General features: G+C 38.4%; 7 protein-coding genes across 21 annotated transcripts; 4 read left to right on the top strand and 3 right to left on the bottom strand.

The window, feature by feature from the left end:
- Positions 1-32,848: 32,848 nt before the first annotated feature.
- Positions 32,849-36,590, top strand: LOC112784271 (uncharacterized). Of its 15 annotated transcripts, none has more exons than XM_072229353.1 (7): positions 32,849-32,990; positions 33,372-33,747; positions 33,840-33,936; positions 34,167-34,225; positions 34,407-34,501; positions 34,921-35,172; positions 36,082-36,590. In XM_072229353.1, the coding sequence occupies exons 2-4, from the start codon at positions 33,531-33,533 to the stop codon at positions 34,195-34,197; spliced, it is 345 nt and encodes a 114-aa protein (XP_072085454.1). In that variant the 5' UTR covers positions 32,849-32,990; positions 33,372-33,530; the 3' UTR covers positions 34,198-34,225; positions 34,407-34,501; positions 34,921-35,172; positions 36,082-36,590. The 15 variants fall into 15 exon arrangements, with proteins under 15 accessions (XP_072085454.1, XP_072085458.1, XP_072085456.1 ...); XM_072229357.1 differs by having other exon boundaries at positions 32,852-32,990; positions 34,407-34,515; XM_072229355.1 differs by having other exon boundaries at positions 32,852-32,990; positions 34,407-34,515; positions 34,750-35,172.
- Positions 36,591-40,961: 4,371 nt separating this feature from the next.
- LOC112784149 (uncharacterized) lies at positions 40,962-46,070 on the bottom strand. Its single transcript, XM_025827265.3, has 5 exons — positions 44,692-46,070; positions 44,376-44,607; positions 44,003-44,079; positions 41,283-41,548; positions 40,962-41,160 (listed from the first exon to the last, which is right to left on the bottom strand). The coding sequence occupies exons 1-5, from the start codon at positions 45,019-45,021 to the stop codon at positions 40,962-40,964; spliced, it is 1,104 nt and encodes a 367-aa protein (XP_025683050.2). The 5' UTR covers positions 45,022-46,070.
- Positions 46,071-50,325: 4,255 nt separating this feature from the next.
- On the top strand, positions 50,326-50,793 carry LOC112786490 (uncharacterized). The gene has a single exon (XM_025829862.1). The coding sequence runs from the start codon at positions 50,326-50,328 to the stop codon at positions 50,791-50,793; it is 468 nt and encodes a 155-aa protein (XP_025685647.1).
- Positions 50,794-51,504: 711 nt separating this feature from the next.
- Positions 51,505-52,221, top strand: LOC140183265 (F-box protein At2g35280-like). The gene has a single exon (XM_072231298.1). The coding sequence runs from the start codon at positions 51,505-51,507 to the stop codon at positions 52,219-52,221; it is 717 nt and encodes a 238-aa protein (XP_072087399.1).
- A 3,738-nt stretch (positions 52,222-55,959) lies between these two features.
- Positions 55,960-57,520, bottom strand: LOC140182640 (zinc finger BED domain-containing protein RICESLEEPER 2-like). Its single transcript, XM_072229814.1, has 2 exons — positions 56,321-57,520; positions 55,960-56,215 (listed from the first exon to the last, which is right to left on the bottom strand). The coding sequence occupies exons 1-2, from the start codon at positions 57,507-57,509 to the stop codon at positions 56,163-56,165; spliced, it is 1,242 nt and encodes a 413-aa protein (XP_072085915.1). The 5' UTR covers positions 57,510-57,520; the 3' UTR covers positions 55,960-56,162.
- A 3,536-nt stretch (positions 57,521-61,056) lies between these two features.
- Positions 61,057-61,767, top strand: LOC112786488 (uncharacterized). The gene is made up of 2 exons (XM_025829860.1): positions 61,057-61,146; positions 61,282-61,767. The coding sequence occupies exons 1-2, from the start codon at positions 61,057-61,059 to the stop codon at positions 61,765-61,767; spliced, it is 576 nt and encodes a 191-aa protein (XP_025685645.1).
- Positions 61,768-64,739: 2,972 nt separating this feature from the next.
- On the bottom strand, positions 64,740-65,315 carry LOC112786487 (uncharacterized). Its single transcript, XM_025829859.1, has one exon. It carries the CDS (start codon positions 65,313-65,315, stop codon positions 64,740-64,742), a length of 576 nt encoding a protein of 191 aa, XP_025685644.1.
- Between the last annotated feature and the right edge of the window lie 6,220 nt (positions 65,316-71,535).

Genomic DNA, 71,535 nt, shown 5'->3' with positions numbered 1-71,535 from the left:
GCCTTACTCAAAGGCAATTTTTCAAAAATGTTGTCTTTGTTTATCTAAGGCAACTTTTGCTAAATGTTGCTTCGAATAAGTGTTACCTTAGGCCAAAAATGTTGTAGTATTAGTAAATCAAATGAGTTGAATTCGATTTACAACGAGCTGGTATATATTTGAGTTTTATCCATAGTAAATCGAATCAAACGGTTTCAATTTAGAGCCAATAGTAAATTGAATGTAATAGCTTCGATTTACTACCATCCATTGCCTTTAGTAAATCGAATCAAATGAGGTCGATTTATTTATGTGTGCTTATACATAGAATTCGAATTCAGTTCATTCGAATTAGAAAAAAACATTCCCATCCCACCGCATTCCATCACAGTCCTCCAAAATCTTAGAAAGAAACCCCAGAAAATTCAAATCTAAACACATGGAGAACGATCCGAATCATCTCTATCGGTTAGATGGAGTCGCACATATTGCTGGTGCCATCCATGAAGAGGTTAGTGAACAAAAGTTTTTGTTTTGAATATAATTTAGTTATGCTAGTAATGTTAACATGCTTATTGTAGTAGTTGTTTAAAGTCGCTAATTAAGAATTAGAAAATTAATTTTTACAATATAATCGCTGGTTAGAAGTAGTAAGGTGTTAGTTGGTTAGATTTTGAGAACTTGAAATGGTACCTAAAATTGTTAGTTAGGATTGTAGACTATGTTAGATTTTTTAAGTTATTAGTTTTATGTTTAGCGAGATTTAGTTTAGGATTAGAGTTCAATATAACCCAACTGTTGCAGGCATGATGCTGATTGAGTATTGTGATATTTTTGATTCATTAAAGATAAAAAAATTTTCAGAGTAGTCACGCACTTAAACCCATTTAGTTTTAGCATTTTCTATTTGTTTGAACGTGTGACATTATACGTTTTGGTTAAGTTTATTTTTTTTAATGGAATTGGGTCATGCATTATTTAGCATGTTGTATTGGTTCCATGAACAATTTTTTTAGGGGTTATTGTAAACGATTTTTTAAAAATTAGGGCGTGCAATGTTTAGCATTTTTAGAATTTTATTAATCGAACACTGTTTTCTTATGGTTATGATAAACAATTTTCTATCATTGTCCAGCCCATCGATGTATTATCAGCTAGGATCGTTCCGTACTTGCAGATGGTTGGTTTATACTATCTTGCAAGGCTAAACGAGACTTAGTTCAGATTGGATGAGCCATTGGTGAACGCATTCGTGGAGAGATAGTGTCTGGAGATGCATACTTTTCACATGCTATTTGGGGAGTGCATGATTACGCTACAGAATGTGGCGTACCAATTAGGGCTCTCGATCAACAGTCAATATGTCAGTGGATGCCTCACGGACTTTGAACGACATATCGAAGGTGGCCGCCCAGCGTGGACATGGTTTGAGGAGCTGTTGGGTGATTTACCTTCTGTGAACTGCATCGCCAAGTTCACAGTGAAGTACACTTCGATGCAAGAGACATTTAGTGAGCTTCTGCAAGGTACAGATGATGAGACAATTAGAGGTATGTCGGGCGTATATCATGATGCTCTTATCAGCATAGTTTTTCGGGGATAAGTCTGATACACGTTTTCATATTCGTTGGCCACTCTACGTCGCCAGACTGGATGACATGGGTCGGTATAGTTGGGGGTCTGCTGCACTGTCATGGTTATACAGGTGCATGTGTCGTGTGGCCAATAGAAATATCGTCAAGTTAGCTGGTCCATTGTAGCTCCTGCAATCGTGGATCGTCTGGAGGTTCCCTGGTTTCCGGCCAAATGGATTTGATATCTTTCATTGGCTGTTGGTGTCGAGGTACTAGCTTTTAGGTTATGCATCATGTTTTTAATAAGTTATCGGTTTACTTCCTTGTTGATAAAATGTTTTGGTTTGTCAGATGGTCAAGTTATCAGCCGACGTTGAGTGACAAGGGGCCTCGAGTCGCATATTGGAGGCTTAGGATAGATTTACTTCAGCCTAAGGATGAGAGTATTTATGGTTTCAAGTTGTTCATCGCTAATGTTGTGTATACACTTTTTACTGTTTATGATGACTAACGATAAGTACTTCTATTCACAGTTCATGTGGATGCCATATAGCTTGCTTGATGTCGTTCAAGTAGTGCACCCCAAGATATTGGAGCCACAACATATGACATTGTGGAGGACTACAACAGCATTGATCTATTTTGCTGTCATAGAGTGGCATCAAGTGGATCGGGTGCTGCCGCAGCTTGGTGGCGTACAGCATCGACCCCGTGCCGCACTAGACATAGATTTCTTTATGTCAAAGGATGGCAGGAGCGAAGATTGGTGATTTCTTGATACGTTACAGGATTGGCACATTCATTGGGCCAACAGGGTGCAACATGTGTTACAGTTTGATGTTGTTCCAGACCCAAGACTTTCACATGAGTACTTGAAGTGGTGGCATCAGTAGGACAGGAGATTCTTGTCGCATGAGCTCCTCCTCGGTAACCCTAGGGCAACTGCGATACCGACCGAGGCGATGCAACGAGGTCCCCGGACGAGTCCCTGATATGGACCAGGTGCCTAATGTCTAGGACAGACGTCGTATTGAGTAGAGACGTCATGTTGGGACACGTTCGAATCAGCATGAGTGGAGGTGGCTTGACAATGCCATTAATGAGTTGTAGGGGAGGGGTTGTGGACGACAAGGGGAGAGGGGTCGCGGCCGTAGATGAGCTAGAGGTGGTAGTCGAGGTAGAGCTCGAGTGGAAGGAGAGGCGGAGAGGATGACAGTAGCGTTGAAAATGAGGGTGGTGATGGGGGGATAATGGAGGTGACGACGGTGGTGAGGTAGGCAGCGGTGGTAGTGGTAGAGTGTACGATGGTGGTAATGAAGGTGGTTACGGAGGCCACGATGATAGAGGTGATAGTGGTCAGGGTGGGAGTAGCAGAGGTGGTGGTCGAGGTCATGCTAGAAGAGGTGAGGGCCAGGCTGCTAGAGGTGAGGCAGGTGGGCAAAGAGATGTTTATGGTTGCAGTGATGTGTATGGAGGAGCTGAGGCAGGTGGCGATGTGGTCGAACGAGAATTTGGTGACTATTTCGTCGGGGTTCCTACCAGTAATTTGGCGATGCATGAGAGTTAGACGTACATTAACCCAAGTCAGATGCTATTGGACTTGCTTGGCAGTGAGAGCCTTGACGCGGAGTTCGGTAGATCATGCTTCCTTGACGAGATCAGCATGATCATGCAGGAGGATGAGTTGGCTAGATGTAGATCTCCGGTACCTGGATCCCAGGCACACCTTGATGTGGATCTGAACGAGCCTCCTACTGGACCTGTGGATGACACATTTGCATTGGGTGGCACACCCCCTCGGCATTCGCAGTAACTATTCCGGCACAGCCCGGTCCATCCACATCACAGGAGCGCATACCAGACGACATGGGGTAGGCTGGAGATGAGGATGAGATCCTTCTGGCCCAGAGAGCACGACGGATCAGGCGTCCCACCGCTGCTTCACCGAATCGCATCTCTTTTGAGTATTGAGTAGCGCATATTTCGTTTTATGTTACGTATTTCAGTTTTTGTTATGTATTCATTGTTGTTATGTATTCCATGTGGTTATGTATTCCTTGTTGTTTGGTATTGCATGTAGTTATGTATTCCTTGTTATTATGTCTTCCATGTAGTGATGTTATGTTCGTCGTATTGGTTTGAAAGACCGTTTTTATCGATGTTATGTATTTCACAATATACGATCAAACTATATTATAACACAAGTCCATAATGCGTAGTGTAGCAACATTAAAATAAATCACACAAATGACACTAACATTAAAATGAACCACACAAGTGACACTTATATTAACATAAACCACACAAGGGCGCTAACTTTAAATTAAACCACACAAGGGACCCTAACTTTAACTTAAATCACACAATGGAGACTAACATTGAACTAAACCATACAATGGACAATAGGATTAAAATAAACTAACATGGTCTGAAAGACAAGACAGTACAATAAACAACCACACCCTACACATTACTGGCAGATGCAGAACCGATGTTCACGCCTCCTTGGGGACTCCTCCTACGTGTGTGGCCGGGATGTCTGCAAAGCTCACATCTCCTAGGCCTGTTTTGGTCAGACTCGTCCATGGTAGTACAGATCCTAGTGGTCCTGAAACGCTCTTCTGATGTACGTCTCTTGGTGGGATCAGGTATGACGGTCGGACCATCATATGGCGGCCAAAGTTCCTCCAGGATTAAAGGTGTGAATCTCATCTGATAGACATCAAACACCGAGATAAGACGATAAACCTCGTGGACATAGGTAGACCAAGTCAGACGTGCATATACACAGCATGGCAACATGGATAATAAAGTGCCTAAAAATAGCTGCAATCATAGGTCTGGTTCGTGAGAGACACTCTGTAAGAGCCAAGTGAAAAGCTCTTGGTCGGAGTGGTCTCAGCTATAGTAAATTCAGAGTTGTCCCTGTCACACAATGTCACGATAAAAAACCTTGAGGCCTTCTGATTTGCCTCTATTTCCTTCATCATATGCTGACTAAACTGTTGTCCAGTTCCTACTTGTGCCTCAACCTCTCTTTCTTTGTGAACAAATAGCTCAGTCAATCTCCCATGAGTGGACTTCACCAACACGCACACTGGAAGGTTCCTTACACCCTTTAGTATCGAGTTTACACACTCGTAGATATTTGTAGTCATATGCTCGAATCTTCGACCTTCGTTCCGATGCTGAGTCCACTGTGCATAGTCAATCCAATTAGCCTAGTCACACATTGTAGAATCTTCACATCGGAGGATGTCAAACCAGTAGTAAAACTCGACCTCAATCTTGGCATAAGTAGCATTCACTAAAAGCCTCCAATGCAGCCTTTATCTTGTTGTGCCTATCTGATATGACTAGAATACTCGGTTGAGGCATTACATACTGTCGAAGGTGAGATAAAAAGAATGACCACGACTCAACATTCTCACCCTCTACAAGAGCGAATGCAATAGGAATGATATTGGAGTTGCAGTCCTAAGAAATCGCGACAAACAATGTACCACCATATTTGCCACATAGGTGGGTCCCGTCAACACTGACTAACAGCTTGTAATGACAGAAGGCATCGATACACAGTGAAAATGTCCAGAAAAGCCGATGGAAATAAACTTATGAGTCATCCACTTGCCCATCAACCCGCATAGGACTCATCCTCAACACTGCGACACTACCTGGCATCGTGATCTGGACACCCAGTACCCATCGTGACAAATCATTGTATGACTCTTCCCAATCTCCTTAAATTTGTGCCACGACTTTCTGTTTAGCCATCTAAACTCTCTTGTAAGTCAGTTTAAACCTGAAGTGTGCCTTTGTTGCATTCTGCAGTACCTTGATCGAGATGGCAGCATCAGCTCTAATCATGGGCAGTATGAAGGCCAATATGACATGTTAATCAAACATCATGTGATCACTAGATATCGATATGGCCAAGCAAGTATGAAGACTATTGTACCGTTTTACCTCCCAAATACCTTTGCGCTGGCGGAGGTTGACCCGAATGAGCCATGTGCATCCGTTGCCAAACTCCTTGTACTTTCCATAGTACTTGCAATGATCGGATTCCAACACCTTGTACTCAACCCCACGACGGATGCTATAAGTCTTCACGCTTAACACGACCTCCTCTTTATCCTGAAATTGCTGATCAACTTGAAAATCAGATACAGCTCATGTATTCTGTGTATCTCTGGCCCTGAAACCAATAGGTACTCCCGGATCCCCCTGCTGTGCCATAGCATCCATGACCAAAGTTAAAAAATATAGGGGGTACTGATGAGTTTCTGAACTAGATGCTCTTCCCCCCACAACTGGAGTGGTCCTTGCTATGTCATCATCACTATCATCAGCTATCGTGGCGGGTTCCACATCATCATCATCATCATGCAGTGCATCCTCAATGCCAAAATCGGGACCATAATCGGAGTACCTGGCGTAACAATTGCAACCTCACCTAAGGGTCCAGTCTCACCTATTCTTCTGTCATGACTGCGGTTCAAATTAGCTGCAAAGAACGTAGATGCAACTAAAATTGCCTCAGGTACAATCACCGGCATAACTGACGAGGCACCAACAGGCATGGAACTAGAGCAGGTTGGCATTCCTGAGGATTGAGAATTCCGGTTCGAACCTCCAGAACTACATACCACATCCACAAGCTTGCCAACAACACAGGGATCCTCACCTCGAAAAACTGACGACGACAATGGAACAAAACTTGCAAATCTTCGTCACTGCTTATGACAAATGAATCGTACTTTACATCATCGCGCAACACGAAAATCAGGATTTTATAAAATAACTTCTCCACCCATTTCATGCCATGCAGCCCCATTTTCTGGAGTATAGTATTCTGAAACTCAGTGAAACTCGTCGAAGGTTTGAGGAAAAAACTCAGCAGGTCCTTATCAGTAAATTTAATTCCTAGTTACATTTTCTTCTTAACCGATCCTCTATAGTGCACCAGAACTAAAAAACTCTCATCACTAGCCATTGTGAGTCCCATTATGGTGAAAAATTCACGTTCAGCTCGTATTTATATACGTTAGGACTCTACTAAATCAAATTAACCCCTTTCGAATTATACATATAGAATATTTGATAGTAAATCGAGTCTAATGGCTTCGATTTATCATAAGCCACTAATGACTATAAATCGACTTTGATGGATTTGATTTACTAAGGGGACTAAATCGAACCTGATTGATTTGATTTTGTATTGACCATATAAATCGAAATTTATAACTTCAATTTAATATAGGATGCCCTAATTCGAATTCTTTAAATTCGAATCGAATAGATTTGATTTACTACTAATAACCCAAATTCGAATTTAATGAATTCGATTTACATAGAAATATGTAAGGACATAACTACGTAAGGTTTTTGAGTTTGAGAAATACACGTAAAATTAGAGTTGTTTTTGTTTAGACGTAACTAATGAGTAATTCAAGAACATTTAAAGAGATAAAACTTTAAAAATATATATATTTTTAGGGTGCTTTAGATGAACTAAACTTCTTCTCTTCTTAAGAGAATTTAAAGAAAATATTTAATTCTAAATGTTACTATTTTTTAAAAGAAAAAAAATCCTTTTTTTTAAAGAATGGGTTCCTTTAAAACATTTTAATTATTAAAAAAACTTATATTTTTAGGTTAATGTAGCATAAGGCCACTACATTTAGTGTGGAGTAATACTAAATCAGCAACTAAAAAAAAAATAAAATAAAAAAGCCATATGCATATCTCTACTTGACGATATTTGTACGTATAACTTTTATTTTTCTTTTTTTACATATAATTGATGTAATACTTTTGTTATATATATAACAAGAGTTTTTTTTTTCTAACTACCACGAGAACAATTCAAAGGAATTAGAGTATATAAATTGGAAATTTTTTTTTCTACCCGTCCGGCTCGGGCCAGGAACTAACAACATATGATGCTGATAACAAAAGATCGTGTCATTCCATTTCCCTCATCGTTTAATTTGACTTGCTCTCTAACAAATTTATTCATTATAAATTACTCCTAAGTCCTAACTGTTTTTTTTTTTAAGTTAGATTTTATTAATTCAATAAAATAAATAGTCTATTTGGACTTACAGCAAAGAATAAATAGAGAAATTTCAATTAAAAAAATAAATATCTAATAAAAGAAAATAAAAAAACAGAAACAACTAAAGAAAATGAACCATTGCTTTGACAGCTGCTGTTCGTGTTTGGCTAATAATTTCCTGGAGAGTCAATGATTTATTTTCGAATACTTTTAAATTTCTAGCTTTTTAAATATGTCAGATAAAAAATACTACAAATTAGAGTTTTTTTGTGTGCATCACTTCCTCTATTAATTTGATTGTGAACCCACAACCACCATTTCTATGGTTCTAGTTACTGCGATGGAAATGGAAGGTCATTCATCCTCCAAACAATTTCTGAATCTGGGCAGAAAAGAAGACAATGAACAGTAAACTCCTCATTCGCCATACATTGAAGGCATAAGGGAGATACCGAATTGATCCTGCTATATAACCTCTCCTTTAGTAGTATCCCTGCATGCATCACTTTTCACAAAAAAGATTTAATTTTGGTTGACATTTTAGATTTTAAATCGAAGACCAAACCTCTTTTATTCTGCACTGCTCTAGTAGAAATTCAGCTGGGACATGGTATAATTGGAAGGCTAGTAAATACCCTAAAACAACGGAATAGTTTTTATTCTTCTCCCTAGTCCAGATAACACAATCCTCACCTTGATAAATTGTTGTGCTTAAAATTTCCTGTGTCACTGTTGATTGAAATTTTGTTGTGATCATTACTTGGTTCCGATTTTCGTCTGATAGTATAATATCTGATACCCAGTATAGTTTAAGACTAATTGTGTTATTCAAACGAATGTCAATAGGGTTAATTTGATTAAACCAGATATTTTCACAGATCTTAACCAAATTATCTCTCCCTATTTTTTAAAAATGCCTTTTCTCAAGACCTTTCTGCCCTCAAGAATGCTTTTTCAGTCCTAAGAGGAGTTAATGCCTGGTCCTGCTCTCAAGAAAGACGAGAATCTAAAATACTTACTCTTATAAACTTTGGGAATTAGGAACTGAGGTCTTGTAATTAATCGCCATCCTTGCTTCCCCAATATTGCCAAATTAAAAGTCCTTAGATCTTTGAAGTTCAACCCTCTCTCACTCTTCAGTCTACAAGTAATTTTTCAACTTATCCATTGTATCCTTTTTTCATTATTCTTTTGTCTCCACCAAAACTGCATAGTTGCCTTTTGAATCTCCTCTAAGAGGGTCTCCAATGGCTTAAAGCAACCTAATACATAGATTAAAATCGTGGTAGCAACAGCTTTAATTAGAACTTCTCTATCACTAGTGGAAAGAAGACTCCTCTTCAACAAATTTTCATAATCTCTAGTAGTAACTTTAATAAATAAAATAGAATCGTCTAAAAAAAATAAATAACTAATTTTAAGACATCTAAAATTCAATATCAATTAAAAGATTTTTAGCCTCTATTTTTTTTAGAATAAATAAGATAAATTATCTACACAAAACAAAAATAGACAGAGAGAAAAGAAATCGCTTTAACATAACCCTCTACATGACATATAAACTAAATAGTAATGTGCATTTCCAAGGGCGGCTGATCTTGGCATGGTGTTAATAAAATGTTTATGGACAAATGTATACTATTAGTTTCTCAAAGGGACACATCAGAATATTCTACAACAACGTCCTATCATCAAGGTTATAAATTTTGAGAGAAGACAATGAATATAACAATATTTATACATATTATCTATTAATTTTGTAAGCACAAAAATATTCCGGAGACACTAACTGTGAAATTAAAAAACAATAATAGAAATTCAGTTTTATCTCATTAGTTATACATACAAAATTAGGATAAAAGAGATTTTAATCTGCCAACGAAATGTTTCATTTTTTTTTCCAGCAAAAATGCCGACAAAATTTCCATATGTTTGTTTACAAAATCTGTACGTATAGTTTCAAATAAGAAAAAGAAGGCAACATGATACCCCAATCACAGTTCTGAATTCTTTAGGGCTTCCACAGTTGTTGGTAACAAATTAACTAATTAAGGGATAAGGGTGCTTGCCACGTCTCATATGGCGGGGCCTTTAAACTTAGTGGCCAACCATGAACCTATGCCTAATAACATTTTCCTACGAGGCCTATTTATTGCTCAACAGCTCAAGTATTGTTTATTTAATTATTTTATTTCACAAGAAACAAATATATTTTTGTATATATTAAAAATTAGTTATCATTATAAAATATATATTAAAAAATAAATTAAACAGTATATATATATATATATATATATATATATATTACTAATTTAATAATTAATTGAATAAAGTATCATTTTTGTCCTCAATGTTTGGGGGCAAGTTTTAAAGTTGTTCCTAAAGTTTCAATCATCCTATTTAAATCCCTAACGTTTCAAAATTGGCTCAATGTTGTCCTGCCGTTAGGAATCCGTTAACAGAATTGATGTCGAGACAAAATTGAGACGATTTTGAAAAGTTAGGGACTTAAATAGAATAAAAATGTTGAGGACAAAAATAATACATAGAAATAAATTTTAATTTTATCCTTTAATAATATCAATTTTTTATTGTACATAATATTCAATTATTTTTAATTACATCTAAGTAAATTATACTTAATCACATTACTTTCATTCTAAATAAATTTTTTTTATATTTTTATATTAACTTATAACTTTAAGTGTACAATTATAAAAAAATAAATTTATTTAGAATAGAAGTAATGAGATTAAGCTTAGGGCAAAAAATCATAATAAGCCAATGCCAGGCCGAAATTACGTAAATAAGCCAAAACCAAAATCGTTTCAGTAATGAGCCAAACCATATATTAATATAATTCGAACCACGTTGGTTCGAACTGCATTCATGAATAATTCGAACCAAGGCAGTTCGAATTACAGAGAGAGAAAATGGTTCAAGTAAATCGAACCAGGATGGTTCGAATTAGCATTGTTAGTAATTCGAACCTAGCTGGTTCGAATTATAGAGAGAGAAGCTGCATCAAGTAATTCGAACCACCCTGGTTCGAATTACACAATCCCTAATTCGAACCAGGCTGGTTCAATTTAGTGGTAGACAGAGCAGTATATATATGGTTGTAAACGTGAGTTGCTCTCATTAGAGGATTTAAGATGGCTAGTGAGGAGAGTTTTGTTGTTTTGGTTCACCACAGAGGATCCATTAAGAGGAAAACTCGTTCGGGTGTGAAGTTCACAGATAAGGATCCTCTCTGTATTGTCGTGAGTCCAACGACGAGCTATGATGACCTTGTTAGATCTGTGCTGATGAAACTTGGTCTGGAAGGTGCGAAGCGGGTTAAAAAGTTTTTCTACCGCATTCCAATCACGGTCCTGCAGGATACCGTGAAGTATGATTGTTTCACCATTGGTAGTGATGAGGACCTGCAAGTCATGTTTCTTTGTCGGAGGCAGTTTCCGGAGGTGAGGACACCAGAATTGTTGGCAAAGCTGGTTGATGTGGTATCCAGCTCAGGGGGTTCGAACCGGAATACCACCACTGTAGCCACGGCAGCCGGTTTCAGTTCCAGGCCTGCCGTTGCTTCTTCCTCCGTCCCTGTGTACGAGCCAGCGGTCCAACCTGTCGCCTCCCCGTCTTTTGCTGTTGATCTCAATGACGGCGTAGGCGATGAGGTAGGATCATTTGATATTCTGCCGAACGCTTTACAGGGCGTTCCACCGGTTGGCGTCGGAGACGGATTGTTGGGTGATGCAGAGGAGGACGACGTCGAGCCGGATATGATTGAGGATGACAGCGGCGACGAGGTTGGAGCGACTGAGCCTGCATTGGCAGTCGGTGGTTCTAGTTCTGGCACACAGCAGTATCCACCACATTTTTTCTCTTTGGACCTGGATGCCATGAGGCAGGAGGGGGTTTCAGGGCACTCTGTTGGATTCGGAGCTAGAGATGCGGAAGGGACTACTGGTCTGACAGAGTTCCAGGTTGGTCAGCAATTTCATGATAAAGATGAGGCCCTGTTAAGTGTGAAGACTTACAGCATCCGGCGAGGGGTACAGTACAAGGTAGTGGAGTCTGATTATCGCCGGTATGTGGGCAAGTGTTCTAAGTTTGGGAATGGGTGCACATGGTTGATTCGACTGAGTCTCCGGCAGCGCAAGGGCATTTGGGAGGTCAAACGGTACAATGGACCTCACACTTTTCTGGCCACATCCATCTCGAGTGACCACAGGAGTTTGGATTATCATGTGATTTCGGCGTTCATTATGCCAATGGTTAGGGCTGATGCATCCGTCAGCATCAAGGTGCTCCTGAATGCCACGGCAGCACACTTTGGGTTTAAGCCGACTTACAGGAGGGTTTGGATGGCGAAGCAGAAGGCTATTGCCCTCATCTACGGTGACTGGGATGAGTCATACAACGAGCTGCCTAGGTGGGTGTTGGGAGTCCAGCTGACGATGCCTGGTACTGTTGCAGTTCTAAGGACGAGCCCCGTTCGATTTTGGAGGACAGGTAGACGAGTCTCAAGCATATTTTCACAGACTTTTCTGGACTTTTCCACCGTGCATCGAGGCATTCCGTCATTGCAAGCCCCTAGTCAGCATTGACGGCACACATCTGTATGGCAAGTACGGGAGAACTTTGCTCATCGCGATTGCACAGGACGGGAACTCCAATATTCTACCTGTTGCATTCGCACTAGTAGAGGGTGAAAATGCGGAGTCCTGGACATTCTTTCTCTCCCACCTTCGACAGCACGTGACACCACAGCCGGGTCTGCTTGTTATATCGGACAGGCATAACGGTATCAAGGCTGCGCTTGAGGCTCCTGACGGAGGTTGGTTACCTCCATCTGCCTACCGTGCATTCTGCATTCGACACGTAGCGGCTAATTTTGCCCTTACCTTCAAGGGCAAGGACGCACGGAGGCTTCTAGTGAATGCGGCGTATGCAAAGACCGAGGTTGAGTTTGATTACTGGTTTGATATTCTGCGGTCTGAGGACCCGGCGATGTGTGAGTGGGCGAACCGGATTGATTATTCCTTGTGGACTCAGCATTGTGATGAGGGGCGGAGATTCGGTCACATGACGACGAATATCTCCGAGTGTGTGAACTCAATCCTCAAGGGTGTCAGAAATCTCCCTGTATCCTCCCTGGTGAAGGCAACGTATGGAAGGCTTGCAGAACTCTTTGTTCGCAAGAGGAGAGAGGCTGAGGCCCAGATGGGAACCGGACAATAATTCAGTCAGCACTTGGTGAAGTGTATTGAGGCCAACTTGAAGACGGCCAGGTGCTTCACGGTGACTTTGTATGACCGGGATAACTCCGAGTTCACCGTAGCAGAGACCACTCCGACTGGTTCTTTCTCGTTGGGTAGCTACAGAGTATCGCTTGCCTCTCGGACATGTGACTGCGGGTACTTCCAGGCGCTTCATTTCCCGTGCCAGCACGCACTTGCATGCTGTGCCTACTCATGGGTTACCTGGACCTCTTATGTTCACAGCGTGTATCAGATTAGTTCGGTATTCAGTGTGTATTGGATGGGATTCACACCTCCGATCCCGGAGGGCTTCTGGCCACCTTACGACGGGCCAACGGTGATTCCGGACCGTGACAAAAGGCGTGCGAGAGAGGGTCGTCCGAGATCCACTAGGATACGGACGAATATGGACGAGACAGATCCGAACCGGCCAAAGAGGTGTGGCCTCTGTCGTCAACCCGGACATACACGTCGGAGTTGCCCACAGCTTGGAGGATCGTCTCACACAGGGGGCCATTAGTAGCCATGTTGTTAGTGTTAGTACTTATTATATTTAACTTCTCCTTTTAGATGTTATGTTTGAGCAGTTATGTAACTTGTTGATCTTTCTACTTTGTATCGTGCATGCTGCGCTTAGTAATGAATATGTTATGTTTCCCATAAATGCAAAATTTAATACAAGTCCCATTAAACTATTATATGATTCCATGATTATAAAGAGTCAATGATAAATCCGGTAAACACTAGTTTTCATAGTACAATACGATGAACAAACAACAAAGGAAAAAAGCTCTAAAACAACAAAAAAAGTGCACATGGCTATCATACATGAATGAACCCTAAAGAACAAAATACATGAAACGTGACTCATCTAAACAGATGCGAGCCCGTACCACAACGACGGGGTACCCGTGCCCTCTGACCTCTGTGGATAAACGGCTCCTCATCCTCTATCTCATCCGCGTCCTCATGCGGGGCAGGCTGTGCAGGTGGCGTAACATGGATGGCTGCCGCAGACGGCCCGGCAACGGACTCTGATGCAGCAGTGTAGGCTGATGGTGGTGTACCTCCCAAAACAAAATGGTCTCCAACAGATGCCGTAGGAGGCTCGTTCAGATCAACATCTAAAGGTGCCTGTGTCCCGGAGGTCTGACCACGTCTACGGGAATGCACGTCCTCCTGCATGATGGCGGTAATCTCCTCTAGAAACTGCTGACCCCCGAAGTCCGCATCTAGCGTATCTGAGGCAAGGAAGTCTGACCACTGTGATCCCGGAATAACCCATGGGGTACCCTCCTGCTGAGGCTGGTCCTGGGTGGGTACACCAACAAAGTAATCACCAAGAGGCCCCGACCCGAGTCCAGCGTCACCAGGGTCAGCCCCGTCACCCATACCTAACCCATACCACTCACCTCCATGTCCGCCATCGTGGGTACTAACACCAGCAACTGCAACAGCCCCTGCACCATCCCCGCCCTCGGGCCCATGCTGATCGTCGTCATCGTCGTCATGGTCACAACAAGGGTGGTCCGCCACACCACACCCTCTCCGCCTCCCTCTCTGGCCTCGTCGTCTGCCTCCAGCGGGACCCGCATCGTCATCATCGTCCATAGCATGCTCAAGCCAGTTCCAGTCACGCTGGCTCTGTCGTGTCCCGACACGAGCTCTCCTCTCAACCCGCCGCCTGTCCGGCACGTCCTCAGGTCGATCCATGTCAGGAACTCGCCCAACACCCCGCTGTGAGGCCTCAACTGGAATAGGAACCGCTCTCGGATCCCCCAAGTGCATGTCCGGAGACAAGAACCTCTTTCCATGCTGAAGCCACCACTCGAGGAACTCATGCGATGGTCCAGGGTCGGCAACAACATCGAACCTCAGCACGGTCTCCGCACGGGACTCCCAATAGAGATGCCACTTCTGCAAATGGTACGGGAACCATCTATCACCGCCTCTGTCATCCTTCGACATCAGAAAGTCGATGTTCAGGGCGGGACCCGGACGGGGCTGCACCCCTCCGAACTGCGGAAGCACCCTATCTATCTGATGCCACTCTATGACGGCAAAGTAGATCAGCGACGTCACAGACCGCCACAACGCCATATGACGAGGCTCCAGTGCCTCTGGATGCACAACCTGAAGTACGTCGGGGCTGCTGTACAGCATCCAGATAAATTGCACGGAGAACCCTCCATTGTCAGGACAAGTCATGGACACAACTCATAAAGTGTGGTTAAATAATGAAACTGTTTAAGTTGCATACTCACCTCCCTGTCCTGTAACCGGTCTATCCTCAGCCTCCACATCTGCACTCTCAGACCCTTCTCGCTACCGGAAGGGTTGTAACCTGACCACCTGCATCATACATGTGTCTTATGGCTACTTAAATGTGTGTTTTGGGTGTGTAATACATTATTAATCAACATGGAGTTATGCAAATTAAATTGAAATAGAGAAGGCTGAGTAGAGTACCTCGAGGCCAACGGCCAGCTGAATGTCTCATACCCTGCAGGCCTAAACAGAGGAAATCGCCAGAAGATCCAAGACTGAAGTAGCTGAAGTGGGCCCGCTAACTTGACCACATGTCTGTTCGTCACTCGGCACATGCACCGGTACAACCATGCCAGTGCCGTAGAACCCCAGCTATAGGTACCCATCTCCTCCAGCCTAGCAACGTAGGGAAGCCATCTAATGTGAACGCGGTTGCCCGACTTGTCCGCAAACAGCTGCGTACCCAACAACATCATAATGTACGCACGGGCATATCTCCGCACAGTCTCGTCATCGGCTCCCTCGGGGCACTCACCAAAGGTCTCCTGGAACCAGCTACAGTTCACTGCGTACTTCTGAACCTGACTGGGAGGAAGAGTCACTCCAAGCAACTCCTGAAACCACACCCAGGCTGGACGGCCACCCTGGATGTATATCTGGAACTCTGATAGGCAACCACTCACGTAACGCCCGTCCACCGGCAAACCCAACTGGTATGCAATGTCCTGAAGTGTGATCGTGTACTCTCCGAACGGCATATGAAACATGTGCATCTCCGGACGCCAGCGCTCTACGAATGCACTGACTAGAGCCTCGTCTAACCGGAACCATCTATCGTTCAGCCTTGAAAGATGGTATAGTCCGGCCATCTGCAAGTACGGAACGTATCTGTCATCCAGTCGCATGCCCTGCTGCCGCCGCATGCTCCTGATGCATCGCTGAGGCTGCGCATCACAAGCACCGCTTTGTTAGAACCAGCTTCGTAACCAATGACAAACATAACCAACACGATAAATCATCAACAAAATATCATACTAAATCAATCCACATAAATATCCATGAATGACAACCACATGCAAAACAACTACCATATACCACCCCCCTAAACCACTAACATAAAACAGCTTAACTAGAACCACTAACGTAAAACAGCTTCACTAAAACCATTAACAAGAAAACAGCTAACATTAAACCACTAACAAAAACCACTAAAATAAAACAACTAACACAAACCACTAACATAAAACAACTAACACAAACCACTAAAATAAAACAACTAACACAAACCACTAACATAAAATAACTAACATAAACCGCCAACATAAAACAACTAACATAAACCGCCAACATAAAAAAACCAACATAAACCACTAAAACCAAATGCAAAACCACTTAGTCACATAAACCGCTAGCACGAACTTATTTCTGTACTAATCTCGTCGTTGATGACCCCAGCTATATGAGCAACTCCGTCCAAGCGATATAACCTTGCCGGATCGTCCCCCATCAGCAGAGTATTCCGTTCAGGTCTTCGTCGGAGAGAATCTGGGTCGTTTTCTCTGGGATTTGGTGGGGCAGGGGAAATGAATAATGGTTCGAATGAGGCTGATTTGAACTCCTTATATAGCCGAATCACGAGTAATTCGAACCAGGTCGGTTCGAATTACTAAGGAGCCAGTTCAAGGGTAATTCGAACCAGGTTGGTTCGAATTACATAGGTTGCTTTCGAGTGTGTAATTCGAACTAGCCCTGTTCGAATTACATGGGATTAGAGTTCGAACCTACATGGTTCGAATTACATGCAAACTTTTTTCAGCCTAATTCGAACCACTCTGGTTCGAATTATTAACGATTGTAGTTCGAACCACACTGGTTCGAATTACATTAAGATAGTGTTTGGCTCATTGTTGAAACGATTTTGGCTTTGGCTTATTTACGTAACTTGAATCTTGCCTTGGCTTATTAGGGTGTTTTGCCCTTATGTTTAATTTACTTAAGTGTGATTAAAAAATAATTGAATACTATATACAGTAAAAAAAAATAAATATTATTGAAGGATAAAACTAAAACTTATTTCTATGTATCGTTTTTGTCCCCAACGTTTTCGTCCTATTTAAGTTCCTAACGTTTCAAAATCATTACAATTTTGTCCCGCCGTCAATTCTGTTAACGGATCCCTAACGACAGGACAACATTGAGTCAATTTTAAAACGTTAGAAACTTAAATAGGACGATTGAAATGTTAGAGACAACTTTACGACTTACCCCAAACGTTGAGACAAAAACAATACTTTATTCTAATTAATTTTAGTATATACTTAATGCTTTTATTTATTTAATTGCTAATGTGGCTCCGCTCCCTTCAAAGGCTTAAATTTTCGTGGGTGATGATTTTTGGAATAATAATGTATATAGTAAAGAGGAAGGAAGATAAATGTTAGAAACTTAGAATATTATATTGCCATGCTCTGTGATAAGGACATATTTGTTCAATGTGATTTGTTTTCTTTAGTATAATTACGAAGTTAAATATTTAACCTCTTGAAAACTATTTCAATTCTTGGAATTATATATTCCTCATGTTTTTTCTTGATTATTTATGCTTTAACAATCAACTTAAGAAATAAATCATGCGAGTCTTACCCAATAACCTTTAATACAAGAATTGAGAGTTAAGCTTTTATATTTAAAATAAAAAATATCACATAATAACTAGCCACTTTTTTTTAAGTAGATCATCCCAAATAACAGAATAGTTCCTAAAACTCAATTTAGATTAAATATTTTATTTTATTTTATTTATATAACAAGAGGAAAAAATTAATGCGAGAGAAGAGGTGAGATGAAGAGTATATAAGTTTGATAACACAATATTTATATGAATAAATATCTATATTATAAATTAATTATTCGTATATCATATGTATTAAAATATAAAATATATAAGTAGATTAATCCAATAATTAAATGTATGCATAATATTTTTATATAAAGAAATCTATTGGCAGCGTCATTTTATAATGGCATTGCTGTTTACTTTTATGATAACTACAATAATTATTTAATTTTAATAATATTTACAAAGATTATTTAATAATATTTTAATTCAAAATAAAAACGGAAAAATTAATAAAATTTCGAAAAATATAATTTTAATTTTAATCCTTTTAAGAATATAAAAAATAATTTTAAAAAAAATCTTGCTAAAATTAAACAAAGATGGTAACCATGATATTTGTGATGTTTAGGTTTAGGCCTTACGTATCCAACGCAGCACTGACAGCTAAGGTTGACAAGTCACCCACTCTCTCTGTGATCCCACGTGTCACGTGCCCCTCTTTCACTATCATCCATCACCTTTCACCTTTCACCACTATTTACTATTCTCACTCTCTTTTCAGCTTTTCTTACTTCTATTTTTTGTCTACTCTAGACTCTGCCACTCCAGGTAGTAGCTACACTTGCGGGCCGTTTGGTTCGAGGAAAATAGGGAGAAAAGAAAACAAAAAGAAAGAAAATGAGTGAAAAATGAAATTTTCTATTGTTTGGATAATCCAAAAAAATTAAGAAAAGAAGGAAAATATAGTATAGAATTTATCTAAAAATTTTCTCTCCAACAATGAAATGAAAATGGACAAAGAAAAATAAATAATAGTTTAATTATAAATTTGTTCTTTATTTAATATAAATTATAATTTTATATAATATAGATAAAGATATTAATGTAATTTTATTTAATATAATTTTTTTTTTACTTTTTTTTTCATCTAAAAAAAAATTTTTTTTTATTTTCTTTTCATTCATTTTCTCTTCATCCAAATAACACATACAAAAATTTATTTTTTCTCTCATTTTTTTCTCTTATTTTCTTTTTTTCCATTTTCTTTCCTTCTATTTTCTATTTTACATCCAAACAATGCCTTGGATTCTTATTTTAAAATGTTAATTTATTATTTAACTAACGTGTTATTAAATCTTTGTTATTTTTTTTCACTCTATAGTTTTTTTTTTTTTTTATGAATAGGGCCAGATACCCGACCCGAAAGCAACCCGCATCCAGAATAGCACCCCTCCCATTAACTCTCCACCCTAAACCTAAAAGAACCACCAAGAACCCTATGGTTATGGTTGAATATTTACTTATTTATCTTTTAAATTCAAATGCCTTGCTATTCATTCTCAAGCTATTGTTATTGTATACAATTCCCTTCAAGATTTTTAGTATTTTTTTTTTTAGTTGTCCACGATAAGTTGCTACATGCACAAGAAAGATTCAAATTCTCACTACTTGTTTAAGTAGACAAGTTGGATAAGTTTTTAGTATTCTATTGAATACAAGTTTGTTTTTTTAGTCGATAGATTAGATAACCCCAAATTTTAGACATTATCCATTCACACACACCATATTTATACACACAATACAGATTCTATCACACCCATCTACATCTGGGAATCGAATCTTGGATGTGGCTATACGAGTCTAACAAATAGGCCATCAGTACAAAGCCTCTGCCAATATTGGATACAAGTTTTAGTTGGGATATTGTATATAATATTGGGCTGAAACTGAAAATCATAAAGAACTCAAAATCAAAAGTCCAATGGGTTTTATTGTTATGACCCAAGAAAGAAAGCACAATAGGTTTGATATTGGCGCACCCTAAGACCCAAAGAAGAAGGATAAGTATAACGTTGACGCCACCAAACCCACATGTAAGTAACTCGTTAGCATCAGACCAATTAAAAAAAAAAAAAAAAAAGAAGAAAAGGGTAACAAGTTAGAAATTCTTATAAGAATTCAATTGTAATGTTAGTTATAACTACGCTATTATATAAAAGTTTTTCTTTTCAAAAAACTTTGTATATTTTTTAAAAGATTTTTGTGTTGGTTATAACAACTTCATGTGTTAGTTTTATAAAATCTATAAGTTTCTCTTTTATTAAAAAAAAGAAACGATAATAACTTTTTGGAGTTGTAGATTGGAAAAAAAAATTGTTAACCCAATATTGACTTATGAATGAAAGTAGGGTTTAACTGTGTTTAATTTAACATAAATTTGTTGTTTGAGCATGATGGATTTCACTGAAAATACATAATGGTGATGTTTGAACTCTAAGTATTTATTCACCAAAAAATTGTATACATCAAAATAGTTAAGATGATTATAATTCATAACAAACATCATAATCATATTATATTGTCTTAGTAGACACACCACATAGGTAATTAAGGATCCAAAAGTTAACAGAACAATTCAAAACAAAAATTTCATAGAATTGTTCACTTAAACCAAAAAAACATAATAGGCCTAACTAAAATGATCCTGATCACACAACCAGTTTACACAGCCCTGTTCTCAAAAAGTAAAGTTGCAACTACATACAAAATATATTTCCTAGTTAAAGATGTTATTCTTTCTTTCTTGGACGCTTAAAGTCTGGGGTAGGCACGAATGTCATGAAGGTTTGCATCTTCTTTGCAGTTGCGGAAGTTGTTCCTTTTAATATCTCAGCAGGTGACTTGGCGGAGGCATTCAATCTTGCCTTGCTTTTGATGACATACAATTTGGGTGGCCTGCCTCTCTTTGCACCTTGCATAGGCCAGTTTCAGAACCATTATTTTTCAAGTAAATAAATGCAATTGGTCCAGAAGATAAAGCAATAAGTAAATAACCTGAAGGTCTTGAACAGGCGGTTGGGTATCTTGCATTGGTGGGGTTCTTTCTGGTTGGCTGACTTCCACATCAGGTTGTGGCTGGACTGGTAGAGGAGGGAGAGAATGCGATTGAACTTTGTTGTTGGTGTTTGTTTCATCTGTAAGGGGAGCAGGCTCTTTAACAAGGGCAAGCTGAAGTTGCATTTGCCTAGCTTGTTCCTCGGTGTCCTCTTTTTTCTTCTTTGCACAACTTCTCTTGTTGTGTCCAACTTCACCACAATACATGCACCTGATTGGGTTGTACTTCCTCTTCATCTTGTTGCTTGACCTAACTGGCTGTTCTCCCTTGTCTTTTCTCCTCTTCTTGGTAGGCCTGCCGGGTTTTGGCTTAATTGGGGGTGGGACAGGGGCAGGTGACGATGTTTTCTCCCACAAATCTTGTCCTTTCACCGGGTTAACATTGAAACAGTATGTCCTTTTATACGCCTCCATTGTCAACTATTCATGGCAATACTCCTCAGTCCTCTTATCATTTTTATCCTGAATGGCTGAAATTGCATGCATACATGGCATCCCTGTGGTCAGTGATGCGTGAGCATCTTTCCTATCTTTTCCTAGTGAATTTGCATCTAATTTATTGAGTTTAATTAAGAATTAATTATATTTTAGCCATTATGGATGCTATTTTGAGTTTCGTACAATTTTATTTATTTTAGGTAGCATTTGGATGGATTTGATGAAGTTTCTACAGAGAAAGAGAAGAAACCAAGGAGATGGCAGCGAGGAGTGACGTGCACGCGTGACTGACGCGTGCGCGTGATTTGGAAGTATCCATGGCGACGCGTGCGCGTGACTGACACGTATGCGTGATTTGAAGATTTGCTCAGCGACGCGTGCGCGTGACTGACGCGTACGCGTGACTCGCGAAAAAGACCATCGACGCATACGCGTGACTGACGCGTACGCGTGACATGCGCCACGAACAGAAAAATGCTGGGGGCGATTTCTGGCTGTTTTAACCTAGTTTTCAGCTCAGAAAACACAGATTAGAAGCTGCAGAATGGACAAATCAAGTGGTCCCCACCCATCAGCTGAAGACTTGTTAATTAATTCGAATTTTAAATTCAAATTTTAATTCTAGGGAAAGATATTATTTCAATTTTAGAAATTTGATTTTAAATTTTATTAGGATTAGTTATAAAAGGGAGAAGAAACCTCTCTTTTGGGAGAGGTCCTGGGGAGGATCCCATCCTATTCCAAATTTACATTCCGTAACATTCTACCATGAGCAACTAATCCTCCATTGTTAAGGTTAGGAGCTCTGTCTATTTGTATGGATTGATTTTATTTCTTTTTCTATTTTAATTTATGTATGAATTTATATTTAAGAATTGTTTTCGCTCTTTCTTTTATGAATTTGGGTGGAACGGAAGTATGACCCTCTTTCTATTTGAGTTCTTGTAAAACTTGGAAAAGCTCTTTACTTGAACAACAGCTTGAAAACATATTCTCCTAAATTTTAATTATCTTGATTTAACGGGATACGTGACATATAATCCTTTTATTTTTGGGTAATTAGAGTTTTTGTGGCATATAAACTGGAATTTGATCATGCAGCTTCTAATTGGAATTAATTGACCAAGGAATTGATAGTTAATGAATTTTAGATGAGACTAGGAAGGTCTAAGGAATTAGGGTCTAGTCACATATAGTTTGCCATAAATTAATCCTACATGATTAAAATAATTAGTAAAAAAAGTTAATCTGGAAAAATAGATAACTCTGAAACCTTAACTGCTTTCTCAATATTTTATTCCCAACTTATTTATCTGCATATCTTTAATATTCTAAATTTACTGTTAATGCTTTTGAACTTCCAAACACTATTTTCTGTTTGTCTAACTAAGCCTATCAAACACTATTGTTGCTTAATCCATCAATCCTCGTGGGATCGACCCTTACTCACGTAAGGTATTACTTGGTACGATCCGGTGCACTTGCCGGTTAGTTTGTGGGTTATAAATTCCGCACCAAGTTTTTGGCGCCGTTGCCGGGGATTGACTGTGATTAACAACTATTGGTTGTTTGATTGTTTAGATTAAGCGTTTTAATTTTAATAATATATAAAAAAATTTGTTTTATTATTTTTCGAAAAATTTTTTTTCTTGTTTCTCGTTAGCAACCCTCTCTCCTGTTACGTTTTCTTTCATTTTTTTATTATTTAATAAAAAAAATTCAAAAAAATAAAAAAATAAAATAAAAATAAAAATATTTTAAACCATTATTTTTTTCTCTTAATTTCTGAAATTAAGTTTGATGTTTCCTAATTAGCTTTATTTTACTCTTTCTTATTTTAATTTTTAGAACTTTGTTCTTTCTTCTTTACTTTCCTGTTTACCACATGGTGCATTTAATCCTTGTTGGTGTTTTGTGCTAAGGAAAAATAATGGAGAGAGATCATATGGGTTACTACTCACACCCGAGTAGTGATTCATATCATTATGAATGGGGGAACTACCCAAATTTTGGTTGGCAAGGTCAAAACCAAAGAAACTTCAGTGCTCCATGTTCCAACTATCAAGAGCCACCACCTCCCTATTCATATCAAAAACTACCATCTCCTTATACATACCAAGAACTATCATTTTTCTACCCATATCAAAAGCCACCATCTACCTATTCTTACCAAAAGCCATCCTCTTTTTACTCTTATCAAGAACCATCACCTCCTCCTTATTCATCTCAAATACCATTAGATCTTGAGCTTCTCATGAAAGAATTCTTACATGATATAAAGGCAAGTGTCAAAAATATAGAGAAGCATGTGCAGTCAATTATCAAGTCACAGGAAGAGGAGCAAGCAAATTCCTTCCCGAGAGATATAATGCAAGATTCTATAGAAGAAAGTGAGGAAATCAATCAAAGGAGTTCATACTCCAGTGAACTAGAGAACTTTTCATCCTCACATATGGAAGAAGAGGAAGATGCAAAAGCAAAGGAAGAAGATGCACCCACAAAGGAAGAAAATGCACAACCTCCCATGTCCTTGGTAAGCAATGAAGAAGAAATTGAAGAAAGCTACCAAGGAGAAAAGGTTGAAATTGAGGAAGCTTACAAAGAGGTGGTAGAATTCAAAGAAGAACACAAGGGATTGGAGCTTGCAAAACCTCTCCCAAGGTCATTACCATCCAATACAACATTCAAGAGGGTAAAATTCCTATCCTTAATCTTTGCATTCCCACTTGAATATGGGCTACTGGAGACGAATGGTCAGCTTAGAGCTCTTTGTGGCATTAAGAGTGAGAGGAAGATGGTTAGTGGTAAGAGCTGTCAAGCAAGGATCAATATGGTTGCATGCTCCAAATTGAAGTACAAGGATTGGTGTAGAGCTCAATTGAATGGGTCTAGAAGGTTGTTTGGATGTCTCTGTGGGAATTCAGATTGCTTGCCACCCGGTGGAAACAATGGTGATCCACAAGGAGACGGGTATAAAAGCAAGGTTTGGGACCCTGGAATTCATTCCCACAATCAACACTCATGGGGCCTTGTCACTTGCTTCAACCTCCTCGAAGGAGTTATGCGCCTAGTTTGGGATCCCGGTAGCCATTGGAATTACAAACATTGGTGGAGATTCCTGGATCAGTACAAGCACAAGCCACCATGACAAGAAGCTTACACATGTCCAACTTAAGGACTTTAACTAAAAGTGCTTGGTGGGAGACAACCCACCGTGGTATGATCGTTCCTTTTCATTCTTAGTTATTTTTCATAGTACTAGTTTTCTTTCTTATTCATTTTTATTGAGTTCTTACTAATTTTCTGATCATGCAACTATTTTAGAACAGGAACCGGATTTTTCAAAAAAAAAAATAAAAAAGGGCACACGACGCGAAAGCGTCGCTAACGCGTCCACGTCATATGGGTGTGCGTGAAAAAAAAAGTGAACAGAGAGTTGCACAGGAGTGGCGCAGAAAGTGTGCCTGGCGCACAAATTGGCTCACGCGTGCGTGTCCATGACGCGTGCGCGTCATTTGCGATTTTGGCACTCCACGCGTACGCGTCAAGCACGCGCACGCGTGGATGAGTGAAATCGGCGTAATAGGTGTTTGGCCAGAGAGTTATGCTGGTGTGGGGCCGGAACTATGCTAGGTGCCCAAGCCCCACCACGCGTACGCGTCCCTGACGCGTTCGCGTCACTTTCCCATCCTGGCCATCCACGCGTACGCGTCCCTGACGCGTTCGCGTCACTTGAAATTCATGCGATCCACGCGTACGCATGCCTTACGCGTATGCGTCGCATGCGACGCCCAATTGAACCACCTCAGCGCCTGATTTCAAAACATCCACCTCCAAAATCCTAATTCTCTCTTTGTTCTTTTATCTTTTTCTTGTTCTTTCATCATAATATTTGTTTCTTTTTGTTTTCAGTTCTTCTTTGCTTGAGGACAAGCAAACCTTTAAGTTTGGTGTTGACGCTTCACTTATAGGTTTTCTATCTATTCTTATGGCACCAAATGGAGGCAAATCATCTTCACGGAGGAGCACAACCTGAAGAATAAAACGTCCGCTAGGATAACTAAGGTGGTTGAGTTCCTTTCATTTTTATTCCTCCCCTCTTTTTCTATATTATGTTCCGGTTTGCTATTTTTGCTTTGTCTGTTGCATGATCCTTTATTAGTAGATTCATAGGTTCTAGTTTAATTTTTTGTTAAGCGCTTTAATTCTGAAAGATGTCTCATGTATTTCCCACTGAGCTTGAAATCAAAAAGAAAGAAGAACAGATGTAGTGCATGAGAATTTGAGTTTAATTTTTAGAGTAGTCTCATATAGTGGTATTTTCTATGATTCTGAATGCATGCTTGAACAGTGCATATTTTTTATAGTGAAGCTTATGAATGTTAAAATTGTTGGCTCCTGAAAGAATGATGAAAAAAGAGAAATGTTATTGATAATCTGAAAAATCATAAAATTTATTCTTGAAGTAAGAAAAAGCAGTGAAAAACACAAAGCTTGCGGAAAAAAAAAGAGGCGAAAAAAAAAGAAGAGAAAAAGCAAGCAGAAAAAGCCAATAACCCTTTAAACTAAAAGGCAAGGGTAAAAAGGATCCAAGGCTTTGAGCATTAATGGATAGGAGGGCCCAAAGGAATAAAATCCTGGCCTAAGCGGCTAAATCAAGCTGTCCCTAATCATGTGCTTGTGGCGTGAATGTGTCAAGTAAAAAGCTTGAGACTGAGCGGTTAAAGTCGTGATCCAAAGCAAAAAGAGTGTGCTTAAGAACTCTGGGCACCTCTAACTGGGGACTCTAACAAAGCTGAGTCACAATCTGAAAAGGTTCACCCAATTATGTGTCTGTGGCATTTACGTATCTGGTGGTAATACTGGAAAATAAAATGCTTAGGGTCACATCCAAGACTCATAAAGTAGCTGTGTTCAAGAATCAACATACTGAACTAGGAGAGTCAATAACACTATCTGAATTCTGAGTTCGTATGGATGCCAATCATTCTGAACTTCAAAGGATAAAAGTGAGATGCCAAAACTATTCAGGATTGCAGTTGTAAACCCCACTATCAGAAGAGACATGAGCTTAATCGAACTCTCATTCCCATGCAAATTCACATCCTAAGCTTATATTAGTTTTGGTTGCTTGAGGACAAACAACAATTTAAGTTTGGTGTTGGCTGACGCTTCGTTTATAGGTTTTCTGTCTATTCTTATGGCACCAAATGGAGGCAAATCATCTTCACGGAGGAGCACAACCTGAAGAATAAAACGTCCGCTAGGATAACTAAGGTGGTTGAGTTCCTTTCATTTTTATTCCTCCCCTCTTTTTCTATATTATATTCTGATTTTTTGCTATTTTTGCTTTGTCTGTTGCATGATCCTTTTTTAGTAGATTCATAGGTTCTAGTTTAATTTTTTGTTAAGTGCTTTAATTCTGAAAGATTTCTCATGTATTGTCCACTGAGCTTGAAATCAAAAAGAAAGAAGAACAGATGTAGTGCATGAGAATTTGAGTTTAATTTTTAGAGTAGTCTCATGTGGTGGTATTTTCTGTGATTCTGAATGCATGCTTGAACAGTGCATATTTTTGATAGTGAAGCTTATGAATGTTAAAATTGTTGGCTCCTGAAAGAATGATGAAAAAAGAAAAATGTTATTGATAATCTGAAAAATCATAAAATTTATTCTTGAAGCAAGAAAAAGCAGTGAAAAACACAAAGCTTGTGGGAAAAAAAAGAGGCGAAAAAAAAGAAGAGAAAAAGCAAGCAGAAAAAGCCAATAACGCTTTATACTAAAAGGTAAGGGTAAAAAGGATCCAAGGCTTTGAGCATTAATGGATAGGAGGGCCCAAAGGAATAAAATCCTGGCCTAAGTGGCTAAATCAAGCTGTCCCTAATCATGTGCTTGTGGCGTGAAGGTGTCAAGTAAAAAGCTTGAGACTGAGCGGTTAAAGTCGTGATCCAAAGCAAAAAGAGTGTGCTTAAGAACTCTGGGCACCTCTAACTGGGGACTCTAGCAAAGCTGAGTCACAATCTGAAAAGGTTCACCCAGTTATGTGTCTGTGGTATTTATGTATCCGGTGGTAATACTGGAAAACAAAATGCTTAGGGTCACAGCCAAGACTCATAAAGTAGATGTGTTCAAGAATCAACATACTGAACTAGGAGAGTCAATAACACTATCTGAATTCTGAGTTCCTATAGATGCCAATCATTCTGAACTTCAAAGGATAAAAGTGAGATGTCAAAATTATTCAGGATTGCAGTTGTAAACCCCACTATCAGAAGAGACATGAGCTTAATCGAACTCTCATTCCCATGCAAATTCACATCCTAAGCTTATATTAGTTTTGGTTGCTTGAGGACAAACAATAGTTTAAGTTTGGTGTTGTAATGCGTGAGCATCTTTCCTATCTTTTTCCTAGTGAATTTGCATCTAATTTGTTGAGTTTAATTAAGAATTAATTATATTTTAGCCACTATGGATGCTATTTTGAGTTTCGTGCAATTTTATTTATTTAGGTAGCATTCGGATGGATTTGATGAAGTTTCTGCAGAGAAAGAGAAGAAACCAAGGAGATGGCAGCAACGAGCGACACGCACGCGTGACTGATGCGTGCGCGTGATTTGGAAGTATCCATGGCGACGCGTGCGCGTGACTGACGCATACGCGTGATTTGAAGATTTGCTTAGCGACACGTGCGCGTGACTGACGCGTACGCGCGACATGCGCCACGTGCAGAAAAATGCTGGGGGCAATTTCTGGGCTGTTTTGACCAGTTTCCAGCCCAGAAAACACAGATTAAAAGCTGCAGAATGGACAAATCAAGTGGTCCCCACCCATCAGCTGAAGACTTGTTAATTAATTCGAATTTTAAATTCAAATTTTAATTCTAGGGAAAGATATTATTTCAATTTTAGAAATTTTATTTTAAATTTTATTAGGATTAGTTATAAAAGGGAGAAGAAACCTCTCTTTTGGGAGAGGTCCTCGGGAGGATCTCATCCTATTCCAAATTTACATCCTGTAACATTCTACCATGAGCAACTAATCCTCCATTGTTAAGGTTAGGAGCTTTGTCCATTTGTATGGATTGATTTTATTATTTTTTCTATTTTAATTTATGTATGGATTTATATTTAAGAATTATTTTCGCTCTTTATTTTATGAATTTGGGTGGAATGGAAATATGACCCTCTTTCTATTTGAGTTCTTGTAAAACTTGGAAAAGCTCTTTACTTGAACAACAACTTGAAAATATATTCTCCTAAATTTTAATTATCTGGATTTAACGAAATACGTGACATATAATCCTTTTATTTTTGGGTAATTAGAGTTTTTGTGGCATATAAACTGGAATTTGATCATGCAGCTTCTAATTGGAATTAATTGACCAAGGAATTGGCAGTTAATGAATTTTAGATGAGACTAGGAAGGTCTAAGGAATTAGGGTCTAGTCACATATAGTTTGTCATAAATTAAGGGAAAGTCTAGGGGGCCAACAGATACATTAAAATCTGGCCAGCACTTAGCCAGCAAAAGAAAAATGAGTGATTCTCTACCATTAGATGAAATTTCACACCATTAAATACACTATTGATGGCTAATTGATGGCTACAACTTACAAAATCTGCTGGCCCCATAGCACTCCTCATAAATTAATCCTACATGATTAAAATAGTTAGTAAGAAAAATTAATCCGGAAAAATAGATAACTCTGAAACCTTAACTGCTTTCTCAATATTTTATTCCCAACTTATTTATCTGCCTATCTTTAATATTCTAAATTTACTGTTAATGCTTTTGAACTTCCAAACACTATTTTTTGTTTGTCTAACTAAGCCTATCAAACACTATTGTTACTTAATCCATCAATACTCGTGGGATCGACCCTTACTCACGTAAGGTATTACTTGGTACGACCCGGTGCACTTGCCGGTTAGTTTGTGGGTTATAAATTCCGCACCAGCCAGCACATACAAATGTAATAAAAAAATTAAAAACAACTCTGACTAAGTGAGGCTAAGGGAAGAAATAAAAGGGTTTGGTTGATTTACCTGTGACATCCACAATTGCATAGGCAAGGACAAAGATGTGATTATTGGTATCCTGGGCACACGCAGTCAATATTTGCCTACCGTGTAGGGTCTTAAAAAAAGCCCCATCCAATCCAATCATCGGTCTACACCCAACCTTAAAACCTTTTTTACACGCATCAAGACACACATAAAATCTCTTAAATTGAGGAGGAACCTCTGGCATCGGGATTACACCAACTTGAACTGTAGACCTGGGATTACTTGTCAGCAATTCATTAGCATAGTCCCAGACTAACTCATACTAAGCAATTTCATCCCCCTCTACCACTTTCCTAGCAGCTTTCAATGCTCTAGTGATGTAGATGCTATTCAGATTTACATTACACTTCCTGACAAACCACTCATACACTTCACGATGTCTCATAGTAGGGTGCTTCCTAAGTTTTGGAACAAGTTTGCTCAGTGTGCACTGTTGGGTGGCTGTTCTATTTTTTCACCTTCTAAGATAGATATGGTTTTCAACTAGGGTTTTAATATGCCAGGACCCGTCTTGCTTACTACGTGCACAGTATACTACCCAAGGACAACCCCTAACCTTACACACAACCCTAACCTGAACCTCGTCATTCTTTGTAAATAATATGTTTCTACCCAACTGGATTGTGTAGTCCCTAGTTGCTTGCATAAAATGTTCCTTTGATTTGAATATCATACTAACCTCAAATTTGAGGTCCCCGAACTTTGCCTTGTCATTATACTGAGGATAGACGGTTGGTGATTCCTCATCAGAGTCCAATTCCTGACCTGAGTCCTCTGAGTGCCATGAGTTGAGATCCGAGTCACCATCATCAACATCATTATCTTCTAGGTCTGCCAAATCAAAACCACAATGTAATTAGTCATTTTACCAAAACGAAATCACCAGCACATATCAATTGAGTTAGTCAAGTACCTGAATCATAGTCCATCCTCATCCTCAAAAGCTTTATAGCTCGAATTGTCAGTCTCTATTTCTTTTTCTGCTAATCTGATTTTAGCAGGCTTGTGCTTCTCTTTGACCTCACTTTTTTTGTTCACCCTTGTAGAGTTCACACCATCATCACTGTCACTACTATATTCATCATCTCCTACTACCTTTGGAGGTTTGTAAAGGCTATCCTCAGCACTCTCATAGGAGTCATAAGAGTCACTGTCTTCTTCAACCTCTAATGTCTTCACATGCCTTCCAGCTCTTGTGGTGGTAGTGACCTTGGTCTTTTCTTTGGTCTGAGGTGGAGTAGGGGTAGGCTTGGTAGGCTGACTATAGGGTTTTTTGGGCTGTGATAGAGTCTCAACAGGGTGATGTGACTTTTTGGTGGGCTGAAATGATGGTCTAGTGAGTTTAGATGATGGTCTAGTGGACTTAGATGATGGTCTAGTGGGCTTAGTGGGCTCCTTAGTGGGCTGAAGGGGTTGCTTAGTGGGCTGGGTAGGCAATTTAGTGGACTGAGAAGGCAATTTTGAGGGCTGAGAGGATAATCTGCTACTATCAGCTGAGGCCTTCGTGGATTCAGAGCATGCTTTTGGGTGGGATGGTAACTTGGTGGGTTGAGAGTGATGTTTCCACCAACATTCCCTAGCCTCAGCATATCCCAGTTCCTTATAGTAACCCTTCACAAAGAACACATCAAGTGTGTCACCTTCAACTCCCATTAACACCTCTGTGTGATCCGGCTCATAGTATAGATTTTCACCTTTATCCTTTTTAAACTTCCCACCATGGTGAAATACAAACGTCATAGGAAGACCTTCCATCTACAAAAGCAAAAATCAAATAAATTTAGTCAACAACAAAATATGAAACAACTTCAGCCTAACAACTGCATGTAAACCCCTAATAGCAACCGCTTACAGAACATGTTCTTCCTAATCCGAACCCTAGTCTTACTAAATGGTTCTTAAAACTACGTCAACATAAACCAATGCACACCAACATTGCAAAATCAACAAAAACTGTCAAAAAAAATTAAAAAATCTTACCCTATGGCAGTTACTGTTCCTTCCTCCAACGGCGTAAATTCTCCGCGAACTCCTCCAACTTTCCAATGTTGTAGCGCCAACTCCTCCACAAGTGTCGATACACACAGAAATCATCAAGTACACAACGAGGTTCTAATCAAAGGCAGGTGTCTCAGGGCAGAGAGTCCCAGAGTAGAGTGAAGACGATAGGTTTTGGAGCGAAAGTTGAAGAGGGTTGTTATGAGAGGAGGTGATAGGAAGAACGTTTGAATATCCCACTCTAGACCATAAACGACGTCGTTCCATTGATTTGGGGGTGGAGGATTGACACTACGTCATTTTGGTCTATGCCACGCTGGCACTTAACGTTCTAGCTTAGCAAACGTTAGACACCTCAGCAACTGAGATGACGGAAGGACGAACTCGATCAACGTGAGTAACTTTCGGAGACGCTTTTGATTAATTTTATCTTTCAAGGACGAAAATGGAGAAGGGGTATCTTTCTGGGACAATTTTGACTATTAACTCTATTTTTAACTTAAAGTTTCCGTATCTGTATATATGTGCGGACTACTGAACTCGATCAATTTTGACTATTAACTTGAAGTTAGATGTGGCGGTAGTCCGCACACATATACAGATGCATGAACTTTAAGTTAAAAATAGGAAAATGAAGAACTGAAAATTGTTTATTGAAGAAAACTTGGAGAGGCTTACAAAGGATCTCAAAGCCACTCTCTCTAACTTCTCTCTCTATTCTTTTGTTTTTAAAAATTCTGCCTCAAAATGTTACTAAGGTTTTCTTTTAAAGACCTAGATTTAACTATTTCTACAGTACATGTTAACATAACTGGTACTATTTTTACAATACAAGTTGATACGTTTTTATCTTCATGAATTTACATATAGTTACCTAAAATTACATATAATTATCTAATCCTCTCCTAAATTGATGCCAAAGCAATCATCTTCGTTTTGATTATAGTCACTTGAATATTCTGCCAAATAATGAGGGTCTTGTTTATCTTCTTTTTCTTCTTCGATCATCTGCATGATCTGCTGGAGGTGTTTTGCTAGTGATATTTTGGATTGGGCTCCTGCTAGAGCTGCTGTAGTTTGGACTTTTTGATTGAGAAATACTAACTTTTCTTAGTCAAATGGCTTGACAAACTTAGGGTGTTTGTTGAACCATTTTTTGACTATGTCTGGATGAGTCATGGTTGCATCGAATTGAGACCACAATTTAACATAGACATTCCTTTGAAGCATCGAAAGTATCTTTGGTGCTCCTGCTTGCCGTATCTATATTGCCATGAGAACACCCATGCCAGTGCAAATGTAGAGAAGAATTTGAGATCTGCAGGGACACGTATTTTCTGTTGATCAAACTTTTTGGTGACAACTTTAAACCCTTCGTCGGCAGGTGGGGGTAGAATATCTGGTAATGGGCCAAAATAGTCCCACCACTGAGTAAACCAATTTAAAAAGTGGTAGTTGGTATTTCTTTTGAAGTAGATGAGCCAAAAATGTCTATTTTGGAACCAAATTGCTCTTGTCTAAGCGTCCACATACTCCCAATAAGAATATCCTATCGGTCAAAAAGTTGGAAAATTTTTTTGATATTATTTGGATTTTTTTCAATTGGATAGGGTAAGTACTTTTAATATCAGAATTGTTGAATGAGTTGTGTTGGTGGAGTCTTTGGGATCTTTGTAGTATTTTACCAAGATTGAATCTGAATCCACTAGTATAAATTTATAAAATTGTCTAGTTTTATTTGTGGTTGTTGGTCTAAACTAAAATCCTTGGAAAAAAGCCTTAGAGATTACCTTAAAAGGTGATTTTTCCAAGAATTCTGCTTCCATCAAAATAACAGATAAAAAATTATTTTGAAATGTATGTGAATTGTGGTTTTAATTGGGTATTTGGGGGCTGAGTTTGCTCAATCGATTAGGGTAATTTGGTTTGGATAATTGCTTTTCCTTTTAGATCATTGCAAACGGTTTTTTTACTTGCGACTTGGGTTAAAAGTTTTGCCAGATCTATTTCGTCATCATTTGAGCTGTCATATATACCCGCCTAAGAAGAGAGCTCGAGGAAGGAGACGCCACCTTGCTGCCAGCTCCGTCGAAGACCAGCCTACCGCCGCTGTCGAGTCAAACCCAAGAGAGAGAGAGAGTGTGTGCGACGATGAGAGAGGAGGAGCCGTCACCAAATGCGTCGCCGCAGCTGGAGGAGCTTCGCTCTTCGCCGTCGCCGAGGAGGGGAAAGAGGAGCTGCTCCCGTCGCGCCAGTCACCGTCGTGCTTCCTGGTTGCCGATGAGGGAGCCGCGAGAACCGTTGCCGTCGCGGAGGAGGGGGACGCGCGAGAGGGAGCCGTCAGTGTGGTCGCCGTCGCCGCTGTTGAGTAAATCTTCGATCATCATTTAATCATTTATTTTGAATATTACAATAAATCTGTGCTTTTAATTGTTATTACTCTTTTCCAATTGATTTTAGAAAATCGAAGTTTTGTGGATTTGACAAGGAAGGGAACCGATGGAAGGAGAGAACCGCAGGTACCGTCAAGTTCCCGAAGAACAAGGTTACTAGCAAGGTTTGGCTTCTCATCTGAACAAAATTCATTTGTGCTTCTTTGTTTATGTTGCTTATTCTCCGATTCTTCAGTTCGTAAGTAGTTAGAGAAGTTTAATGATAATTGTTTGAGCCTCATATAATAATGTCGAACGTGGTTCTTTTGCTGTCATTATAGTAGTTAAATCTAAAGGGGTTAATTGGTTCATTTGTGCAGCTAAGTTTTGTTCCTTTTTTTTTTTGTTTATGCAGAACAAGATCATTGCTGAGTGTGGTTCTTTAGCTATAAGCACTCCAAATCATTGAAAAAGGTAATTCATGGATTGCATATTTTTTTCATTTGAAAATCATACTAGAACAATTTAATCTGATATGAGAAGCTGTTAATGCTCCAGCTTGATTTATATTTATAAGAAATTATGAACTGATTGATTGAATAGCTTATCTGCTTTTGCTTTGCTGCTGCTACCTAACTCTGTGTTCCAATCTTAGCCTCAGGTGCCTTCTTCCCGTATTTGCAGAACTTCTCTCAAGAGCGACAAAAGCTTGAGGAGTATCGCATGAACCAGAAATCCACTGATTCAATGGTACCTATATATATGTAACTCTCTTATTAATGCTTTTACTTTCTTTAATTTTCTCCAGCACCGCTTGGTTCATCTGCATTTGACCTAATGAGCTCTTTTATTTGCATGAACTAATTGAAATCTCAAAATTGAGTTGCTTGATTCATAGTACTAAGTTTGATGAGAAGAAAATTGAGTTGATACTTATTTCATTTTTGTCATTTTATTTATTTAACACCATGTTTTTATTTGATTATTATTATTCATAGTACAAGGTTTCCATTGGAGCAGCTTGTAATCTTTCTTGGCCTGCTGACCATCTCGTGATCCAAATCCTAGATGATTCTACGTCCCGTGGTTAAAGTGCATATATTTTAATTGTGCAGTGAGGGATTAAGAAGTGGAATTAATTAATTTGTTTTGTTTGTGTTGATTTGTAGCAAATGGTGGAAATGGAATGTCAGAGATGGGCGAGCAAAGGGATAAACATAACGTACCAAATAAGAGAGAACAGAACGGGGTACAAAGTGGGTGCACTCAAAGAAGGTCTAAAACGTAGCTACGTGAAGCACTGTGAGTACGTGGCATCTTCGATGCTGATTTCAGGCCTGAGCCTGATTTCCTCCGTAGAGTGGTTCCTTTCTTGATTGGCAACCCTGACATCGCTCTTGTTCAAGCTCGTTGGAGATTTGGTAATTATTTATTTTATCCACCATCACCTAACCCCACTCCCTAACTATAATTAAATTACACTACTGCTACTACATCTATAACTTAATTATTATCAAATCCAGCTGTTGGTGACAACTAATCACTGCTTATCATTACGTGTTATTTATTTATTTATTTATTTTAGTTTAAATAAGAGCAACTCAGTTGTCAATTGTTTCAAAAACATTATTGTTCTTTTGGAATTTTTTTATTATAGTTATTAGTTTTTTTAGTTAGAAGATATCACTTTTTAATCAACTTAGTCTTAGAGAAATGCACCCTTAATCTCTTGGACTGCTTTTTCTGGACAATTGTTGGAAGCTTTTCTTGAGCTATTTTGCAGTATTATTAAATAATTATCATATTATACTTCCACAATGGTAAATAACCTTCATTCAAAATACAAAATTCAAATTGTGTTTCTGGTTTTATTTGTCAACTGCTGCTGAAGTTGTTAGTTCATTCCTTCTAAAATATGATCTACCAGATGTTAGAGTGGGTGATGAACTTGTAGTTGATGGAGGAATGGTTAGGTTTGAGGTGATTGAGGAATCTTGTTAGTAATATCAGTGTGTATCTGCATATTTTAATATCAAACATGTGCGGGATTTATTCTGTCTATGTAATTGAATATTACAGTTGTTCAACTAAAAGAGAGAGTGATTTTATTTATGGGTGTATAAAATTAATGCAAAGCTTGGACAGAAACAAGGATTTTTAGACTGTCTCTGTTAGAATAGGATATCGCATTTTTGTGAAGTTACACCAAGTAGGTAGAAGATTGTTTATGTCTGCGTGCACGTGCAATGTGCTCTCATTGCCTCATCCACTGTTTAGTTTTTGACTTTCATACAATGTGGAATGTGCTAAACTCGGCCTTATCAATGCAGCGATATTTCTGTCATTGCAAAGATAGAAAGTACGGAATCGCTGAAGAACTTGGAGGAGATCATTCAAGCAACATCTCGTCTTAATGCAAACTATGAAAAAGAGACGTACAAAAGGTATAATGTAAAAGATTGTTTGGGAGTTGGAAAGACTGCAAACTTTGATGAGCTGATGGCTATTGCGGCTACGGAAGGTGGCGAAAATGGAGACTTTGATGAGCTGATGAGCTGATGGCTGCTGCGGCTACCAAAGGTGGCGAAAATGGAGACGTAGAAGAAAACAATGCATGAGGGTTATGGAAATTACTCGTGAATTGGGTGACGACATTTTGTACTATTTAAAGAGTTTCATTTTTGTCGTTAGTTGGTAGAGGACAAGCATAGAATTCATTATATATAATGTGACTTGCAATTTTAAACTCTTTAATTCATTCTGTTCTTTTATCCATATAGAGTGTCCTAGTGTTTTCTTTTTCAGTGGGACTAATATATGGAGATGATGCATTTGGTCATTTGATTATTTATATGCTTTTGTGAAGTTATTGTTTAATTTGTCTTGTAATAAAAATTGCATATTATATTTATAGGTTTGGTAATAAAAAATGACTAAAAATTTATATTGTGCAGCGATGAAGATAAAGTCAGAAAATGGGAATTTTTTTTTTAATTTGACAAGACCATTTTCACGCTTTTAAAGCGTGGCCGTATCTCTCGTTATCGCCACATTTTTAAAGCGTGACTATATCTCACAATGGCTACGCTTTTAAGTGTGGCAATATATAAAAAGTATGGCAAAAGAAGCATGGCGATAAATCACAAAAAAGGTGGCGATAGAACAACCGCCACGCTAGCAGATGTGACCCTTTTAAAAGCTAAAAGTGTGGCAATAGACGTATTTTTTTGTAGTGGGTGTTACACCATAGGCTACAAAATCATACTTTTCTTCTCTTATCATTATGGTTACATTAGTGTACCACTTTTGATTTACTAATAGGGTTAGTATATTTATGTAATTTTCTGGACTCATGTTAATATAATTTTCTGGAATTATTATATTACTAGTTCCTTCTATATTACTAGTACGCTTTTTTTATAGTTTTTGGATTTTTATTAGATTTTCTCCTTTAATTTTTAGCAATTTATAATTTACATTAATATTTTGTTGTTTTAATTTTGAAATTTCTCTTTTTAAAATTTTTATTTCTTCTCTTAGGGAGTTAAGGGAGACCTCTTCTTGTGAGTTTTTAAACCAGTTATAAATTTCTTTTATTTTTGTCACTTTTATTTCATCCTTACTTTTTTCTTCTTTCTTAATAGTTCTGTTAGCTGATTTATAAATTCGTCTCTTAGAGGTGTATCTTCTCTCTTAGAGGTGTATCTTCTAATTTGTCAGTTATATTTATTAAGGTATAAGTTTGTTCTTTTGTTAGAACATTTACAGTTTTTTTTTCATAATTTTACAATTACATAATCCTATTCCTAAACATTGATTCTACTCATCTTTTTTGCTGTTTTCTTCTGAGGTTTCTTCTTCTGATGACATAAGGTCTAATTGTTGTATAAAGTAATTTTTAAATTCAGAAAAGTTTTCATAAAGTGATTCTTCTTCGAATTCTGAATTGATTAATAAAGCTGCCAAAGCTAGTTTAATTTCTTTATTTTCTATTTTATTTATCTTTTATTCCGTTATTCATTTATTAGCATAAATACCCTATTTTTTACATTTCCAACATGTTACTTGTTTTTTCTTATTAAAGGACTTGGATTTTTCTTTAGGATTTTTATGAAATTTTTTATAATATTTTTTTTCTCATAATAAGGAGGTTTTTTTGTATTATATTTATTTTGTCTTTTATAAATTTTTTTTTTAATTTTGTTTTGGCTATTGGGTATCTTTTTCGGAGTTATTCCATATTGGTAACAGAACATTCCTAGTTCTCATTTTTCAGTAATAGTTTTCTGTTTTATTTTTTGTTGTATTTTAGTATTTATACATATTTTTATACCTGTTTGTACTATTATATTATGTATTTGTCTAAAAGTCAATAAATTATAAAGAATTTGTGTTCTAAATTGTGTTTGTAATTTTTGTTAATCTTTTTTAGAGAATAATTTTGATAAAGCTTCCACAAACCTTTCTTTTCAAAAAGGTGCATGCACATCATCTCTAATCATAATTTTTGATATAAAAATATTTTTATACCATTTATAATTAGACATAGTTAGACATCTTAAATTAATTAATTGGGTTTCTATATGTTAACTATTTTTAAGAAAAAAAAATTATAACATTTTAGAGTTATAAATGAACTTGTATTAAGTTTGTGTGTTAAGCTTTAACGTAAGTATATATATCTTGATCATTAAATTGAATAAATACACATAATTACATAATTACGTATTAACATATACATAGAAAGAGGGGTACATAGAAAGAGAGGGAGGGGAGGGGGAAGGAGAGAGAGAGAGTGGTTTCTTAGTTTTTTGATAGGGTTTAGTTTCTTACTTGGTTTAATTCTTAAATATAACATTTATGAAAGTTTCAATTTGTAAGTTAGAATGGTTTAGATTATATTAGATTATGATAACATTCAAAAAGATTTCATGTCATTTTAAGATTTTTTTTTTATCTCTGCATTTATATAAACTTCACTTGAAAGTTAGAGTAGTTTATATTACATTAGATTATGGATAAAATCTAAAAAGATTTTATTTTCAAAATTTTATTTTAGGATTTTCTATTTTTTCTATCATGTAAATTTGAAAAATTTTAATCAAATAAATAAATTATTTTAATAGGATATCAAAAATTGATTTAAATTTATTTTTTAAAAATATATTTTTAAATGTAAACGAAAATTCAAATTCTAGTTTTTATTAGAAAAATCACAGTATCAACTATTTTTTTAGTTTAAATAAATATTAAAATAATATAAGTTTTATGTATATATATTTTTTATTCAATTAGGGTTTGTTATAAAAGTTATAAAGTATTTTTTACAAAATAATAGATGTGAGAATTAAGATGAGAAATTAAAAAGTAGAAATAACAATAACAAAAGATTTATTGAACAGAATAGTTAGAAAAAAAATTAAAGAAAATAAAAGAACAATAAAAAAAATCATTAAACAAATTAGTTAGCTCATAAAAATATACCACATTGTAATGTTCAAAATGCAATTAATGGAATCTAAAACTACATCTTATAGCAAAGAGTATACTTAGCTTGATAAACCCTAATATTTCTTATCTGATACTTTCAAGTTAATGGAGCTTATATTATTTGATATCTATTTAATCTTAGATAATATACATTGCTTTAGTAGTATTATACGTGTGTAAAAATAATAATAAAAAAAAAATTCATGTATAATTGTTTTTATATAAAATTAATAATTAAAAATTAAATAATTTAATATATTTAATTAAATTATAATATATATTTTTTTAATAATTATCAATTCACATAAAAATAACTACCTATATGAGTTTTTACTAATAAAAAAATTTTCATTAGTAATACAAATTAATATTAAAAATTTCATCGTTTTTCGTTTCCTATTTTAAAAATTAATAGATACTATGTTATGGATAGATATATTTATATGATTTTAAAATAACCTCATAAAAAGTGAGATTTTTCTAAAAAATTGAAAAATATCCAAAATATTATGTAAAATAATTTATGAGTAAATGTTGTATTATTTGTTATTATAACAAGAAGGTATAATATATACAAAAGTAAAAAAAAAATATTTATGGAAATCATCTTTTAAAATATTAAAAATGAAAAATGAAAAAGAAAACAGACTTTAAACATGTCTAAGGATATTCCATGCATCACATTTGTGATGAAATAGTAGTTCTTTAACGTAAATTATGCATATTATTTGTAACTTATATAATATTTATCTTTTTTAAAGTAAGCAGATTAAAAAAATATTTGTAAAATAATAACAGTAAGAACAAAAATAATAATAAACATATTAATTATAAAAATAATATTTTTTTAAATGTACAAAATAATATATACAATACATATACAATTGTTGAGCAATAAAAAATGACAATAAACCTAGTTAGAATATATAGTTACCAAATCAGCCATTCATAAAAAATACATATTGAAATATTAATTATACACAAAATTAAATTAAATAATATATATTTATACGTAATAATTTAATAATTAATATATATATATATATATATATATATATATATAATATTTTTGATAAAAATTATATAAAAATATTTTATATTCTATGAATAATACTTTCAAACAGTTCTTACTAATTAATGTATTTTAAACTAATAATTCTTTAAAAAAATTCTTTGTTCCACCTAAGTTCTTTCGGGCTTTCGGCAGAGCCACAAAACGTTAGATAAGGCCTAATAATCTACGACTCTTTTGAGATAAGAGAATTAGGAGATCAAATATTTATACAGAGTTATCAAATTAAAAAAAATAATTAAGGTGTTTCTTATTCCGTCACATATTTTTACACCATTGTGTTTAGGGTTGGCAATATATACCCTATTTGTAGGTACTCAACTCAAACTAACCCGTTCGAATAGAATTGCCTACCCTATTCGCTACGAATATGATAGGATATGGTGCAAATTTGTCTGCAGGTAGGATAGAGTACGGATTTAGTGTATACCCTACTCTACCCTACTCGCATTCTTAATATATTATATAATATATGTAAAAGTTATGTATGTAGTGAAGAAAGTGAGTCTTGTGCTCACAATCTTCTTATAAAAATTTAGAATAATCATTAAGCTAGTTGATGATCATAATCTTACCCATTGCCAACCCTAATTATGTTCATAATCCTACCCCGTTGACCAAGCTACGAAAATTCTTTCTATCTGACCTTTAAACAACAAACATATATATACTATTAATTAATACTTGACTCTTGTACAATCCAATGAACTTGTTGCTAGTAGCCATAGGTAAAGGTTTGTGCTTGATCATGTTGGTTTTGTTCTCTTGTTGCGGCTGACAAGCTGATGAGAATAACATAATATCTATTGGCACTGCCATGTCTGCCACGGCCGCCGCTGTCTCCGTCCTACCATGATAATATTACTAACATGTATTTACATAACAGAAAAACAGAATATCCATATATATGTATGGGCAAAAAATAAATAAAAAAATAAAAAGAGAATAAAAATACTGAGAATACAGAACCTGTAATACTGATGATTAGTCCAATTAGGCGGTGGTGATAGTGGTGTTTGACGTGTTGTTCCATTGATGATGGGAATGGAAAGAGGGCTGTGTTCCATCATGATAGTCATGTCCTCAGATGCAGCATTCAGAGGTGTGCTTGTAGTAGAATCGTTTTCAAAGGGGCTGATGTCGTTCATCAGGTTCTTGAGGTGTTCTTGCAGTTGAGCCGGGATCTTTCCGGGGAGACGAGCAGCCACCGCCTCCCGGCGGTTGCGTATAGCATCCTGAAAACAATTAGCAATAATCGACTCAAAGACTTTGTTCTCCTCCCGAATTCAGACCTGAGGTTGAGGCGGCTGAGACTAAGGTGGTTGATAACCACATATGTCGGTGGAATAATTCTGCTGTGTCATCTTCCTTATATCCGGTTGCGGCTTAGGCTGAGGCTGAGGTTAAGGCCGCGGCTGGGAACAAGGTGGTTGATAATCAGATATGCCAGAGAAATAATGTTGTTTTGTCATCTTCATAGCTTCCGCCTCCCACCGGCAGTTCTCCATAACTTCCGGCAAACATTCATCAATAACCGTCTCGAATTGTTTGTTGCCGTCTAAAGAATGAGGTGGTTGATTATTAGGGTAAGCAGATATATGATATGTTCATATCCATATTTAAAAGAGCATTACTTCCTCTTCAGTCATTCCTACATTATTTACTTCTTCATTCATTCTTTTTCTTAGTTTCTTGCTTCGATTTTCTATTCTTGAATACGTATTTATATAAGTTTTACTTTGGAACATAGATTATTCAAGTTGAGATTAAATTTTGGATAAAATCCAAAAAGAATTTATTTTCAAAATTTTATTTGTGGATCTTTTATTTCTTGGTACTAGTAAAAAAAAGATAAAGACTCGTGTATAATTTTTTTATATAAAATTAATAATTAAAAATTATTAAATAATTTAATATGTTTAATTAAATTATAATAAAATATTTTTTTAGTAATTTATTGATAATAATTCAAACAGGTTATGAATTTAAAGTAATTGTTCAATTTGCTATCAGTAAATACTTTTGTAATAATACAAAATACTATTATATTAAAAACTAAAAGTATGACTTTTCTCATATAAACGAATATATATAATTTAAAATTACTAAAAAAATTTATAGTCATTTGATGTCTTCAAAATATGCATTTAAAAGTTGGAACAATAATAAATTAATAATCAATATATAAATTCTTTAGCTAACTTTAAATAAGAATATATAATTGATTAAGAAAAAAACAATGAAACAATGCTAATAAGATGGGTAAGCAATAACCAATAATCCTAATCATGTGTGTAGATTTTAGATCAAATAAGATCTATTTCGAATATCAATCTTATATTGAGAGAGAGAGAGAGAGAATATTTGAATTAATTCGGTATCTCAAATATTTGTTTATACTATATGGTATTGCAGCCTATATGTTGCACCAGAACTAACAAATCCTTATGAAATAAAAAATCATTGAGGAAAAATTGAATTAATTTAGTGCATCTCTAATATTTGTTTATACTATATGATATTGTAACGTATATGTTTCACCAGAACTAACAAATCCTTATGAAATAAAAATGATATTGTAACTAATATGTTTCATTGATCCTGTGAAAATGGTGTCAACCTAATGGAGGGAAGAGCACAAGAGCAATAAATCGGAATGTTTGAAGTGTATTAAAAGTATGAATGATAATCTCATCTTCTACCAAAGCTACTGCTAATGTTTTATATACATACATAAGTACATGTATATGAAACTTCTAGATCAAGTTAACTAAATAAGTGAGAAAGTTAACAAACTAGCTCTCAAAACCTTCATACTTTCTGAGGCACCATGTAAAACATGCAATGAACATGACCATATACATCAGATCACACTTACTACACCTTAGGTGCCGGCTTACAATATTCGGGATAGATCCATGGCTTGAACGCCTCATCATCCGCACAATGCTGAGTGTAACCAACATAATAATTAAAACCAATTATGATAATTATAGAGGATCAATGTAAGTTTTGGGAAAGTTAAATTTTCTTGATTCAGTTTCTATGATTCAATAATCTAGTGGTGATGGCACTTGTTTGAAAAAGTTAAAACTCAACAAAGATCAACATATGAATTTCAAAATGTATATATAGATTATAGAAAGGGCAAGGGCTAGAGAAAACTTAAAGGGTGTTTTCAGCTATACTTAACTTCTTAGAGTTATCATAATTTATCAGCTCTATCATACATGCAAGACTATAAAGAAATATAGTTCTGAAGTATTAGAAATAGGATCAGTAGACAAAGAAATAAAACAGATATTTATTAATAATAACATGAATATTTTACATAATTAGTAAAAATAGATTGGAAAAGAAAAATTGATTGCAAAGTAACTTATAAACTGTTCCAAACTAGTCAAGAAATTCTTGAAAGTTTTGTTCAATACCATTAATTGTAAAACATGTGAGCCTTTATAGACATGATTGTTCATTGTCTCCAACTTTCCTTAATGTTAAATGTGTTTAAGTGATGAATGGCACGTAGCAAAACTTCTATCTTGTTCCCAGATAATCTAATTATTTCGCGCTATGGTTATACATGTTATAGGTGGATAAGCAGACAGATCAACATTATTAGTTGAGCAGGGCACGAAGAGCTAGAAAATTAAATTGTGCAAGATGCTGTAATATCAAATTATACATACCATCAACCAAAAAACAAATCCACGGGTCAGACGTTTAGGATAATCACCACTAACTGATTTTAGTTTTTTGTTCAGATCTGCAAGATAAGCATATAAGTATAACCCATTGTTGCTAGTCTTCCGAAACAACATCTAATGAAGCTAGACAAAAGCATATTTCCATTTCATGTATTTAAGGACCATTCTGGTAAGATAAGTACTCTCTGTCACTTTTCAGTGATTCCATGTTCTATTAGAATAATTGATTGTAGTGAATGAATCAGTTCTAATTCAAATTGAAGTATACAGCTTTGAGCTACATTTGGCGACTATTCAAGGACAAATATACAAAGATACTTGCATATCAAAAGGAGGGACTAAAAATTCAACTTACCAACATGATGATTAAGAAGAGATTTCCCAAGATAATTTCTCTTACAGGTCCTAGGGCCGCTGCGATGCTCTTTATGGTATTCGACTAGCTTTCTATGTTTCATATATTTAAAAAGCCTCTTATACTCTTCCTCACAGTAAGGCTTCTCCAGCTCTTGCATGAGTTTTTCTCTGTACTTTGTGTATTTCATTGCATTGGCTTTATCATCATGCCAATAATGTTCCAAATTCAACTGCAAAGCAACACATAAAGGCATAATATCAAATGCAAAGTAAAGGGTAAGGGTAAATTCATATATAAAATTATAGAAACATACACTTGGAACCTTTCGCCTTCTTTTGCAGAGTGAATCGTCATCATCCTCCTCAATCTCCTCCTTTACCTTTATTTCTATGCCAGATGGAGGGTGAATGTGATCACCCACATGATTTTGTGCCTCTGGGGATACATCATGAGTATCCTTAACCATTTGTCCTAAATATTTTGGTTTCCTACCCCTGCGATTCCCACTATATTCACCAACATTATTTTGTGCCTTTGCAGACACAACATGAGAATCCTCAATTATTTGTCTCAAATTTTTTGGTTTCCTACCCCTGCGCTTCCCGCTATAGTTACCAACATTATTTTGTGCCTCAGAAGCCATAGTAAGAGCCACATCAGGGTATTCTATATAAATATTTTGCTCAGGGATCTCAATTGCATAGCATCCACATCTCCAATCAGGGGTTCCTCAGCCACATTAACCAATAAGCTATCACCATCATCCTCCTCGTCTTCCTCAGGAACATAAACATAATCCAACCAATACTTGTAATCTTCTGAAATAAAAGTGTCATCTTCCTCTGGTACAGGACAATTGAATGGACTCTTCACACTAATATGTATACATCTTCGCAGAGTGGCTCCAGTCCTTTTTTTCTATTACCACTCCTTGAACTAGATGGTTCCACCATGTGTCTTGCAAGGGTGTTGTAAGAATCAATTAAACTTTCTTCATTAGCAGTTGCAAGGTCCTTATTCTTCTCCAATGTCCTTCTCTTCTTGCAATCCATTTGTACTTCTCTAGACAAAAAATTCACACTTTCTTTCTTCTTCATTCTTTGTCTTGACTTCGCAGTTTTCAAACACTACCAAAAACCCATCTTCCCTAACCAAAAAAAAAAAAAAAAAACACCTTTAGCCATCATATCAATTAAAAACAGAAGAGAAAAACAAAGTTATGTTCCAGGAAAAAAAATTTAAAAACCATAAATATACAAAAAACAGTGTAATTATGAATAACTTACCTGCTTCCATCGACTACATTAATCCGTCCATCCATCACCAAGGCAAGGCTGACAATACGAAGTGATTTTTTACTGACCCACTCAATGGAATGAATGATAAGATTAGATTAAGGCTATAATTTAAATTTTGAATTCATTCGATTATTGCCTTTTTAGAAATCCGGTTATTGCCATTGGTAATTGCACCAACATTAATGCCCAATTAAGGCTATAATTTAAATTAAGGGTTATTTATTAAAAAGAAAAAAATTTAAAAAGATGGGAGGTGTTTCGCCAGATTAACGCGCGTACGTTTTTCAGTCACAAAAAAAAGCGCATACTTTTCGAAGAAGGGAAACCACCCAGTACCAAAAAAAAAGGTAACACAAAAACAGTTATTGCATGTATAATTAGTTGCAGATACGCCAAATGAAAATAATGCAGAAAGGAAAAAATCGATAAGCAGGTCTTTGAGAACCCACACATCCAATAGTTGGCGAAAGGCACCGGATCACGATTTGGAAACGGTAAATGCTAACAACGCAAGATAATTCCGTAATTATGTATCAACCGCTCAGATGACTTGTTTTATATTGGATGATTTACATCCCCCGTTTTTTGCTTGGGGCTGTGAACTATCTGATACCATCACAATTAATTTATACCAAACAGCCCAGAAAATTGGTAACTCGGATAATCAATGGAGAGTCACCGAAAAGCGTATTTTGCGTATGTTTAGGAAATATTTATTTCAATTTAAATCAATTCAAATTATTACTAACAAGCAAGGAGATGAGAAGATATTGATAATTAACTACATCTGGATTAAACGAATTTATACTGACTACGAAGCATAGAATATTAATCTTCCGAATCAATGGCAATCAAAATGGAAATAACTCAGAAATTTTGTTCTTGTCGTGTGATACTCACTGGCGAGGAAGGATAAACCGATTAACAATTCAAGATAAACAGATTTTTAATATCGAACCGATGAAAGTAGATATAATAATCGCTACCGAGTTTTAATTAGCATTTCATAAGATCAAAAGGACGACCAAATAAACAAACCAAATAGATCATTCAGGACTTCAGGCCTCGACAGAAACCAACACAACATAAAGATATCACCCATGTGCACCAGGTCAAATACCTCCGTCACTGTCTTAAATCTGCACCGGTTGAACGCCTGCCTGGCAGGACAAAGATTTGTGCTTGACTTCCAAGACATCGACGACCCCTTGTGCCATGTCACGCCACTTTGAGCTTTCCGCCATCATTTCGTTTGCTTTGCAGTACATTCGGAGAAGGGTCGCTTTAGACTGAGCGCAGCAACTTTTCCTCTCGGCGCCGTGCCTTCTCCTCTTTCTCTAGTTGATCCTCCTTTTCTCTCAACTTGACCTTTAAATTTAACCACTCAGCCCTAACCTTGAAGAGTTCATCTGACATGTTGTCAATCCTAGCCTCCCAAAGTTTCTCCCTCCTGTCAAGTTCGGCCTCAACAAGGTCACAATCCTCGGACTTTTCATCTGTACGGACGATGTTGATCAGATTTCCCATCGGCTATTCCGTGAGGTCGATGGGATTACCATCGTGGTTGGTGACAGATTACACCAATATTTCCTCAGAAGTATACAGTGGAGAGAGCAGTGGAGGGTGGCAGAAATAAGGAGGGGAATAAGGATAGACAGAGAGGTGAGAGAAGGAGTTACGGCAGAGAAGAACTATGATAGAAGCGTTAGGAGGGATAGGGTTTGTCATTAACGGGCACGTACACATATATAGTGTAAAGTGGGAAGCCGCTTCGAAAACTTTTTTTTCGTAGAAAATGAGTAATTAATGTACATTGTTTTCGTTATTTTTTTTTGGGAAAAATAAACGATTTATATTTTAAACTAGTTCCATGGAAGAAAGAAAAAATAAGAGATAACAATTTAATTACATGTTGGCTTCAATTAACGTTTCGCATTAATATATTTTTAAATTTGTTTTAAAATTATTTTTCAATGCTCAGCTTTAAAAATTACATTTACGATATCTTCGATTTCCGTGCCAACCCCAAAAATGAGGCATCGGTTACAGTGGGCGTAAGTGAAGGCGTATATGGCACGATACCTGACTTATCTGGTGAGCCATTTTGCAGTATATAAGTTCCCTCCCCAGCGTTTTTTCATCGCGTATGGTGATCCATACTAACGACGGTCCTCCTGTAACCTTCCCGTTCCCCCACCTATCCAAAAAATTTAAATCAAATAGGATGAAATTGGGTGCAACCTCCGACAAAGGCAGAAGGGAAAAGAAGGCCGGATATGGGAGAAGGAAAGGGAAAGGGGTGCCCCCACGCGGCTGTCCGCTGACTCTTCTGCCTCGCGAAATATGGGAGAGAATTGCAGCAAGAGTTGCGTCGGCTTCGATCCAGGATCTGTTTAACATGCAGGCGACCTGCAAGGTGTTTTTGGACGCAGCCCGTTCATCTGCGGTGTACAAGGTGGCCTCCATGGCGGAGCTACCCGTCGCGTTCGGTTATGACGACAAGGACCATCCTGAGGATGGGTTCTTTTATAGAAGCGCGCGTACTGGAAATCCGGCCGCTATATTCCATGTAGGGATGAGAGAATTCTACTGGATGGGCCGACACGTCGCTGGGGGCGACACCCTGCTTGCGGCTGCCGATGCGGGCGACGTCCAAGCCCGCTACATGTGTGCGATGCTACTACTAACACCAGGTGTTGGGGACGAGGCGGACGCTGGCAGGGGGTTGAATTGTATGCCAACGTACTGGCTGCTAGAAAAATTGAAATGTGTAGAGAACTCTTCGGGCAGTTGTTCACAAATCCGCTGATTGGGGTGCACCTGTCGAATCCAGGGAAGCCCGTCGTCTGCCGGTCAAGCGTCTGCCCGACCCGCGGGACCATGGGTGCCGCCAACGATTTGTCGAGCGTGTCATCCGTCCACTGCCTTGCCGAGTTCGAGGTGTTGCATTTCCTTAGTCTGTTTACTTTCAGATGAAGCTTCGTTGTAACTAAAGTTGAATGTATTTCTTTGCTAATGATTCGGGCGGTTGAGTTTGGTGGCTTTGTAAATTCCCGCTTTCGTGGGTCAGACAAATGACATATTTGAACCGATGCATATCACCGTGTTTTAACTTTTAAATGCTCACACGCATAACCTTTGATAGAAGCACTATTTCATAACTTCATTAGCTAATAGGCCAAGCCGAATATAAAAAAAAAAAACAAACACACCAGAACAGTTCAATATTAACGTTGGGCCTAAACAGTACAATACTAGACCTAAACATACATTGCCAGGGAGGGGAGGGGTCGGTTTACGGTGTCTCTATCCCGTTGTTGCACTGACCCTAAGACCTGGGACTTCACCTGTCCAGCAAAATGTCGGCCAGCTGCCGTATGATTTCTCCCAGTCGAGTCCTGAGTTCCTGTCTCTCTCTCTCTCTCGATCTGGGATACACAGTACTCGATCAACGCAACGGCCTATTGTATGTCCTCAATCGATTGGCTGGCTGCAAGTGATGTAACTTTGTTAGTAACATATTGATACCGACGCAAGTGACTAGACGTGGGGGTGTCGCAAGAAGACATTTTTCGCTTACCAGATGCACCTGGTACCGCCACGGGAGTCGTCGTCACCGTTGTATCGTGCCGTCCGCCGTGAAAGACGAATCGGTTGAACTCAGACAGCGGCGGGAACTCGCTGCTCAGACCCGGAACAGGCGGAGTCGTTGTCACCGTCGAATCGTGCCGTCCGCCGTGAACGAGTCGATTGAACGCCGACGCCGGTGGGAGCTTGCTGCCCAGCTCCATAACAGGCAATGCATTCACCTGGAAGTAGTCGTTCAGGCGTTCACAACCTCTTAGTAACTCCGGTAACGAAGAAGCAGGTTCCGTGAAAAGCCATCCACCTGAGCCGATGCCGTCTCGCTGTTGAGGTATATTCCGGGTATCCTCCCTCTAAAGACGACGTACCACCCACCTTCTGCTCGCATTGCCATCCGACTATTAGAGGAGATCTGGTACACCCTTCAGAGGGAGAGGTGGTTAGGGTTGATGGTGGAATACAATTTATGAGTTTTTCTCTCACGTGGAGGCTAAGAAATGGAAGAGTAAACAAATAAAGCAACTAGAATGGTGAGGGTGCAACAGTAGTGGAGGTTTACTTTCACGTGGACCCCTATGTTCAGGAGTAGGGGTGCAGGGACTCTAGGTTCAGGAATAGGGGTGTACTTGCACCAGCAAAGAACAAATAAATAACATTTATCTTATTCACCACTATTAAGGCTCCTTTAAATTACTTCATTCTTGAGAATATTAGCCCCACCTAGGAAATGGGCATCTAGTTAAATACGATAAATGCTTTTTTAATCAATATAATTATTATACTATCTGAACACATCGGTAAACGAAAACATCTAGGGAAACGTATGCGGTACTGAGCCACAACCCCCTAACCCCCTCCCCCCATGGCAGTATATGAAAAAGCAAAATGCCACAAGCTCAGTTACAAACTTGTCTATCCTCTTTATAATCTCCAATAATCCCTCAACAAAGTCCTTGCAAATGGCCGAAAGTTCCTAGAAGGACACTAAGAAAGTGGACGTATCCGTTCAGCACGAATGCCCGCTGAATCTCCTTCCTCGCAAAATATGGTCGAGTATTGCCACGATGGTTGCATCGAATTCTATTAAGGATCTGTTCAACATGCAGGCGACGTGTAAGGTTTTCCTCGGTGCGGCGAGATCAGACACTATATACAAGCATGCGACGATGTCTTATAAATCGTTAGCGCGCTTTTTACTTAACCTCGACGGGCCTGAAAGGAGATTCCTTGATTGCTGCGTGGAAGTAGGAAATGTGGATGCTATAGTCCGACATGGGTTCGCGGAATATCTCCAGTTTGGCCGCCATGACAACGTCATGGAACTGCTTGCTAGGGCCTCAATGGAGGGCAGCGTCGAAGCAGGTTACCTGTCTTCCATGTTGCTAATGTTTGATCACGAAGACGTGCAAAGGGGTGTTCAAATGATGGAGGTTTTTCGTATTTTTGGGCAGCTCGAGAGCTACACCAATTTCTTGACGGACGTTTGCAAAGATACCACGGTGATCTTAAAAGAATTGTTTGCACGCATCTGAACGACCGTGACTGTTTACCACTCAGGCCAATCCTCCCCCGACTGTACTGTTGTGGATTTCTCTTTATGTAATCCTCCAATACGGTGGCTAGCAAATGCCGGTTTGTTATGATCCTTCAATAAACCCTTTCGTTAACCCCTTGCTATGCATACTGATGGTGTAATTTACTTTATTTTATTTTATTTTATTTGTTAAAAAACTGTCAGTTTGATCAATTAATTTATCGTTAATTATGTGGAAGGCACAGACGACGCAATTAATGCGTATCTTGGCTATAAGCCTATAACTTATTCCAAATAATGTTTTCTTCTTGAGTGGGATATGATCTTAACTTTGCACTATTGTAGTGACATATGAATGGACAGAAGACTGTTTATCCAAGCAATCTAATTTGAAAGATGTTTATTTCCTATAATTTCATATAATTGTAGGATATCATAAAAATGATACTATGTCGTTCCCAGTTGAATTGAATATGTGTTTCCAGAGAAATACAACAAATTCTTTTTTAGTCAATTTAATTATTATACCATCTAGACGCATCGGTAAACGAAAAAAACATCTAGGAAAACGTATGCGGTATTGTACCACAGCCCCCCTCCCCCTCCCCCCAATGGCAGTATATTAAAAAGCAAAATGCCACAAGGTCATTTATAAATTCGTCCATCCTCTTTATAAATCTCTAATAATCCCTCCACGAAGTCCTTGCAAATGGCCGGAAGTTCCCAGAAGGGCAAAACGAAACTGGACGTATCCGTTCAGCACGAATGTCCGCCGAATCTTCTTCCTCGCGAAATATGGTCGAGTATTGCCATAATGGTTGCATCGAATTCGATTCAGGATCAGTTCAACATGAAGGCGAGTTGCAGGTTATTTGCATCTGCATGCAATTCCGACGCCGTGTACAGGTATTCCTTGGTGTCGATGTTGCCGATTTCTTGCTTCTTGGACTACTCTGGGCGGCCTGCAATGACATTTCTGCGTCGATGCGCCACAACGCAAAATCTGGCCGCTTTGCTCCGCGTGGGGATGGCTCATTTATTCTGGTGTGGCCACCGCAGAGGTGGTATACAGACCCTGACCGTGGCAGCAGAGTTGGGCGATGTGGAGGCCTGCTACATCTCTGCGATGCTGCTACTATCGCTTGGTGACAAGGACGAGGATGAGATTTGCCATGGATTCGAATTTTTCGGTTTGGTCCGTGAGTCCAGCGCAGTCGAAAGCTGTAGAGAGGTCTTCACGCAGGTGTTCATGGGCCCGTGGTCGGAGATACCCCCGGCGGTCCCAGAAGAGCCCGTGTCATGCCGTTCCAGCAGTTGCCGTACCCGCGGAACCATGGAGGATGCGAGCGATTTGTCCAGTGTGTCGTGTGTGCAATGCCTGGCTGAATACGAGGTGCGAAAGTTCTTGGGGACTGTTTACGTTTAAGTAGTTCTCTAAACCCCGATGATGGAGGTGCTGATCATGCTCCGTGCGTGCATTGTCGGTCAGACTATGATGTAATCTGCCAATATAGTGGCTAGCAATTGCCGGTTTGTTACGATCCTTCATTAACCCCTTGCTAATTGCTATGCGTACTGATGGTGTATTTTATTTTATTTTATAATTTTTTTTGTTAAAGAACTGTCTGATCGATCAATTAATTTATCAAAATCATGTGGGGTATACAGACGATGCAATTAATGCGTATCTTGGCTATAACTTACTCCAAATAATGCTTTCTTCTTGACTGGGATACAATCTGGACCTTGCACTATTGAAGTGACGTTTGAATGGACAGAAGACTATTTATTCAATCAACCTTTTACACCATCGGAAGGTTTTTTTCTAGGCCTGGGTACTGAGACCGTGACAGTAAATTTATGCAAAACTGGTAACTTCGATAGACAATAGGGAGTGACCGAAAGGGGTCATGTAAAAAATGGGTACAGGATAAATTTTATATGAGCAATGATAATTGACGATGGTGTATAAAATTTGTACAGACGTTGAATAATGAACATGCGGATATGCTCCAATTGAACCACGGGATTGTATTCATATAATATAATCGGTTGAGAGATTCAATACTTGTCCTTTAATGAACAAAATTTGCTTTCATATTTTAAGGAGTTTTTATTATGTAATTGCACTAAATGTTTTATTATATAACCTGAGAGAGAACTAATTTGAATTTTGTTCCGATCAATGGCTTCGTATTTTTTGTTCGTCCAAGCAATCTAATCTTAATATAATATTAGGATATCAAAAAAGCGGTACTATGTCTGCATTCATTTGTTTTATTATCTAGTGTCTAGTGTAAAATGATTATTCATGTCCTTAAATCAGAAGGAACCCTTAAATCAGAAGGAACCCGTAAACATTCGTGACAATCAAACGCGCTGCTTGTGGTATTTGGCTCCGTTCTCAACGATTAGGAAATGGTATTTGGCTCCGTCGTAACATAAATCCCTAATTGTGTGTCAACAGGTTAAGAACAGACGGATGAAAGTAAGTTAATTATATTATCAGAGTTTAAGTTCCACTACAGAAGATCAAACAGGAGACAGACCGAAAAAAGAAAATAAAAGGATCATACAGGCCTCGACGGAAAACATGACATTCAGATATCAAGCATGTGCAGCAGGTCAAATAACTCCGGCCCCGTCTTCATTCTGCCCGGCTGGATGACGACCCCGACGGAGCAAAAACTTATGCTTTTCCTCCAAAACGTCGATCCTGCGTTCCAGGTCACGCCACGGTAGAGCCTCCAGCTGTTCCCGTTCACGGCGCTTGGCAATTTCTGCTTCCAATTCTTTTGCTTTGACGTCCAATTGGTGAAGGATCACGTCATTCTTTCGCTGCGCTATTTTCAACTCCTTTTTAAGCCGACGCCTTTCCTTCTCCTCTTCCTCCAGTTCATCATTCTTTGCCTCGAAAATAAATTTGGCGGCCAACATCTCCACCTTCGCCTGCCTCAGTTCTGCTGCGGTCGTTACAAGTCTATCCTTCAAAATCTCTTCCCTCCTGACCAGTGCGACCTCAACGAGGTCAAAATCCGCGGACTTTTCATCCACACGGATGATGTCGATAAGAGAGTCAATCGAGAGTTCCGCAAGGTCGTCGGGACTAATGACGTGGTCGGTGATGGATACCTCCGACATTTTCTCGGGAGAAGAAGATGACATATGGCAGACTACGACGACCCTTAAAGCAACGATTTTTGTTCCAGCGACGACGGCTGTCCTCCAGGTGGGTCGTTCTCAGGCGATAGACGTCGAATCTTTCTTCTGAAGTTACGCCAATAGTGCGACGTGAGAGCTGTGTGCAGAGATGACTGTGGCAGTGTGGCAGACGGCGGAGAGAGCAGTGGAGTGTGGCAGTAATAAGGAGAGGGAGAAGGATAGACAGATAGTGGAGAGAAGGAGTTACGGCATGGAAGAAGTGAAGAAGGGTTAGTACTTAGTAGGGTTAGGGATTGTCAATATATATATATATATATATATATATATATATATATATATATATATATATATATATATCATGAAGTAGGTAGAAAGTTACTTGGTATCTTTTTTTTCATAACTAATGTGTCAATAATGGGGCTTTATTTTCAGGAAAATAAAACATTAATTTAAACTATTTCGATGGAAAAAAAAAAGAAAAGATAACATTTATTCAGCGAGTAATTAAGGTAAGCAACTAAAGTTGACATAAATATAACACAAAATTCGAACAGTCAATATTAAATTCTTGTGTTGTAAAACGAGTATTTCGTTCCTCCCCTATTTATTAATTATCTTATCTTTTCCAGAACAACTGGTAAAGAAATGTACGACGCACTGAACCATTTAAAAAAAAGATATAATAATAGCACAAAACGTTTCTTTGGTGGTTGTGTGTCGTCTTGGTATTTTCCAAAACCCCTGGCCCAAGTTGCTTGAAAAATGGCTAGAGGTTCCATGAAGAACAGAAAGAAAAGGAACGCAGCCAAGACGACCAGAGAGAAAGGGACCGTATCCGTTGAGTACGAATGTCCGCTGAATCTTCTTCCTTGCGACATATCGGTCAGGATTGCCACGAAGGTTGCGTCGTGTGTGCAGTGCCTGGCCGATTACGAGGTTCGGGTGTTCTGGGAGTTGTTTGCATTCGAATAAAAATTGTCTATTTTGGGGTTTGTATTTCCCAAGTTTGTCGTTTATGATTCTCGTATCTGGTATTACCGTATGAAGCATTATCTCCACTTTTGTTAAGAGTTTACGCATGGTTATCCTCATATTAAATTAAATATATTTTTATTGTGTTTTCGTCTTCGTGCGTAGATAGATCTTAGTTAGTTTGACTTCGTTAAGCTTGATGGTGTAAATTGGTTTAGAGGTTTTCCCTCGCCTGGATGCTCAGAAGTGGAAAAGTAGAGGTGTACTGTCACACGGATCCCACGTTCAGGAGTAAGTGTGTACTTCAAGCCGAAGTAGGTTCAGAAGCAGGTGTGCAGGGATACCAGGGTCAGGAGTAGGGGTGTACTGCACCCACTTAGATAGAAAAAAAAGGTTTGTTCTGTCAATCAACATTTTAAATTGAATGCAATTAACTGTAAATAAAAAATTTATCATTTAATTCGATAATTTAATTTGATTTGACCATTCACGATTTTTTAATCGGTTTAAGATTCCTTAATCTACACAATTACGACATGTATTTAATTGTTTTATCTGATACTTCCCAATATTAATTGTTATCGATGAGCTTCAGTAAAATTGCAAACAACAAAAACGTCATTTACGTTTCCCATTTCCGGATATCGAGGCAAACTGAAAAATGAAAACGAGACTGCCCACCGCCGTTTGGAAGAAGAAAGACACTTGTACTTGTACGTATAGATAAATATGGGTATAAGTACATATATTAAATGTATTAATTATCTGGTATTATCCATAATGTTGGGCAACGAAATGATTGACGCGCTAAGCCGTAATAATTAATTAATGTCAGTTAGGGGTGTAATCGGTTCGGTTTGGTTCGGTTTTGGACCGAAAACCAACCGAACCGACCTGATCGGTTGAACTTTAATATCAACCATTCGGTTGGCTGCTTTCTGGACAACCGAACCGAACCGAACCGAACCAACAGCGGTTTGGTTCGGTCGGTTTTTTCGGTTTTTTTATATCTAATAAACAGAATTTAAAATATCATAAAATAAAGTTTAAAACCTTCAATAAACCAGAATTACAAGAGTATATCACATTCAAATCCAGTACAAATTCAACTTAATTAAATATAAAACAAAGGCAATTAAAAATGTCTAGCAAAACAACAAAAATAAACACACTTTAAACCACAACAGTCACTTTAAAACAAATAAAAACCAAACAGCCAATCAACCACCATACTTAATCTGAATCCACACCAGACTCATCCTCATCTTCTCCGGTTGGTGCAATTTCTACAAAAATAAAACAAGAAAATCAATATAGATTATAAATATAATATAGATTATAGATTATAAACATAAACCATGAAAGGAACTACAAATTTCTTTTTTGCATACCTAATTCAAGTTTCTCAAACTCTTCAATAAGCTCCTCAAAATCAGTTGTCATTGGAGAAGCACGAAGCCAATTTTGTGTGCATATCAATGCCTCAACTGTCTTTGGAGTTAAAGAACTCCTATAGTTGTTAAGCACTCTTCCACCAGTGCTAAAAGCTGATTCTGAAGCAACAGTTGAGACCGGCATTGCTAGGACATCTCTAGCTATTTGGGATAAGATAGGATACTTGCTAGAATTTACCTTCCACCAATTCAATATGTCAAAAGTATTTTGATCACCAGGCTTCTCTAAACCATCCATCAAATACAAATCCACCTCATTCTTGTTGATGATCTCATGAAAATGCACCTCCTTAAAAAAATCACCAGCCATGTCGCCATCAGGTACTCCCACATCTGATGCACCATCCATTGTTGTTGAAGTAAAAGATCTTCCCCCATTATTTGCATTCATATAGCATTCAAACATCTTGGAGAAGGTTTCTTTCACTTTTGCACCCAAAAAATCAGCATCATCCTTATCATATAGCTTTTCAAAGCTAAAGTTGACAAACTTCAACGTGTATCTAGGATCAAGAATCACAGCAACAAAAATCATCATGTTGATATTTTTAATGTTACCCCAGTACTTGTCATACTTAAGCTTCATCCTCTCAGCCATACTCCCAAGTAATGGATCTCGACTACTACAAGAAGCTTTGAACACACGCAAAATCTTACAAAACTCATGAAAATATTGAGAAGAAGTCACAAGCAAACTACCAGACACACTCTTTGTAACATCATGAAAAATTTTCAGGAATTCCATAAAGTGTTTTGCATTATCCCAATCAATATTCCTCGGAATACCACCTTGCATTAGAGCATATTCTGTATCTCTCTCCCCTAGCCTCTTGAACGCCTTTTGAAACTTCAAACCACTTTCAAGCATGGTGTATGTAGAGTTCCATCTAGTGGGAACATCGAGTTGGACAGTACACTTGTCTTGTATCCTAGCTTCCTTAATGAAATTTTTGAACCTATTCATACGACTAGGGGAAGCACGCACATATCTAATAGCATTTCTTATCTTGCTAATAGATTCATGCATCTCTTTCAATCCATCATTAACAACAAGATTAAGAATATGTGCACAACACCTAACATGCAAATGCTCTCCTTTCAAAGGATGTAAATTCCAATCCTCCATTCTAGTTCTTAGGTAAGATATTGCAGTGTCATTAGAACTAGCGTTATCAACAGTAATTGTGAACACTCTAGATATCCCCCACCCCAAAAGACATCTCTCAATCTTTCTACCAATTGTTTCTCCCTTGTGGTTTTTAATAAGACAAAATTAATAATCCTCTTTTGCAATTTCCAATCATGATCAATGTAATGAGCAGTGAGACACATATAATTCAGATTTTGCACAGAAGTCCAACAATCAGTAGTTAAACAAACAGATTGATTCGGTTGCTTGAACACAGTTTTTAACCTATTCTTCTCACTAATATAGAGATTCCAACAGTCCTTAGCAACAGTAATCCTTCCCGGAAGTGAAAATCTAGGCTGCACAATACTCATATAGAATCTAAATCCCTCCCCCTCAACAAACTTGAATGGTAGCTCATCAACAATTATCATCCTAGCAAGGGCTTTTCTACACATTTCAGCATCAAAAGTAACTGCAGTAAATACCCCTTCACCCTCTTTTTTTTGTTGGAAGGTAAGGATTGTTTGACTAGGGTCACCCGACTCCCTAGGAAATTTTTTACATTGGTTCAACAAATGATAACGCATATTAGTTGTACCATTTCTATGAGAGTCACATGCATATGATGCACCACACCAATTACATTTAGCCCTAGGATGTGATGGCTTGGACTTAGGATCCCTTGTAAAGTGTTCCCAAGTCCAAGATCTAGGTCTAGAAGGTTTTCTGTTACCTTCATTAGCTTCATCCTTGCTATCCTTTTCATCAGTTTCCACAGTACTTGGAGATGGATTTGTTGGAGTTGCTCCCGGAGTTGCACCCACATTAGTTGAATGAACCTTCCTCTTCTTTGATCTAGGATGGGGCGGGGGTTTGGTAAGCACGCCGCTGTCCGTTGAAGAACGTACCGCGGACTCAACAATTTCACCCCCAACTTCAGGCGTCCGCTCACTGGGCACCTCATTGCTTGTTGGCTGCATATATATATAAACAGAACAATGAAAAATTAAGGTTTTTAATTCATGAACAGCACCAAAAGTATTGTTTCCAGCAACAAAACAAGCATCATTAACAGCTCTAACAGTCCACCAAAACAAGCATAATTAACAGCTCAAACAGTCCACCAAACTACACATTCAAGATGCATTATACTCAACATAACAAAGGAAGAATTTCACATATAAGTATAACCATCATTTATTATTTATTTTTCTATTTATTTCATAAGAAATATAATGAATTAATAGTATTCTAATAATGATTCGAAAACACAACATGCATTTAAAGAAATATATAAAGATTTAAGCTAGCATGAAGTTTCTGCATCAGTTTTTAAGAATAGCTCTCCTAGTAGGCTGCATCAGCATCATCGTAATTATTATTCAAACGCGTCCTAGAAGAACCCAAATTTTTCTGACATGGATCATAGGTGGAAGCACATACATAAAGTAGTTTAGTTAGCTGTATGAGGAGGCAATTTGTCAAGCCATTATTTAATGTTACACTTACACTTAAACATAAGTGGGATGATGACAAAGCAAGGGGTTTATGTATGTCATGCCATTAATTTTAAGCAAATGGATCATTTTAATTTAGCTAAACTACAGCTTGTGGTCTCAAATGGAACATAATAATGGAAACGTTCAAAATTAATTGGGGCATGTGCTATGTAGACAAGCCAGGAAATTCTAGATTAGTACTGCTTCAGGACACTACTGCATTCCTCAGATACCAAAAGTCCAAGATTAAGGTTAATCATAACATGTACTAGATTCTCTTGATTAATTAATCATAAATTGTTACAAGTTACAATTTTTTTCTATCAATTGGAAGTGTAATAAATAAATCTTTTTTTTCCTTATAGTTTATGAAATATATATTTAGAATCAATTATAGGCTTCAATAATAAAATTAAAGAAACATGTACCTTGACATCAAATACATCATCACATTTGGAGTCAAACATGATCTTAGTTAACGGCATTGAATGGCACAGGGGAATTAAAGAATCAATTTCCTTTTTCTTGAAGTAACCTTGCTTCAGGTTATTATTGACACTAATTAGAATAAGGTCTCCTATGCACCCAGAAACCAAAAAGAAATACTATCATGTGCCAAAGAACATAAGATTCTATGCAGTTTGTCCCAAACAAGATATATAATAGACCTTCTATCAAAATTGGGAATGAGTGAAGCTAGTCCAATGCCTATTTCAATGATTTCATCCCTAAAATTACTATCAAGTATCAACTGCCACTTTTAGCCAGTTCATGCACTCACCACTAAAGCTGAATTCTAAAGCTTGACAGCAAACTTCATATTACCTCACAAGCAATGTATTCAATGAATGTCTCTATTTTTCATCCAGGAAAAAAATTAAAATAAAAAAAAAGCGATGCATTATCCTGTGAGTTCTTGATGCAGCCAATACAAACAGAATTTCTAGCTACAGAATTTCTAAAAAACATAACCACAAAAGCACAAACAGAATTTCTAAAAATCATAACCACAAATAGAATTTGTAAAAACAATTGTTCAGGTTAAATCAAGCACAGTATCACTAAATAGAATCTCTAAAAATAATTGTTCAGAATTTCTAACCTCCGAAGAAGACATTGTGGAGTTGCTTTCTGCAGGAGATGGCTTGGTGACAGGAGTGCTGCTCGGCGGTCGAGTTGGATTGCGACGGCCACTGGAGTCTTGCTTGGCGACTGGACTGCTGCTTGGCGACAGGACGGTGACAGGACTGCTTCTCGGTGAATGGATTGCTCCTCGGCGACGGCGACCCAGCGAGGCAGCGACGGCGACCCAGCGACGGCGATGACTGAAGAGAAGAAGAGAGGAAGAGAAGCTAGGGTTCTCCTTCAGGGTCTCCTTCTCTCGAGCATGGTGGAATCGAAGGTGGAAGTGTGGAACCGTGGTCGTGGAAGAGAAGAACAGAGGAAGAAAGCTAGGGCTCCGGATTCGCCGTTCGCGTAAAAGAGAGGAAGAAGGCTAGGGCTGTGTGTGAAGTTGCCCTTTTATACCTAGGTTAAAGGGCAACTTAGTAAAAACACACCATTGAACCTTCATTATTCGGTTCGGTCCGGTTCGGTTCGGTTTCTTTCGAGTCAACCGAAAACCGAACCGAACCGATCGGTTTATTTCGAAAAAAACCAAAAAAAACCAATTTTTTCGGTTTTTTAATCGGTTGTTTTAAAATTCGGTTCGGTTCTGCGGTAATTTTCGGTCCGGTTCGGTAATTTACACCCCTAATGTCAGTATATAATATAATATATAAATTTTTCTGACCGATAATGTGATATATTATATACATATATATTTATAGATAAATTAACTTTTATAGGATAGAAAATAAGTGTTACAGTTGAGTATATAAACGTTTTGGAAATTGGTATTATCGCGATAACCGATAAGTTTAAATGATAATAATAATATATAAAAGCTTACATTCCGTCTCTTAATTGGCGGTCATTTCTCCTGTTAATAATTTTCGATAATCCCTCAACAACCCCCTCCAGCCTCTGCTGAGTCCTTGCAAATGGCTGGATCTTCCAAGACAAACAGAAAGGAAGGGAACGTGCCCGTCGAGCATGAATGTCCGCTGAATCTTCTTCCTCGCGATATATGGGTGAGGATTGCCCTAAGATTGCATCGAATTCGATTCATGATCTGTTCAACATGCAAACGAGTTGCAAAGTTTTTCTGGATGCAGCGAGTTTCGAAGCTGTGTACCAATATGCAACGATGTGTGTTATACCATTAGTGTCCTTTTTTTTACCTTGACTGGCCGGAAAGGAGGTTCATCGATCGTTGCGTTGAAGCAGGAAATGCGGATGCTATACTCCGACAAGGGTTGACGGAGTATTTCTGGATTGCCCGTCGTGGCATTGGGATGGAACTGCTTTCTAAGGCCTGGACGGAGGGAAGCGTCGAAGTAGGTTACCTGTCTGCCATGTTGCTACTATGTGATCACGAGAACGAAGAAGAAATGCAAAGGGGTGTTGAAATGTTAGAGTCTATCCGTACTTTCGGAGACGTCGAAAGGTGCAGGGAGTTCTTCGCGGACATTTTCTGGGAGCGATGGGTTGACGAGAGACCATCGGATTTGGGACATGCCGTGGCTTGTACATCCACCACTTGCACTACCCGCGGCACCATGGCTTGTGTGAATGATGTGTCTCGTATCTTGTGTGTGCACTGCCTGGCGAATTACGAGGTCAGGATTTTGCTAAAGATGTTTAGATTTTAGTGAACGTGGTTGTTTATCAACTCCTGTCAATCTGCCCCCCGAATGAACTGTAGTGGGGTTAGCTTTATGCAATCTGCCAAAACAGTAGCTAGCAACTGGCAATTTGTTAACAATCTATTTCTTGGTTGAAAAAATGGCAGTTTGATCTAATAAATTAACATAATCAATTCGCATTGTTGTTCACGCATTACTACATAGCTTCATCCGAAGAGAGAAAAAAAAAAACAGAGAAAATTCAAATGCTGCAGAAATTAGATATAATTAAGAAAACCCAGTTTTATGTAGGGGTTACAGAACATCAAAAGAACAGCTAAAGAAACAAAGCAAATAAAGATTTGGAACATAGAAGCCGTAGGTCATATAGCCCCAACATCGTCTCCATTCTGCCCGGCGGGCTCCTGATAGTTAGAGCTGTGTGCCGTTGCCGGAGCTTGACCATACAATTGGCAGACCAATAACCCTAGCTTGATCTCCACAGCCTCGAGCCTGCCTTCCATTTCACGCCACGGTGCCATCTGTTGCTGTTCCCCTTGACGAAGATCGGCAATTTATGCCTTTAATTCGTTTGCTTTGTCTTCCAGTTCGCGAATGGTGGTTTGATGCTGTTCCACCTCCATGCGCAACTTCTTTTGCAACCAGCAACCTTCCTCCAGTTCATGCTTCCTTATACTCGCCCTGACATTCGCGGTGAGTGTCTCCATCCTCACCTGCCTTAGTTCTTCTTGTGTTGTTTGAAGACTATCCCTCAAATACATCATCCTCCGTTGGAGGGTGTCGATCAGATCTGCGGTCGGAGGTTCCGCGAGGTCGTCGGGACTAACGGCGTGGTCGTTGAGGGATTCGTGTGACATTTTCTCGGATGAAGACGGGGAGGTCTGCTAGACAACGAAGGCCCTTCAAGCAATGATTTTTCTCCCGGCAGAAAGGTTAGAAAAGAATGTCTGGTTTATAAGAACTGACGAATGGTTATGACTTGTGACGGACTTACTTGTGCATTGGTATACATTTTTAAATCAAAATTTTAGTTACGAATAAATAAATTAATACATTTTAATGTGTTTCATTAATGTTCGTCTGCTATTCCTTGAAAAATGAAGCTAATAATGCCCCTGGTGGTTTTATCGATAAATGAAGAAAAAACCTGGGAAAACGTGTGCTGCACCGATTGCGCAGAATTTGCAATAAATGCAAATCTTGTCAATTTGATGTTAGAATAGACAGGAATAGCTGAAGGGTCATGGACTACTATGAATAACGTTGCAGACAGGACAGGCAATGAGTTTATAAAAAAATGATTACTTGAAGAGGCAATGGGGAGTCACCGAATGGGAGGTCAATAACGGGGAACAAATGTTTTCTTTTATAAATAAAATTTTTAATACGAAACACAAAACACATAAATAAAATGATAGCAACACGAGTCACACAATGGCAAAATCATTACATAATACATATATTAGATAGGATAACCAAAAAAATATGGTGAACCCAATCCTGTCCTATCAGTCAAAGAGGTGGACAAACAGGATCAACTCATAGTCTGCCCGACAATGCACGAACGGAAGATGAGCAGCACCTCCATCACCGTCGTTTACATGCCACCCTCTTCCATAGCGTTAATGGTGGTAAATAGCACCCATGTTTCCACGGCTTGGACATGCATGCGAAGAACAGACTAGATTCTCTGCGTTTAGCATTGGCACGCGACGCAGGTGTATCCATATCCCTTGGATAATGCCGCGGAACACCAATTTGCAGGTTGTTAGGGCACCGGCCGCCTTAAGCCCACGAAATCTTTCCAAGCCTTTGTTCTTTGCCTCGGCGTCGTCACGTAGCATCAGCATCATTGACACTGTGAACCGGGCTACCGAATGGCCGTGGGCTGCGACAACGTGCATCATTTCTATTCCCGTAAAACGACACCTGCCAAGGAAAAGGTCAGACACAGCAGACCAAAATAGAACTTCCAGGTGCCCGCTCTGCCTGCATCGCGCTAAGAAATTTCTTCCCGGCTGGTGCGTGGGACTCACACTCCACCACCGTTAGTCCCAAATTGGAATCAAGGCACATCGGTTTAACGAAATCCTCCTCCCCTGCATTGCGTGCAGCGGTGCACGACATCCTGAGACTGCACAAGTCCCTGACGGACTGTGCTGCAGTCCTCGCGGCAATTAAGGTCCAAACATCGTGGGGAAGGTTGGCGGGGCCTGTCGGACGCTCCATCTCCTCTCCTTATTTTAAATGCTTGACACGATAGATGAATGGGCGGTTATGTATAAGTAGTGGACAACACAAAGGCTCCAAGTAGTTATGTCAATCGCTGTTGTTTACGGTGTCTTTATAGCCACTCGGTGCCGTTTGCGATGGTATCCCATCGGTTATGTACCGTGCCTCTACACCAACTCAGCCACACTCACATCGATTAGGGAGCGTGCCGATTCAGTTTTCCGTCACCTCACACACGGCTTCCTTAGCAAATACATCCCTTTTATTCAGATTATTTTTATTTTTGATTTTTTTTAACTTTCCGGTCAATAACTTTCTTTATCACTTCCGTTTTTTCCATTTCGTCTCTTGGGGATTTCCATTTTTTTTGCTCTTTTTGTGTTGTGGTATCCGGTCAATATATATAATAAGTATCGGTTTACCCAAGACACAGTTTTCCTGTTATTTGTTGGGATTTATAAACGAGTAATCGGCTAGATAATATAAATCGCTGTCAAATATTTACATCATGGATATATAAAAAACATAGCATTCATTACACGATAAACAATATAATATTTAATTATACGTCAATACTAAATCTAATATGCATGGCAATCCTAAACCCGAGGTATGTCTACGTATTGTTCCACCTCGTAGTCGGCGCAACAGCGGATGCACCGAATATGGTCGGCGCCTCCGACACCGTGGACGGAACCCCGCTCTGCCGCCCTTTGGCGGTAGTCATACAGAAGACCCATGTGGCCTCAGGTCAAGCATCTGGTCGAGTCACAGACCATATGTTCTTCTCCCTTTTCCGGCAATTGGACTTCATCTGGCAAAGAAATTGTGAGGACCGCGAAGCAACTCGAGTAACATGCGGGGAGTAAGCCACCCGCTTCGAGCGTGCGAAATAGTTCCAAGCCTTTTTTTTTTGCCACGCTGTCGTCCGTCCGGATGAGCAACTCCATTAAAAGTGCGTACTTGGCAGCGTCCAACCCATTGCTTGCTGTATTCTGCAGCATTTCCCATCCGATGGCGTGGTTACATCGTATGTAGAGCTCCCGCAGCGCCTCCCGAAACAGAAGCTCTGGGTGACCAATCTCAAAGCACCTCTTGAAAAAACTTCGCCCTACCAGGTCCCGTATCCACCACCAATTCATCTCATGTGGGGGTGGTATGGCAACCATCCTGAGCACAGTATCCTCGTCGCCTACATCGCGCGCAATGCAACACGTCATACGGAACCTGCACAGGTCCTCGATGAAGTTTGTCGCGACTTTAATGGCTATGGCTAACCAAAGGTCGCGGGGTAGTTCGAAGGCAGTAGACAAACGCTCCATTGTAACTTTCCGTTGGGCGAGGGACTGGCAATGTATATGCTTAAGAAGGTGTTATCCAGTGGTGTTGAGAATACACATGCTAGTATATTTATAGTTTAGGGTTGCCCTTTGGAATCTAGTTCCCTCGGCCTTAACCGTTGCATCTTAACCTTGGCGAAATCCATTTTCGTTTTTTTCAAAAAAAAAAAAAAAGACTTCTATGCACTTGCATTTTAAATATAAATAACATTGTTAATTGATGGCATTTATTAGATTTGTCGTTACGCGCTGGTGCGTATTTAGTCGACGGCTAGGAGGGTTAAAAAAAATCTAAATAAATTATATTTTAACTAATCATCATCGCATTCATATGTATATATATAATTAAGGAAAATCAGTCTTGGAAATTGCAACAGGCGTCCATGCACGAAAGACGAAACATGAAGGGAAAGGCCGTAAACACACAAAGTCCTAATTTGCGAGTAAGACAAACTTGAATCGCCACACATGCTCGCAGTGTACCCAAATAAAAAACTAAAGAAAGAAGCAACCTAATACTAACTTGGGCATGGGGGCATTGCGTCATAGCTGGTTGAACCATGTATCCTATATAGTACCAGGCGATTGACTTAGGTGTTCTTCTTTGATTTCATCCTCCATAACTCTGCCTTGCTCAACACACGCTCCCTGAGTTTGTTGAATGGTGTGCTGGTCAGGTTCACCGCAGTTGTTGCCCTGATCTCGTTCTCCCGTAACTGTAAAACGGTAAACACTCGGGTTTAATGTGCCCGTATAATATAATAGCCGTAATCTACTTTTTTATTTGAATAATGGTGGTTTAGAAGGGTAGGTGGGTGTATTTAATTGCAAAGATCCTTGCAAATGCCGACGGTTGTGTGCTCCATTTACAGAGTGTGATGCGTTTATGTTTATGGTAGCAGGGTATTGTGGGTGGAGTCACGGGTATTCGTTGTAATCATCAAACGCGCGACAAATCTTTCACCCGTATGGTACGTTCGTATGCGGGATTGTTTTAGGGTCTGTTCCGTATCCAAAAATGAAAGTTCTGAGTGATACTATACTATAAAATTTCCTTTTGCAATCACTTATTCTGGGACGATTGCGGTCAAATCTATCCAAAACTCTCAACAGGCTTCCACTACGGTGTTAAATCTGACCATGCCTTCGCCCCCTATCAACACAACGGGGCCATTATTTTAATTGATTATATCGTACAGGCATGGGACTGCGAGCTACATATGCAATGGGCGTAATGCTTTATTGCCTACACCAGTACACCGTCAAAAGGCATTGGTTGGGAGATGGGACAAAGCCAAAATGGCTAATAAATTATATGCCTTTAGCTATCCGGTTCCCTTCCCATCGTACGTATTAACCGGTTTGTCCTAAGATTGTGCCATACTTGTTTAAGCATATATATCTATATACAGTGTATTATCTCATACCCCGAATTGACATATACACCTGCTCGTCTGTAGATACCCAAGCACTAGGTCAGCGCGTCATAAAGTTTTGCATCGTGCGCATTACAAGTAAATTAGTGGCGGATGTTGCTGTCCACTATCGTGCGCGGATTAGTATTATCTATTCCCATCCCAATTATGCGCACCATTCCCCTCCCCCCCCTCCCCGGGAATCTCGTTACGTTATTTTTAGTTGGAAAAGTATAGGGGTTAATTTTATTGTTTCATTAACTAACATTAATATAAACCCTAAACCCTAAACCCCAACCACTAAATCCTAAACCCTAAATCCTAAAACATAAACCCTAAACCCTAAAACATAAACCATAAATCATAAAGCATAAACCCTAAACCATAACCCATAAACCCTAAACCATAAACCCTAAACTATAACCCCTAAACCCTAAGCCCTAAACCATAAACAATAAACCCTAAACCATAAACCCTAAACCCTAAACCATAAATCGTAAACCCTACACCATAAACCATAAACCATAAACCCTAAACCCAAAACCCTAAAACCAAAACCATAACCCTAAACCCTAAACCCCAACCCTTAAACCCTAAACCCTAAACCCTAAACCCTACACCCTAAACCTAAACCATAAACACTAAACACTAAACCATAAACCACAAATCTGAAACCCTTAAACCTAAACCCTAAGCCATAAACCCTAAAACCTAAACCCTAAACCCTAAACACTAAACCCTAAACACTAAACCATAAGCCCTAAACACGAAACCATAAACCCTAAATCATAAGCCCTAAACCCTAAACCCTAAATCATAACCCATAAACCCTACACCATAAACCCTAAACCATAACCCCTAAACCATAATCCCTAAACCATAAACAATAAACCCTAAACCCTAAATCCTAAACCGTAAACATTAAACCCTGTACCATAAACCATAAACCCTAAACCCTAAACACTAAATCCTAAACCCTAAACCATAAACACTAAACCCTAAACCTTAAACCATAAACCATAACCCACAAACCCTAAACCCTAAACCCTTAACGATAAACCCTAAACCCTAAATCCAAAACCCTAAACCCTAAACCCTAGACCCTAATCCCTAAACCATAAACACTAAACCATAAACCCTAAACCATAAACCATAAATCCTAAACCCTAAACCCTAAATCATAACTCATAAACCCTAAACCCTAAACCCTAAACCATAACCACTAAACCCTAAGCCTTAAACCATAAACAATAAACTCTAAACCCCAACCCCTAAACCCTACACCCTAAACCCTCTACCCTAAACCCTACACTCTAAACCTAAACCATAAATCCTAAACACTGAACCATAAACCACAAATCCGAAACCCTAAAACCTAAACCCTCAATCATAAACCCTAAACCCTAAACCATAAACCCTAAACTATAAACCCTAAACACTAAACCATTAACCATAAATCCTAAGCCATAAACCATAAACCCTAAATCCTAAACCCTAAACCCTAAACCCTAAACCCTAAACCCTAAACCCTAAATCATAAACCCTAAACCATAACCCCTAAACCCTAAGCCCTAAACAATAAACAATAAACCTTAAACCATAAACCCTAAACCTTAACCCTAAACCATAAGTCTAAAACCCTACACCATAAACCATAAACCATAAATCATAAATCCTAAAGCCTAAACCCTAAATCCTAAACCCTAAACCCTAGATCCTAAACCATAAACCCTAAATCCTAAACCCTAAACACTAAACTCTAAACCCTAAGCCCTAAACCCTAAGCCATAAACCCTAAACCCTAAGCCCTATACCATAAACCCTAAACCCTAAACCATAAACCATAAATCATAACCCATAAATCCTAAACCCTAAACCATAAACCCTTAACCATAACCCCTAAACCCTAAACCCTAAACCCTAAACCTAAACCATATATCCTAAACACTAAACCATAAACCACAAATCCTAAACCTTAAACCCCAACCCTAAACCATAAACCCTAAACACTAAACCGTAAACCCTCAACCATAAACCCCCTAAACACCAATGTAGAATAACATAAAGTATTATAAAATATATTTCTTTATAATTGGACTTTTTTGAAATACGATATTTATTTATTGTTTCAGGCTAATAAACAAGTAACGATGTTAACATTATTATCATTATTATTTTTTAGTATTAACATTTATCCCTCACATTATTATAAGAGAGAGAGGAAATCACGCTACATTTCTTGAGGCCACCTGCCCACCTTCGTCCTAGCCAGCTGGTCTTATTATTATTATTATTATTATTATTATTATTATTATTATTATTATTATTATTATTATTATTATTATTATTATTATTATTGTTATGTCTAAAGTCTATTTTTTTGTGATTTCTAAATTAATATTTATTTGTTCTATCTTTTCTTTTGTTCATTGGATAAGCTCGTTAACACTATCCAGATCATTCAGCCCCACCCATCAATTCCCATATCCTCATCTTATAATGCATCAAATTCAGGTGAGCTGAAGGAGCGACAGTAGTGGGAGCACACAACATGAAGGAGGACGAAGAGCAAAGATAAGGTTCCTGTATGGTCGGGCTTCATCTGGACCGGGTACGGGGACTGGGTTGGGATTCGGGCGAATTGTTTCATATTTTTTTGTATTTAAGGGGCATTTACGTTTCTTGATGTGACGTGAGTGACCGGTGATGGCTCAAGACTATCTGCGGAACAAGAGGGTAAGACCCATCATGATGCCCAACTCTACGTGCTTGTCAACTATACAATACAGCAAAAGTGAGAAAGTATATAGTATACGCTTCCCTTAAATCCTTACTCCATTTCCATTGTTGTAGATATTCTAACTCAAGACATTCAAAAAAAAGGAAAAGCAAAGCAACTTGGAATACGAAAAATCAGTTTTCGGAGTCGTTGGCTAAGATGGGTGACCATGTATTTCTAGACGATCTATTGATGGAGATTTTCACCCGGACAGACCCGAAGACGGTAGCGAGATGCAGAACCGCAAGCATAACTTGGCGTGTCCGACTGTCTTCTGACAGATTTAGGAGAGACAACACACTCGCAAACATCAGGAAATACCATAAGGTGTTGCTCCAGATTGGTGACCCGGAGACGTACGGTTCAACCAAATCTTTCTGTATTATGGACTGTATAGACGGCGGAAGAGTAGCTGCACCAATGCCAAAATAACTGTGTCCCCACGGATGGTGGAGTGTTATCGGCTCCGATTGCGGTATGATCTTTGTCCAGTATAGCACGACTGATCATGATTTGAGACTCCTAGTATGGAACCCGCTGCTGCGAGTCGCTCCGCAACTAGACGATCCGGCCGACAAACTACTTAGACAAGCCATCATCGGATACGCATTTGGATACCGGGCGGGAACTGACAATTACTACGTCGTTCATATGTCAAAGAGGCACGTCCTAGATAGATTTTTGCACTGCAATGTTTTCAATTCTGCAGAGGAAAGCTGGAAACACTCGTATATAAACGATCAGCGTCTCACTCACCTCGATGCGGGCTCAGCATTCCACCTTAGTAAGGCCGTGTGGGTCAACTAGGGTGGACGTGGTGCCACGATAGCAACGCATGTGGTCGTTCTGGATGTAGACACCTTTCTTCTGAGGAAGATAAGGATAAATCGCAGCTCAATTTAGCACGTGCAAGCGATGCGTGTGCTCGATGGGATCCCACACCTGGTCGGATATGAACGAAAACCGCACGGACTATTGACCATATGGTGCAAGATTGACTTGGACTCGATGTGCGTCGTCCCATTCATCAAGGTAGGAGTTGCTAGTCAGTTTGGTGTTCCATGGAATCCTGTGACAATCATGGGTAATTGTATGATCAGAGTTCGCGAAAACAATCATAAACGGGCAAGAGGTGCTAACGGTGGTTTTGTGACGGAGATTTCGTTGGATCAGATTAAATTAGATAGCCGACACAGAGTCACTGCATTCAAAGGTGAGTGGCCGAGTGACATGTACCTTCAGCGCGTTATAATTGTGGGGGTGGGTTCTCTAGTTCCCTGATGGAGCGGCCGCTTGTGTGATTTAGTCGCATATGCGGCAAGTAGGTTGTCACTGCATAAATCCATCGTGAGTACATATGGGCCAGATGTAATCGTTGTATGTATTCTAGGTATGTTTAAATTATGCTTTTCGAATGGATTAATGTGTATCGTGGTTTATTATAATTAGTAGAATGTTTACGGGAAATGAAAATTATCTAATTAGATTGAAAACACAGTGCCAATGCAAACAACTCCACGCTACAATCAATGTTAAACAAATCCTTTGAATTAACAATGTATTTCAGTCGTCAACACAAAAAAAAAATAACCCTTAACTGGCGACTTTGATCGGAAAAACAACCAACAAAAACGATCACGGATATCAGCGCGACAATCGCAATTCCACGCCTCCTCGTCGTTGTGACACTAGCAAGCATGTTGTCTTCCATGGTCATAGAGGCTGCAACGGCAGCCTCGATCTCTGACGTCGTTTGATGCACACACTGTTGCAGACAACGCACCTCGTCTAAGAGTTCCTGTCTGCTCTTCTTCAACTTTATGTTCTCGCTTCTGATGCCCTCGTTGGTTTCCAGTAACTTGCGAATGACATCGGAATAACGAGCCGGGGGCTCTGGATCGTACCACTGAAAGAACGAGCATCTCCTGCTGGTTCCATACCCAAAACATCCGTAAAACCTTCTGTCTGGATAATCACATTTCTAGGCGGTTCTGATTGGTGACTTCAC

The sequence above is a fragment of the Arachis hypogaea genome, chromosome 20 (genome assembly GCF_003086295.3).
Source record: "Arachis hypogaea cultivar Tifrunner chromosome 20, arahy.Tifrunner.gnm2.J5K5, whole genome shotgun sequence".
In the NCBI taxonomy this organism is placed as follows: domain Eukaryota; kingdom Viridiplantae; phylum Streptophyta; class Magnoliopsida; order Fabales; family Fabaceae; genus Arachis; species Arachis hypogaea.
The sequence above is the reverse complement of the archived record's forward strand: the minus strand, read 5'-3'. Positions and strand labels throughout refer to the sequence as shown.

Coding starts and splice junctions, on each gene's coding strand:
- LOC112784271 (XM_072229350.1), top strand. CDS start 33,531: ATGAGAGAGGAGGAGCCGTCACCAAATGCGTCGCCGCAGCTGGAGGAG. Junction 33,743..33,839: donor GTGTGGTCGCCGTCGCCGCT/GTTGAGTAAATC, acceptor AATTGATTTTAG/AAAATCGAAGTTTTGTGGAT. Junction 33,937..34,166: donor AGAACAAGGTTACTAGCAAG/GTTTGGCTTCTC, acceptor TTGTTTATGCAG/AACAAGATCATTGCTGAGTG.
- LOC112784149 (XM_025827265.3), bottom strand. CDS start 45,021: ATGGCTTCTGAGGCACAAAATAATGTTGGTAACTATAGCGGGAAGCGC. Junction 44,080..44,375: donor TCTTCTTAATCATCATGTTG/GTAAGTTGAATT, acceptor CTTATCTTGCAG/ATCTGAACAAAAAACTAAAA. Junction 41,549..44,002: donor GATTTGTTTTTTGGTTGATG/GTATGTATAATT, acceptor AATTGTTTTCAG/GATGCTATACGCAACCGCCG.
- LOC112786490 (XM_025829862.1), top strand. CDS start 50,326: ATGGTTGCATCGAATTCTATTAAGGATCTGTTCAACATGCAGGCGACG.
- LOC140183265 (XM_072231298.1), top strand. CDS start 51,505: ATGGCCGGAAGTTCCCAGAAGGGCAAAACGAAACTGGACGTATCCGTT.
- LOC140182640 (XM_072229814.1), bottom strand. CDS start 57,509: ATGGAGGATTGGAATTTACATCCTTTGAAAGGAGAGCATTTGCATGTT. Junction 56,216..56,320: donor GTTTGAGAAACTTGAATTAG/GTATGCAAAAAA, acceptor TTATTTTTGTAG/AAATTGCACCAACCGGAGAA.
- LOC112786488 (XM_025829860.1), top strand. CDS start 61,057: ATGGCTGGATCTTCCAAGACAAACAGAAAGGAAGGGAACGTGCCCGTC. Junction 61,147..61,281: donor TTCTTCCTCGCGATATATGG/GTGAGGATTGCC, acceptor TTATACCATTAG/TGTCCTTTTTTTTACCTTGA.
- LOC112786487 (XM_025829859.1), bottom strand. CDS start 65,315: ATGGAGCGTTTGTCTACTGCCTTCGAACTACCCCGCGACCTTTGGTTA.